The 72,089-nt window shown below is 35.2% G+C and overlaps 2 protein-coding genes and 2 long non-coding RNA genes across 9 annotated transcripts in view; 2 read left to right on the top strand and 2 right to left on the bottom strand.

Moving 5' to 3' along the window:
• Positions 1–10,181, bottom strand: part of LOC132299332 (uncharacterized) — an 11,377-nt gene extending 1,196 nt beyond the window's left edge. The window contains exons 1-4 of one of the 6 annotated variants that reach the window (XR_009480069.1): positions 9,955–10,181; positions 9,496–9,570; positions 8,784–8,888; positions 2,005–2,099 (exon numbers count right to left, since the gene is read on the bottom strand). This is a non-coding gene — a long non-coding RNA (uncharacterized LOC132299332). The other 5 variants (XR_009480070.1, XR_009480068.1, XR_009480066.1 and 2 more) reach the window with 5 other exon arrangements.
• Positions 10,182–16,470: 6,289 nt separating this feature from the next.
• Positions 16,471–17,412, top strand: LOC132298641 (uncharacterized). Its single transcript, XR_009479913.1, has 2 exons — positions 16,471–16,572; positions 16,762–17,412. It is a non-coding gene; the product is annotated as an uncharacterized LOC132298641 (long non-coding RNA).
• A 40,343-nt stretch (positions 17,413–57,755) lies between these two features.
• On the bottom strand, positions 57,756–59,606 carry LOC132301053 (uncharacterized). Its single transcript, XM_059798342.1, has 3 exons — positions 58,572–59,606; positions 58,169–58,466; positions 57,756–58,015 (listed from the first exon to the last, which is right to left on the bottom strand). Exons 1-3 carry the CDS (start codon positions 59,604–59,606, stop codon positions 57,756–57,758), a joined length of 1,593 nt encoding a protein of 530 aa, XP_059654325.1.
• Positions 59,607–66,204: 6,598 nt separating this feature from the next.
• Positions 66,205–71,187, top strand: LOC132299329 (zinc finger CCCH domain-containing protein 30-like). The gene is made up of 2 exons (XM_059795859.1): positions 66,205–66,546; positions 68,443–71,187. Exon 2 carries the CDS (start codon positions 68,454–68,456, stop codon positions 70,641–70,643), a length of 2,190 nt encoding a protein of 729 aa, XP_059651842.1. The 5' UTR covers positions 66,205–66,546; positions 68,443–68,453; the 3' UTR covers positions 70,644–71,187.
• The last annotated feature ends 902 nt before the right edge of the window (positions 71,188–72,089 follow it).

Genomic DNA, 72,089 nt, shown 5'->3' with positions numbered 1-72,089 from the left:
TACTTGAAAAAAAGGTAATCAGCAAACCTAAATGTTAAAGCATTGCCATTTTTGTAGTCTCAAGACTTTGACTGCTCAGTGATTTCATTTATTGTTATGTACAAAAATGTGAAGATCTATGGTCTAGAGTCAGAAACTGATATCCAACACTAAATTTATCAGCTAACTCACAAGATTATCAGATTATTTATTTACTTTTATCATCTTGATCATTCATTTCACTGCTTCTCTAACTTAAAACAAAGAAATTAAAAGCCTCCCTAATGGCGGATATAAGAGAAAAAGAATCTGCCAGATCTAAGTCAGATAAAACTGGAACTAGAGTAAGCATAGCTGTATAAGTGTAATTGTGTGAGTGAGTGCGGGGGGATTAAGAATGTGAAAGTGTCAAAACCCAGAAATCCATCACCGAATGCCATAAATGATAAATCAATATATATGAAATGTCTTCTTCTAAAAATCAAAATTTTATTTATTAGAATAAACCAAAGTATCTACTTATGCATATATTTAGTTTGTTTCCTACTATTTTGAAATTATATGCCAGAAGATTATATACATGTATACTTTCATTTCTCTCACAGAAAAGTGTCTGGAACAAATGGAAGGTGAGTGACAGATGTAATTTCTCTTATGGGAATCCCGTATGACCTAGATCAGCATCTCGATGTACTATGTTGATTTCAACCAGCTGGAACTATTAGATGTGATTTCATTGATTAAGTTTGAGTTTTCTTCTGAAGGGAAAAAAATGGAGATCTTTCTCTAAAAACTGATGCTGCTGCATTGGGATGGCAATGGGGCGGGTTTAGACAAACCCTACCCCACCCCACCCCGTTAACAAATAACACACCCCATCTGCGTTAAAAAGCCATCCTGGGTTTTTGCTCAAGTTCCCATCCCCGTCCTGTGAATACTAAGAACCCGTTCCCGCACCATAACCCGTTTCCACAATTGCACAGAGAGAACGAACTATGAATATATAAAGAGATTTGATAAAGACATCAAATATTGTGATTTGAGACCCTACCCCACCCCACCCCGTTAACAAATAACACACCCCATCTGCGTTAAAAAGCCATCCTGGGTTTTTGCTCAAGTTCCCATCCCCGTCCTGTGAATACTAAGAACCCGTTCCCGCACCATAACCCGTTTCCACAATTGCACAGAGAGAACGAACTATGAATATATAAAGAGATTTGATAAAGACATCAAATATTGTGATTTGAGAGAAGCATAAAAAAAATATATATAGATCTACATATAGAAAAAAAGACATCAAATACTCATGTAGATAATAGATACAGGATTCTGATTGGAGACTTTCTATTTAGATTGAAAGAATGATCGGAGACCGATATCATGATCAGATTGGAGTGTTCTCCATAGATAGATATGGTATACAACACACACACAGAGGAGATTGAGAAAGAGATGGACATCATGTTAGTCTTACACACTAAAGGTCCCCAGTTTCATATTAATGTTATTGACATTTATTTATATCTTAAATGTCCAGTGCAGGTAAAGATTGCACTCATCCTCATCATTGTTGCCTTTTATCCCAAATGAATTAGACAGGTCACATGAATTCTATAACATGTCATGTCTTCTTTTTATATCTAATTTTTTGAAGTCATTTTTAATTACTTTACCCCACATTAGTGTTATTCGGCCTCATTGTCTTTTATCTTCTACACAAACTAATCTTCCCCTATGCATTGGCAGATCAACATTCTAGGTGTCCATACTATCTAAAGCCTACTTGATCTTATTTTGTCACTAATAAACATTGTTCCTAGTCAAAGGAAACATTTTTGCCAAATAGCGGGATACTCCCTCTGTCCCCCAAAAAAATGTCCCTTTTTGGGAATTGTGACACATTTGGGAATTGTGACTCACAATGCGTCACAATTCCCAAAAAGGGACATTTTTTTTTGGGATAGGGGGAGTAGTTTTCAAAGATGAACAGTACTATCAAGATATAGGGAAACACTGGCATACTAATTAGATATCATCAAAGGATATTCTTTACGCCAACCCTTCTCATTGGCTCAATCAATGAGGTTTTGCAACAAAACAAGTCCCCTCACAAGCCACTTAAACCAATACAAAAAAATGAAGCAGAAAGGATTAGAGAGAGTTCAAAATTAAGAGTGATGAAGTTGAATACAGGGGGATGAATGGATAGTGAGATTCTAAACTAATGTGACAACTAATAACAGCACATAGAGAATCAATTATGTTCTAGGGATTTGATGAAATATATTGGCTACATGAGAAAAGGGATTCATATCATTGGATGGCAACAATTTCTATGATGTATACGAATTAGTATATAATTAGCCCAACTCTATAACAACAACAATTTTATAAGATATATAGAACAATATGGGTGTTTTGATATATCGATTGTGTTCTGCCAGAATTCTTAAATGACATTACCATAAAAACAATTGCAAAATGGGGATCTTAAATTTAAATTTTCAGTCATTAAGCAGACATCCAATAAACTATATGTAGCAAGTGCGGCCAGGTATATAGAAGAGAGAAGATAAAAAAGAAGATGAGAGTTTAGAAGATCGGGGCAAACTAGTGCACACCTTTGACTGGGTTTTCCCTCTATTCATATTACTATTATCGAACTAACTGAAACGATATCCCTCCAACAAGAAGGGGAAACAAAAAAAGACTATTGATCTCTTTTACTTCCAATTCTAATTTAGAGTCTATGTAGATACAAATACACAAGCAAATTCATATATCTGTATGTATCTATGTACATATGCATGCCAATATGAATTATTAAGATTTTAGCATCAAATGAAATCTCTTCCTTGGTCCTACAGTCTCCAAAAGGACTATTGACACAATTATTAAATTCAACCATTGCTATATGTTATATGTAGGTACTGTAACTGATATTTTACAATGCGACTGTATCCGACAACATGTCAGGATATACTAATATTTGTTGAAACAATTTATTTTGTCGACTCATTGATGGATACGATAAATTGCTACATCAATATATTAACATCTAAAGGGCTTGCCCGGTGCGTGAGGATCAATATACTAACATCTATGAATGAATATATCTTTTCTTACTGTACATTGAGTAACCAATGCATTACTACTATAGATTCCAAATTGTTACAAGAGCTTAAATTCCAAGTATGTCAGGGTAAAGCATACATTCAGGAATAATTTTCACATATAATTAAGTGTTCTTTCTGAGTCTTTCTGAGTCTTTCGAATTATTACTCAATGGCAGCATAAAGTCCGAGACTTCTGTAACTGCAACTTCTCCATATGTTTTCTTTCTCCTCTTCAGTCTCACAGTTGGCACCTTCACTTATTTTATAAGTTTAAGAAGTTAATCAATATTCACATTAGGATTTCTACAATAAATATGCTAAATATCAGTTGATAGAGATCTTTAGTTACAATTATGCTAAGATTAAATTTCTGAAACTAGTAAAAACATAGTACATTCATGTGTAAAGAAAAGCAATTTAATGATGCATCAACCGAGAACGCCTTCCAACAAATACTTTTACCACTAAAATTGAAACGTTAATAACTAGTAAATTTTCTTTCATGACATTCCCGGACATTTTTTGTTCAGCAATTTCTACTTTATTGATTCCAGAAGTTCATTTCAGAATGTCCACATGTAGATAAATAAATTCACAAATGCATATATCTATTAGTGTATTGAAATGTACATTAATATATCAGTAGAAATTTATGTTTTCTGTATTTTGACAATTCCCCTGGTCTGAGAAACCAGTGTTTTTTTATTAGTGCATTCATAAAAAGAGAATCTATTAGTGCATTGATATATACATTCATATTTCAAATGGATATGATTGTTCAAAGAATGCTGCTAGGTATGTAAAAGCTCAACCTATCAAGAGTGAGAACATTGATACAAGTCTGAGGACAACCATTTTTATGCCATCTTATAAGATGGCAGCCACTGATTTCAGGATAAAGATGGCCATATAACCAGTCATTCGACAACATTTCTTGGGTGCAAATAATTTCTTGGAGGGTGTGAGTGCCAACTAGGAAAAAAAAAAATATCATGTGAAAATAACCACCATAGTTTAAAGTCATCGACCCATAGGGTCCATCTTCAAGAAGGCCCGAATGAAAGACCCAAGCCTACATGCACGGCCCCTCCAACAAAGTCCTACAAATGAAGACTCGGGCCTGTCGAGCCTGTTTTCCTTGATGAGAGCCCTCAGAAGGGCCGAAGCAAAGCAAGCCCAAGTCCATGCAAGAATGCCCCTAGATTTCCCCAAATTCAAAGTCCATCAAAGGTGGCTCCTCCCATGAAAAGGATCAGAGCCCCATCAAATACTCTCCTACTCCGAGTCCATGCAAATACTAAAATTGTACTAGCTAGCCATTGGTGACCATTAAGTTTGGTAAAAAAAGGTTAAAATAAAGATAACTTAAAAGTTATGATAACTAAAAGTAATAGATTCTCTTTTAAAGCATCTTCCATGAGTTTGATTGACTGTAACATATCCTGCATATTGCTTGAAACAAGGTGGAGATTATTCACAAATGCATATATCTATTAGTGTATATTTCAATGCACTAATAGATTCACTTTGTCCAATTATTGATGTTCTCACTCTTATATTATTTGCTGCTATTTCTTTGCAAAATGATATGCAATGCACTACTTCAAGTTGGCCGATCTGATTTGAGACTTGAGTAAGCATATATTAGTCCATACATGAAGTATTCTCTACTACACAGGAAAGAGCAAAACGGTGTCAATGCCAACCATGACAATGCACACGCAGATATATGTACATATATATATATATATAATATGGGCAATGATATCATGTTCAAAAAGTAAACAAGTTAGACTAGTATACAAGAAGCTGTACGTTGCCAATATTAAATTGGTGAATGTATCGCTTACTCAAACGTGAGATGAGTTTGTATGTTAAAAGACCTTGTTAAAGAACACTGCCACACACTAATACACACACTAATGTTGTGTTTCCTCTCCAATGATTTTTAGGGACGGCCGTTTGTCAATTTTATCCTTGTGGTCATTAACTTTTCTAAAACGTAATCTTGAACCAGTCCATTGAGTTGGCCCCAACCCAAGGAGGATATTGATAGAAGCAGTAGTAATCTTTGCTTCATGAGAATTGGTTCCTCCAGGTCCCGGCCACTCATTCTAACCCACTGCCAAAAGTTAACGCTACTCTACTTAGTCCTGGTTTTCCATGTACGTCCTTGAGCTGAGTTGGTTGTATACAAAACTTTTCACTGTATCTGCAGCTAGTAGGGCACCTCGTCACTACAACCAGACTAATATTATTGACTTCAAAAGTTTTGAACACCAAACCCCCAAAATTGAAAGCACCAATTGGTTCATATATATATATATATATTTAAGAATAACTAACCTCTGGGAGTTATCTGATTATCTTTTATTTGCTTATTTAAGCCATAAGAATAATGACCGAGTCTCCGTTAATAGTCATGAGTGATAAGGTATTAACGGAGACTCAGTAAAGTTATGTCATGTATTTACTTATGTCTATTAACAGAGACTCGGTAATTCAAATACCATTTATACTTCCCCCCCTCATGGTTTCATATCGTAGGTGGGACTACAGCTCCACAAATACGTGCAATCTCCACTGTTACCATAGCGCTCGCTATCTTGAGCTGTTCAAACGTTCCCTGAAGCTCAATGTTCTTGAAATAAGGATTTGACTCGTGCTCGAATGAATAGTTGCGAGAGAGCCTATTTTTCAAATCATCATTCCCAATGATGGCTCCAGCAATGGAAGCATCTACACCAATTAGGGCAATGAGTGGGTCATGAGCAATGCTCAAGAGATGACCTAAGCAACGTCACGTCTCCATACAAGAAAAACGGCCTCAAATCATGACACAGGGATGATCAAAGGGTAGAGACGCTTAACAGTAGAATCACTCCCACAATATTCTCAGAGCAATAATCTCACCTTGTTTCTCAGCAATAATCTCCAACAATACTTATAAAAAAATTGATAGACTTTTCCACATCATTCAAAAATCAGGACCTAATGCATATTTCTTTGACTGGTCTTTGGATATGAGTACTAGTTCAATTTTTGATGTGGAGTATCTGTTACCTAACTGAGGCACCTTTGAGCCTCCTATTTTGTTGGCATGTGTTCCTACAGGCAACGTTCCATCTTTCTCAGCATCAGCACTGGCACTTCCATCTTCTCAGCTGCAGTATATGGATTGGATTGATCGTATCTGGGATGTCCACAATTACCTTCCAGCTTCAGATTTTACATGGATAGTAGCAAAACAACTTTATTATATTGACTCTTACTTTTTTTTTTTTTTTTTTTTTTTTTTTTTTGATAAGTATATTGACTCTTACTTTTTGAAGATATACATTTGCATTTACTCTCTGGAGGAGAGTTTCTCAACCGGGAGGGAATGATGGAGAACCGGGCCTGGCCCGAGAGCTTGAAGTCCATATGGCCCACACCTACTATTGGAGACATGGGAAAGAAAGAATTAGGGTTTTTGCTTTTATAATTATTATTGAATTTTAGGTTTTTATTTATGGTAATAGGAATTTTAGGGTTATTTCTATGCCTATTTATATGTTGGTTTAGACATTGTGAAAGACAACTTTTGATATTGATTATTGATTATTGATTATTATTCAGAAATTATTGTGGTTTCTTCTCCCTCAATTCTAATTTCCCCCTCTGTTATTCTTCTCTTCTTCCTCATTCTGATTTCTTCCCCTATTATTCTTATTATATTTCTCTCTCAATCTCTATTTAACCTCTTTCTTATTTACTTGAATTATGTTCTCGAATCGCCCGTAACCACTACTGCATCAAACACCCTCGTTAGTGAGACTTAAATTAGGTGCAGTCCATTAAATGATAGTTCAGATAAGCCCTTTAAGTCGGCAATACCATTTTGGTGGCTTCTGAAAAATACAATATCATCTCCAAAATTGGCTAATACAGTAACAGCATTATCTGGATCATAAACAAGTATAAAGCTGTCTAAGGAATACCAATATTAATATTGCAAACCCAGCACTAAGAGACAATTTTAGCCTGACTTGAGCTTATAATCCTAGATAGGCAGCAAATAGACTAAACAGTTCATGAACTTGCACTTGGTTCGTTAATAAGATAAAAACTCATTTGTATCATAGACAAGCCAAGCTTAAGCTTTAATTTTAGGCTCATTGAATAAACAATTCATGCTTGAACAGCCCAAGCTCAGCTTGCTCTAGCTTGTAGTGTAATGGTAAGTATATAGTTTGAGTTATATAGTCACATGTCATCAGATGTTTGGTTACATCAGCTTAAATGCTGAAATCAAATGTAGCTTATCTCAATTATCCAAAATACTCCTGCCAATATCAGAGTTTTAGTGAAGAAAAACTCAAGAAATTCATGGGATGAATATATCAAAGAGAGAGAGAGACAGATAGAGAGAGAGATGGGAATGAGATGATGAAAAGTGACTAAGAAAGGCAGATCACAACCCATTTGAATTTTTCATATCAGAGATAATGAGAAGAGAAAGGAAAACCTGGAACTCATCTAGGAAGGGGGGTACCCGGGGTAGTAATTCTGTCTTGAGTCATGAAACCACTTAGATCTGGCCCTTCTTGAAGTTCAAAGAATTGGATTGGAGTTTTAACACATTTATTTAAATAGTTTCATTTTGGGTTGCCTTACCTCAATCTATTTATAAATGAATCAACTTCATCTTGACCTGCCCAAAACGAGTCATGAAAATTATATTTATTAACAAATATACTATTTTATTACCATGTCTCCATTAACTATATATTTTGCCTTTATGCATTAACTTTAATTAATATTTCGATTTGACGTCATTACTATGATATTTTTTATTATTTAATAATATTTTTATATTGTAATTGTTTTAATTATTTTTACTTTTTAAATTTAAAACTTTAAAAAAGATAATTTTATAACTTAGATATATGGTTGGATTTGGACCATTCAGTAAATGGGATCAAGCTTGGGGAGAATATGTGTTAAAATATGCTAACAACCCAATCCCATATGTGTTAAAATAAGTTAACTGAACCCACTGAGCTTGAACAGATCGAAGACCGTATTGGCGAGATTAATAATTATAAAAATAAAAGAAAATGAGTTATACAAGACTTTTATTTCTGGAGTAGATCCATCATCATTTTTTTATGGTAATTCTATGATTTATTGGAATGCCTGTTACGAACTTTGTAGAGATGAATTAGCATTCCAAGTTTTATCTGAAGGCAATTCTACAGTAATGAACTTCAACTTTCTTTTGATGTACCTAAAAGCAAAAAAGGAATGATGTTTCTGTCATTGTCATGTTTCTCTGCCTTCTTGCTAGTAAAGGGCATGCCCAAACTAGTTCTTTGGCTTCTCTCATTGTCTGTCTTCTGTGATCTACTATAAGTGATCACTTCTCCTTGTACTTTCTTGCTTCATTTACTTTTATAAATTTCCAACATTTAGGGAAAAAAGGAATGAAGAGCTATAGTGAATTGTGTGTAAATAAATGACATTACCTTATGTATACGGGTGTACTTGATCTTGTGTATGTATACATGTATGTACACATAATGCATTTCATTTGATCAAAATTACTTTACAGACATACAAATAGCATATTTTCTATATGAATTAAGACAACAGATTGTAACCATTTATCAGAAGCATTATAGCAACAGATGGAATAGCACTAACCTTGTCCTCCACCAGTAAGCTTGACCTGTACACCCTTGTCAACAAACTTTGCCAAATCCAATACTGTTTCTTTCCTGCCTGACTGAAACCTGGGCACATGGCATACTGAATAAAAAAAACACCAAAACAAAAATAAGCCAGAGGCATTTTTTTTGTCTATAGTTCAAAGTATTTGTTTGTTATTTGCAATTGCTTTGTAAGTGGAGGTAGTGCTAAAGTTGTACCTATGGAGCAATTGTGCATTTGAAGTCGAGGTTGTGGTGATGGTTTGCAGCTGAATGTAGTGGTATGGTTTAAGTCTTTTTAGCAATGGCACCAGTAGAGGTAATGTTTATGGTTGGTATGGCAATGGCCAATGGTGATTGTGAACTTGGCCATAGTGTTCTACAATACGCAATTTAAGTCGAAAAGCAAGGCTCCATTCGACGCAATTCTGGTTGCAATATTTAAAAATTCCTGTGTTTGTTGTTTCGTGATCTATTATTGTTAATTGATTTTTTTGTCGGACAACATTCACCAAACTTATGCAGACACACCCGCAAATAAAATAAAATAAGGGTCCTAAAAAAATCCGTTCAAAGTTCAAACAGACCCTATGTGTGTCTATGTTTTCCTTTTCAAAAAAAAAAAAAAAAAAATTGTGAATTGTGTGTGATAAAGATAGAGTCTTTTTCCAACACAAGACTGCAACCTAGAGAGAAGGGAGGGATACCATTCTATGGAGTCTCAAGTCTGGAAGCTTCTTTTCAGTCCCTAGAGAGAGACCACAAATTGCCCAAGTACAAACCTGACAACCAACAAACACAAAACACACAAGCTTTTCTAAAAGCAATAATTGGATCAAATGAAATACACGGGGAATGGGAATTTATGAAATACACAGGGAATGGGAATACACAATCGGTAAACCTAAAACCCAATAAACCCGGAACACATGTATAATACACAGGGAACGGGAATTTATGAAAAATGAATGAAATATCAATAATAGGATCAAATACACCAAAGAATACTTGTCTGGTAAGACTGGTATACAATTCCATCATTTCTAAAAGCATAAAAAAAACAATGAGAACAAATTGAATATATATATATATATATACAGTATGTATTATATTACTATGTATGAGTATATAGACGGAGAAAGGGTGAGAATGCGAGCTAAGCTAACCTTTGTGTAGTTTCAGTGGGGATGCAGAAAGAGGAGCAGAGAAGTGTGTCCTGTGTTCTGTGTCTGACAAGCGGGTACTCGATCAAGTTCCCAGATAATGGCAAAGACCCTACTCCTGCTCGTGAGTAATACTCCTCTGTCCCTCTCTCACAGTTCCCAAAAGACCACGTTTAATTTGGGACAGAGAGTAATAAATTGTTCGCTAGTTTCGTGGGCCTCTTTGATTATTTTGCGATTGGACCAAAAGTTTAAGTGGGAATAATTCGATTTTTCTTTTCTTTTAAACTCTTGTTGCGAATCACTTTGTTTATTCAGATAGCACATTATCGTGACACTAAAATTAAGGATTGAATTTGATTGTAATATCAACTGTCATAATGAATATATTCAAATCTTAAGATATTAGATTAAGGTAACACCTTAATTAGAAAAGCGCCAATTCCGCTTTAATTACACCTTGTACATTTGTCAAACTAATATTCTGAATTCCAAAATGTTAATGGACTGATCGCTGACAACCCAATCAATGACCCAGTTCAATTGCCAAGCGTTGTGTATTTACCCAGAGATTTCAGTCTTTTTATTGTTACTAGTGTAAATTACATTTTCTTTTTATAATTTTTTTTTTTTATCTTATAATTTTACTATATATATATATATATATATATATATATATATATATATATTGTAAATATGCATTTTAACAAAATAAATTCCTAAAATAATAAAATAATGATTAATTACAATAAATTATTATTAAAATAAATAAAAGTTTAAACACATTTTTAATTTTTTATTGAAGGAAGAGGAAGAATTTTTCACTAATTAAATATCCATGTATATGTTTATATGTGGGATATAGTATATAAGTTTGGAAACTGATACAATTAATGTGAGGTATGAATTATTATACTTTTATATTTCAATGAATTTTTTTATGTGAAAAAAAAAAAATCAAAAGTGTTAATAAATTTCTTACATTTTTAGAATAGTATAGATATAAATAAATACAGATATAGATATAAATTATGAATAAAATTATACTAACATTAAACTTTTTTTCATCAACTTAAAACTATTATTTTTCATAATTTCGTATAAATTTATTTTATAATATTTTTAACTAATTTTTTTTCTATAACATCACTTTAAGAATTTTAAAAAAAGTTCATTACACAACTTTGGGTAAATTACTCTTAGCTCCTGAGGTAAAGCTTATATTATCTTTAGGCGAAAGTTTTGAAAAAATTACTCTTACACCCCTTATTACCCTAATTGTTATTATACAACTGATTTTTCACTTTGTTGACTGTTGTAATCCTAATAATACATATAGCTTTAGCCTTCATATATAGGAGACCTGGTGAATTGTTGGGTTTCTTTTGGTCTGATGAGAGAGTAGAAGAGAAAACGAGCAAGAAGTGGAGAGAAAAGGGGCAACAACGTAATTTGATTCAAAAAAAAGTAAAAAGAGTATTTTAAGTAATAAAATAAAACAAACCATAGAACTCCATGTCCTGATGTCCATGACGTCATCATAAAGCAACTTTATTTTCTTGTTAAACTACGTAGTTTCAAACTACGACATCCTTTAACAAAAAAAAAATCAAACTACGGCATCCTAATGTAAATTTAAACCCATAAGTACAATTATATGTAAAAATCTCTTAAATTTACCTAATAAAATGAATTTCCAATCCATATCGATGTCTGTCATCATTTGAATCAACTTTAATTTTTTTTTTTTTTAAACTATCAAAAAAAACTCTGAATTATATGTTACCAATTAACAATATTTATATGGTATTATTATCACATTTCTCTCTAATCTCTCTATCAAGAAAATCTTCATGCCTGTTCATTATTCATGACATTAATTAACATAATTAACTGTTCATTACATAAGAAAAAAATAATGAACACTAAACAAACAACTTGTAACCAAGAATGTTGAGAACATCTGCTTAATCCACTGCTTATTGCTCATGACATATATTAAACGAATGAATGAACAAATTTCCATTATATGAACATCTAACACTGAACTAATTAACTAATACCAACTAACATGCAGTTCACTGTAGTCTGTATGGGAACTCTAGAAACAATAAAAAGCTATACAGAATTTAATCATACACCACCATATATATATACACACACACATACAACCAATAATTAATCAATAACGCCTATATATATTGAATCTTATATATATAGGGATCAAAAGGGCCATTGGGTTCAACATAAGTGAGATAAACAAGTCGATCCTCGGAATACAGAGTTTCTTATTGAATGGCGATGCCCTCTTACCATAGTTATCAAAATGGCGATGCCCTCTTATCATAGTTATGAAAATCGCGATTCTGAATCGTAAATTCGCACGATTCTACGACTCAGAACTCAAAATCGAGTCAAATCGTAGCAGAATCGTTCAATTGGTAGAATTGGAAGTCAAATCGTAGAATCGGAGGTAGAATCGTACGATTCTACACGATTCTACCGATTCTACAAAATTAGTTGTTTGGGCCTTTATTTTTGGGCTTTTTTTATTTTTTGGTTGGTTTCTTCTGGATTACAAAATAAAAGCGGCCTAGCCCAAGTATAGTATACAAAGTTAAATATTTATTCTATAAAATATAAATTATTTTTCATTATTGGCAGAAAAAGAAATATATATATGTATATATATCAATTATTTTTACCATGCATGTCGATGTTCCATAATATATTTTTGTGTTTAATTATAAAAAATTAAAATGATCAATTATATCTCAAGGATGCATACTTGTGACTAACGCATTTAGGCAAATTTTGGTTTCATGATCAATATTTTCGTTTGACTATTTTTTTTTTTTTTTTTGAAGGCTTATCATATATATTAAAAATTAAAAATAATTTAAAAGCTTAAAAGACTTGCCGGATATGCCAACTAAGGTATAATATTGTAGTCTAAACTGATAATATAGTGAGATTGAGTTAACACATGGTTCATTAATTTTGTTGTGCTAACTCTTGATTAATTTCATACTTGTGACTAATAAGGTTACATACACTGTAACACTTGGATTGGTGGACAAAAAGGTCTTTTTATTTCTTCAGTTTTCCAAAAAAAAAAAAAAATTCCTTTTGATATGTAATTTTAGTTTCTAACTTTGGATATGGATGAGTTAAGATTTGAGATTTGTAAACTTATGTTATTTTGAGCTACATTCTCTTTTATTTATACTCATGGATATGTAGTATTGTGTGTTTTGGCTTCATTTTTGTTATATTTTACATAACTTATTGTATAAGAAGTTAGTTTCAATTGGTTTTTTACAATTTGGTAGAATCTTACCATTCACAATTTGATTCCACGATTCCGATTTTACAGAGTCCAAAACGATTCTGCGTAGATACTCGATTTTTACAACCTTGCCTCTTACTTTCTTATTTTCTTATTCGTGCATTCTGCTACTGCTCACATGCACCATCCTCTGCCGGAGTTTCGGCAACTTTAACAACAGCAAAGCGAAACTGATCTCGATCGGAATCAAAGATGAGGATGGAGTTTCGGCATTCTGCTGCGTTTGGTTGAGGCTGATGAAAAAATGCGCGCGCAAACGAAGATTTGAAGAAGTAGAGGCTCTAGAAAGAGCTCGATCATTGTGAATACTTCAATATGAAGATGAGGATGGAAGCAGATATTAAAGATTTTTTGCTGAAAATGGAAGCTACAAAACTAAATCTCACCAACGTGATCGGCTGATCAGCAGAAAGAGTATTTCTTAAGAACTATTAGCAGCATCATCAGGAACTTCTACTTTCAGACACTGAGGTTTCATATGCTGTGTTTTGATGTGTATAACATATGAATTTTGGGACTGTATATATCTATAATTGACCATCTGACATTATAACAGGTTCTGCAAAACATACAAACCATGAATCATTTCAAGTATACAAGCTAGTACTAGGCATTTACAAATTCCACACCATTCCATCTAAGATTATGCCACGCGTCATCAGTGGTAATCACAGGCTTTTATGCGCCTCAACGTGTTGGATCTTTGCAACTCCGTCACCAAGCTACCACATGTCATTAGTGGTCATCACGCGCCTTAATGTGTTGGATCTTTACAACTCCATCACCAAATTTGAAAACTTATTTCCAAATTCAATACGATTTCATATAACCCACCTTAAGAGGAGATGTTAGATGATATTAAGACTTAGACTTTGAGATGGGATATTAAATGATATTAGGGTGCATTGCCACCGCTCACCTGCCCTTGTTTTCCATATATAGAGTTACTTGGGCAACACTTACGTAACTCCTATGAATTGATAAGATGACATTTTAAAAAAAAGAAAAAAAAATTAAACTCTGGTAGTATGACTAAAAATGGTAGTAACTTATCAATACTTTCTTACAAAAAAGAAGAAAACAGAGAGAATTCTTTTATAAGGGCAAAGTGGGTTATTTTTTATTTTATTTATTTATTTTTTCTAAAACCGTTCTCACTAATGCTATGTTCGATGGGAAAGAAAAAAATTGGATGGAAGGGAGAGAAGAAGGGATGGATGAGACATCCCTAGAAAAGGAGAAAAGAAGAGATGAATGAGACATCCATATGAAGAGATTGTGTATTTCCTTCTTTTTGTTCGGTTGGATATAAGAGAAGAGAAGAGAATAAACTTAAAATTTACTCTATTTGTCAAGAGAGAATGAAAAAAAAAAGTTTTAATTGTTTTTATCATTATATTCAATAATATTTATAATATTATAATTTATAGAAGATAGTAATATAATTTAAAACTTGTGTAATTTTGGATAGTTTTTAATTTAAAACTTATATAATAATTCACTTATCTTCCCTCCTTTCTTCTACCCATTTTTGAACGGATAAAAATTTATAAAGGAGGAAGGATGGATCATTCTTCCCATTTTCCTTTCTTTCCTTGTATCATTCTTGCCGAACAATTCCTTGTATCATTCTTACCGAACAAAGGAAATTTATTCCTTCTTCCTATTTTCTCTCTACACCTCTTCCTTCTTTCTTACCGAACAGAGCATAAAGCAAATTTCAGACTATCACTAATGCACTATGTCACTAATGCAATGGATGTGTTTCAACTCTCCTTCAATGAAAATGTATATAAGTAATTTTTGCTTTTTTAACTAAATATTGTGACATACTTAATGTGTCACAACTCACAAACTATACAAGTATAAAAAAGTTAGTTCATTAGACTGATATATCTCATCGCAAGCAATGTCTTAAAAAAGGATTAATTTATGCATACTTTTAAATTTAGATAGAATAACTTTACTGTTACACTAAACTCACTATAAAATTATATAATTATATAGAAAAATAAAAAATTATACAAGTACATAGAAAAATAAAATGATTGGATGGATTTTTTTTTCATTCAATTTGTATAAATACTTATTCTGACAGTTTAAATTTTTTTATTTATTTATTATAAACTGAATTAAACCAAAACAATGATGCAAAGAGATATGCTTTAATCGTTAGGAGGTAGTGCGATAAAAATTTTCTCCAGTTAAATAATGGTTTGTTTCAATGTGCCTTATAAAAAAAGGTTGTGAAGTTGTCACGTTTTTGGAAGGCAATGGAATCATTGTTCCAGAAGAGGAGATATTAAATTGGGAGAACTGAAGAAGGCTATTAAATTGGGAGGTAACTCCGTTTGTTTGGATATAAAATATTTTTTAAAAAATATTTTTATTTTTATTTTTATTTTTTTAGTGTTTGGTTGTCGTATAATATTTACGAAAAAAATAAATTAAAATTTAACAAAAATAATTTATCTATTAATTTTCGATAAGTTATTTTACATGTATCGCCTGATGGGCTTGACCTCAAAAAATAAGAAATAAAATATTTTATCTAAAAAAATAAAAATATTTTTTAAAAAAAATATTTTAGGTTGAAACAAAGTGAGCTACAGTGTGATATATACTGATGGAATAGAAATAATAGAGTTAAAAGAGCATCTAATTCTTCACTTCACTTATACAATTTAACCATTGGTTCGCCCAATCCTTATTATATACGTAAGTACTGTGTTAATAATGTGACCATCCAAGTTCTGACATTGCTATTTCAGTGCATTTGCTGAGACTAGATGAAAACTTTTAGTCATTTATCAAAACAATTTGAAGACACTTCAACAAATTAGGCAGGGAAAGAAGTTTCATTTATTATAAGGGACATGGGTATAATTTTGAAAACTATAGGGGTGGTCCGCGTGTATATATTTATTTATAAAGGGTTAAATATATAAAAAAAATCCCTAAACTATTGGCATATTGGTAACTAACCCCTGAACTATAAAAATTACAACTAAACCACATAACTACTCAATTTTGCTAAAGGACCGGAATGCCCTTATTCACATAAAAGGACAAAAATACCCTTACTTGTTACCGTTATAACCCAACAGTCATATTTTAGCCTATAAATGGGTTATAAATGGGACATCCAACACACCCTTCATTGCGTTCTCAAAATCATTAGTTGCCCTAGATTGACTGAACCTCTGTTCCCAAAATCAATCACAGCTTCATCCTTGTGGCCTTTGTCTTCGGAAAGATCGACTAAGTTCGTGGTTAGGGTTTGTATTCATCTCTTTATTTCTCTCAATATCTTTGTTTGTCGTGGCAGTGTTGGTGCTCAAGACTGTAACCATGTTGTTGTTTGTGTAGCGCTATGAATGTTCAGTATATATGTGTGTGTGTATATATATATATATATGTATTGAGGTACGAATTTTATGTTTATGTGATATTATTTGCAGAGAATGAGCTATGTATGATCCACCCATACTGCCATCCGAAGGGGTCCTGGGTGTAACTTAACGATTTCTTGCTCATTGTTGATTTGGATACGAAGTCTGAAGTGGTATTCCATCAGAGGTCTCTTCGCCGGCAAATTCGTCGGGATCTGTAAACAGAAAGAATGTGCGATCAGGTGGTAATAATTGAATAGCAAGATTGGTGGCGGTTGTGGTGGTTTCCTGGTGGAATTGATGGAGAAGTTTCTGTAACTACTCATCATCACTGCTCTCTCACCTTAACATTAAGTTTCTCTCTCTATCTTTATAATTTTGCTTCTGGGTTGTCTTCTATGGTAAAAACGGAAGCAAAATTGGAGTGTTCAAACAACAAGTAACTCTGTGTTTGCCTGAATTGAGAAAACTGGTCGACATTTACTAATGTTCGGTCGACAGAATTGAGAAAACCGGTCGACATCTACTAAATTTACGTCGACCGAATTGATTGAACCGTTCCTTCTCATTTAAGTTTTCTATTTTTTCTTCATCTGTTCTCTATTTCTCTCTCTCTCTCTATGGCGACTTAGGGCTTCTCTCCTTCCATTCGCTCTCAATTCAATTCAGGTAAGTGTGTATGCGAACCACCATTTTAAAAGTTCAATTTCTATTCTATTATGCATTATCCACTGTTGGACTCAACTTTAAACCATCTTATTATTACTCCTCCATTCTCGCACCACTCCAAGTAAATTATTTCTAATCCTCTGTCTCATTATTCAATTCGTGTCATGTTACTCTGTGTATTGAATTTTCTCTGTACATCGCCATTGTCTATGAAACCCCTCTGCAAAATTTTTGATAATCATCTTGTTGGTTTTCATTTTTACTCTATATTCGCATTTCATCTTAGGGCTTGACGAATTGAAGGTATAAGTGGATCATTCATCCAACATAATTCTCAAATTAAACCTTCTCTTGCACGGACAAACTCTCTCTGCCGAATCCCTAAATCCTCAACTTTCCAAATCTTAGCCGAAACCCTCGTCTACAAAATCATTCATCATTCTCATGGCTACTAGAAGATATCCAACCCATAAGAGACAAAGCGGATCTCACGATGATGAAGCAGGTGCTTCAAACCCTCAACCCAAGGCTTCAAACCCACCCCCTCTCATTCCCCCTAACGCTCCTAGAAATCTAAGGGTTTTCCAATCTCCTGGATACAAGGAGTTATATAAAACAAAGTTCTTGCACAAGAAAGTTGCCCCAAGGCTTCAAACCCACCCCCTCTCATTCCCCCTAACGCTCCTAGAAATCTAAGGGTTTTCCAATCTCCTGGATACAAGGAGTTATATCAAACAAAGTTCTTGCACAAGAAAGTTGCCTATGGGAAGGCTCTGACTAGTGCAGACTGTGCTATCAACAATCTAAACACCTATGATCTCTTCAATGCTTTAGGCTTAGGTGATTTTGTCTCAATGGTCCCTTCTATCCAAAATTAGTCCGCCTCTTCTATACTCATCTTAAGAAAATAGATGGCATAAATTCCCTTCATTCTTATGTAATGGGAGTTGAAATTCCCCTCCGACAGAGTGATTTAAGAACTATGTTAGCTCTTCCTGAGGGTGACTTCAAGTACTATGAATCTCACCCATGGTACGAAGGAGAGAACTTTGATCCTCTTACAGCTATACGAGATATTAGCCATGATAAAACCACCACTGAAGTTGACAACATCCAGTCCAGCCAACTTTCTATTAAAGCTCAGATGATTTATTAGGTAATCATCCATTCCATTATTCCAAAATCTAGCGGCCATTCAGATGTTTCCTATATAGAAGCATTTCTAACCCGGTGTGTGTTCAAAGGATGGAAATTTGACGTGGCTCACTTGATTTTCCACTACATGTTGGATTGTGTGAAAAGGAAGAAAACTCCTCTTTTCTACGCTTTGCCTCTCGCTAAAATATTCAGGGCCAAAGGAGTTATGATTGTCGGATAGTTTTAGATGAAGTTGTTACCAGTACATCACTTTGACAAGACAACCCTTCTTTGCATGAGGTTAGCTAAAGACAATAATGGTAATTGGTATGATCCCAAGCTTGTAAGCCATCATGTTGAAGGCGAATCCGAAGAGGAAGAAACAGAAAGCAGTGATGATAATACTGAGATACGTTATAACCCTTCGATTGACCCATCCTTTCGTGAGCTTCTCATGGAAAATTTGGCAATCTCTCGCCAAACACAAGAGGATGTGATGTTGCTTAGGGATGAAGTTAAAACTATCAAGGATGCTCTCCAGGATTTACGTATGAATCCAGCTCCTCCCTAATTTACACAACAGGATGTGTCACTCCCTTCTTTTTGGTGTGACAAAGGGGAGAATATAATATGCTTTAATATGGTTTCTTCTGTTTTTGAAGTTTTTGAACTTAGATAACTTTTTGAAGTTTCTGAACTTAGTTAACTTCTGTTTTGCTTTTTTTTTTAAAAAAAACTCAGTTATTGTTTTTGGTGTTATGCTTTCGTGTGATTAATTTTATTTTGGAAGCATAAAGACAGGGGGAGATACCATCATCTCTAGATAAAAATCTACATCATGAATTCTTGCTAAAATGTATTTGTTATTCCCTTTGTCACATCAAAAAGAAGGGAGTGACACATCTTGTTGTGTAAATTAGGGAGGAACTGGATTCATATGTAAATCCTTGATAGCATCCTTGATACTTCTAACTTCATCCCTAAGCAACATCACATCCTCTTGTGTTTGGCGAGAGATTGCCAAATTTTCCATGAGAAGCTCACGAAAGGATGGGTCAATCGAAAGGTCATAACATATCTCAGTATTATCATCACTGCTTTCTGTTTCTTCTTTTTCAGATTCGCCTTTAACATGATGGCCTACAAGCTTGGGATCATACCAATTACCATCATTGTCTTTAGCTAACCTCATGCGGAGAAGGGCTGTCTTGTCAAAGCGATGTGCTGGTAACAACTTCATTTTTACCCGACAATCATAACTCCTTTGGCCCTGAATATTTTTAGTGAGAGACATAGCGTAGAAAATAGGAGTTTTCTTCCTTTTCACACAATCCATCATGTGGTGGACAATCAAATGAGCCACGTCAAATTTCCATCCTTTGAGCATACACCAGTTTAAAAATGCTTCCATATAGGAAACATCTGAATGGCCGCCAGATTTTGGAATAATGGAATGGATGATTACCTGATAAATCATCCGAGCTTCAATAGAAAATTGGCTGGACCTCCTAGATGTTGTCAACTTCAGTGGTGGTTTTATCATGGCTAATATCTCGTATAACTGTAAAAGGATCAAAGTTCAGCCAATTTTCGTATGGGTGAGATTCATAGTACTTAAAATCACTCTGTCGGAGGGGAATTTCAACTCCTATTACATAAGAATGAAGGGAATTTATGCCATCTATTTTCTTAAGATGAGTAATTTTGGATAGAAGGGAATTTCCATCGAGACAAAACCTAAGCCTAAAATATTGAAGAGATCATAGGTGTTGAGATTGTTGATAGCACAGTCTGCACTAGTCAGAGCCTTCCCATAAACAACTTTCTTCACAGTTTGCACTAGTCAGAGCCTTCCCATAGGCAACTTTCTTGTGCAAGAACTTTGTTTCATATAACTCCTTATATTCAGGAGATTGGAAAACCTTTAGATTTCTAGGAGCTTCAGGGGGAGGGTCCAGCCTTGGGTTGAGGGTTTGAAGCACCTGCTTCATCATCATGAGATCCCCTTTGTCTCTTACGGATCCCCTTTAACGTCTTGAGTTTACACAAAAGCAAAGTATATACATTACCATTTCTAGGGGCATAAAATATTTGAGTTCCATCTTTTTCAACAATGCATTTATCCATTTTGAATATTACGTCAAATCCCTTGTAGAAATACCTATGGTACAAATCCCAATTACCTTGCCTTTGGAGTTGTCTCCAAATGTGACACTTCCATGTATTAAGGAAGATAATCTTGAGCAATCACCCGTCATATGCCTTGAGCATCCACTGTCTAAAAACCATTTATCCTTGAGAGAGGAAGATGCCTTCATACAATCCTGCAGGAAAATTTGGAGTAATCCTCATTTGGTACCCAGTTAGGTCCGCCTTTGCTTTCAACAAAATCATATAAGGGTTTCCTTTTACTTAGTGAGCATGCATCTTTCTTAAAAATTCTTGTTTAAGAAGGACACATCTTTGACTTCCTATTATGAGTTTCAGATTTTGTAACCCTTGAGTAAACCTTGCTAGACATCAATTTAATCTCAGGGACAACAAGATTACTAGATGTGGATTCTTTTAGTAACATGTAATCTTTTTCTTTTTGAAGAGTGCGGTTTTCTTTTCAAGAATAAAATTTTTTCTTCTAAGGGAGGCACATTTTTTAACCATTTTATCAAGTTCATTATGCAGTTCTTTAAATACATATCAAGTAACTTATTATAGGCATCAGCTAGCTCATCATAAGACATTCCTAAATTAGATGATGAATCACAGTTAGAATTTACCTCATCTTCATTTGCCATGAGACAAAAGGTTAGCTGTTTCCTCATCACTTCCAGAACCATTTGAATCATCATCTTCCTAAGTGGCCTGCCCTTTTCTTTTTCCTTTCTTCTTTGTAGCGTAGGCAATCAGCTTTGAAATGCCCTGGTTTCCCACAGTGAAAACATTTGCTAATACTTGACTTTGTTTATGATTGTTCTCATGGTTTTGAGGTTTTTTTGTCTATATAATATATTGCGAAGTTTTGTTTTTTTGGGTTAGATTGCTGATTTTAATGGTTTCAAGCGTTTAAGAATTTATCTGTGAATTGCAGTGATTTTAGGTTTTATTGCATCTAATATAGTTTCGGATTTAAGAAAGTGGAAATATCAGTTAAGCCTATAAGTTTGTATTAGGCTCTGATGAGCAGGGTTTTCTTAATGTTAAATAATGGTCGAATTGAATAGGTTTGAATGATTTGTTGCTGCACTTGTCTAATCAATCAAACTGGATTTGAAATGGAAACTCCTCTTAAAAAAATTAACCTATAAAAATGTTGTGATGATCTGAAGGATTTCTCAAAACATGGGAGAGAAATCTGATCCTGTTATAACGAAGTGCAACGGTGATGAAAACTGGACTAAGGTCTCATTTAAGCCCGACTTGGCAAAGTTCCATATACAAACTTGAACATGATATTCTTGCCATGATGAGAAAGAGGTTGATCGACTTAGCAGGATGTTTAGGAAAGACTGTGATGTCCAAGAATAAACCCAATTACCTCCCAAGGTTCTCTCCATGATTTTGTTATTTATCATTCTTATTCCTCTTATATTTAATTGGGATTGCTAATCTAATTTAGTAATTTCACTAGGATTGCAGAAAAGGTCGAAAGGTGGGAGGTTTGCGTAAGTTTAGGTGACCGGAAGTTTCAGCAGTACTGAGAAGATTATCCTCTTTATTAGCCTTCTCAACTACCATTTAGTTTTGGAGCTTGAATTTTGTATGTGGATGTATTAGTTTTGACAGGCTAGCTTTGTAAATGGGGTTGCCACGATCAGGGGTAGGGCTCGCGTGGACTACATCACCCAACAAATTGCATCTTACATTATGGATAGAATAAACTTTCCTCTTATAACTATATCTCCTTTGAACCCTTTATACCAGGGTTTCATTGGATCCATTGGCTCACTTTACAGTACATGCCTGTAACGACTCCAAACTAATACTTTTTAAACAAAAAAAATTCGGCATGACCTCCCTTAAAAATAGGCCTATCACAACATGTTTAATTGCATTTTTAACCTGTCATGGCTCAAATTCCGAATTCACGGCAACAAAAGATAATGATACAACCAACTAATCTAGACAATGCTTCAAACTAGGATTATCCTTCCATTCATCAACAAGTTACATATCATCAAGTTCGCATCCCATATGTCATCAAGTATCATAAGTGTATTACATGATCATGGTTCTTCAAAAGAAATTTACATCATTACACCTTTGGAATTTTACAAAAAATGAGGGATGAACAAAGTAGTAGTCTATTACAAAATAACAAGGAAAATGCTCCTCTAGCAACTTTCAAAGTTGGGGTGGATTGTCGTCCACCGGTTCTTTTCCAAGACCTGAAAAAAAAATATATAGATATAGGGGTGAGCATATAGCTCAGCAGAGACACTTAAGACACAATTCTTGTGTCCTAGTGAATCCAATCAAAGCATAGGCCAATGGGAGATAGGGATCATACAACATAGGGGATCAAATACAATATACAAGTCAATTCCAAGTATAAACAATGCAATGCAATGCAATGAAATGCAATGCATGTCAATGACACTCCCCATTTTCATTCTTAAAACCATCACTTTCAAACATTAATACAGCTCGCCCTTTGGTAACCCCGCCGCGACACGAGAGGAGGCTAGTGTCCCTGACCCTTGGTAACCCCGCGGCGTCATTATGGGGCCCAGCTAGCTCAACCACGCTAGGGCAACTCCCTAGTCCCCTCTAGGCTATATTAACCTCCGGCCCGTTGGTAACCCCGCAGCGACCGGGTTTATCAAAACCAATTTTTCCAAACACATCACCCAAAATTCCCATTTTTCTTTTCAAACACCAACATCCCTTCCTATGCAACCCAATAAAATGTATGTATCTTACATGATGTCAATAACATTATAACATTCTTGTAAAATAATAATCATGATAGAAACTCACTATATAAACATGCTATCCATTCAATCAAGTAACACATATTCACATAACATGGCATATTCTCAAATATCTCAGTTTAAACAAGAATCAAAGCAATCAAACATGCTGTAACACAATTAGAAGAGCATGATTCAATATGGAACAAGATTCCATGGCTTAAGATGTCCCTACCTCAAGATTGCACCAAAACCTTAGAAAATGGGTCCTCAAATTCGAGCTCCCAAAGAGGACCAAAAGCTGGAATTTCTGATACTGGCACGTAGGGCTCGTCGTGCTCGTCGTTTTGCCTCAAACGGCACCTAAATCCGGCAAGGATTGAGAGAGTAATCAAGGGTTAAAGCTTGAAGTGAAAAAAAAAAAAAAAAAAAAAAAAAAAGAAGGAGCCGAGAGACAAACAGAAAGATGGACGCGAGAGAGAGAAGATGAGGTTACAGTGAAAAAAAAAACATGGTCTTAACATTTGTGGGTCCCACTTTTCTTTTTTTAATATTTCTTTTCTCTTTTTCTTTTTTTTTTTCTTAATACACACCGCACACAGACATATATATATATAAAGGCACAAACATTACACTCTCCCCAACTTTAAAAGATTTCGTCCCCGAAATCAAGACATACCTGAGGAAGAAAACAACTCTGGATACTTGGAGCGAACCTCCTGTTCAAGCTCCCAAGTAGCTTCCTCGACTCCGTGGTGTCTCCAAAAGACTTTCACCATTGGTATCGTCTTATTCCTCAACACCTTCTGTTGTGTGTCAAGAATCTGAACTGGTCCTTCCTCGTAGGAAACATCCTCATCAATGTCCACATCTACCCAACTCAAAATGTGAGATGGATCCGGTTCGTACTTCTGTAACATCGATACATGGAAAACATTGTGGACCCTATCCAACTGTGGTGGCAAAGCAAGCCTATAGGCAACCTCTCCTACTCGGTCCAAAATCTCAAACGGTCCAATAAATCGTGGCGATAACTTGCCACTTTTCTTGAATCTCATCAATCCCTTCCGTGGAGAAACCCGTAGAAAAACGTGGTCTCCCACCTCAAAGGATAATGGTTGTCTCCGCTTATCCGCATAGCTCTTCTGTCGGCTCTGACCTGTAAGTAACCTCTATCTTATCAACTTAATCTTCTCAGTAGTCTCGAGTACAATGTCGGGTCCTAAGGCGGCTGTCTCGCCTACCTCAGTCCAACAAACAGGAGACCTACAAGGTCTACCACACAACGCCTCAAATGGAGCCATCTGGATGCTCGCCTGATAACTGTTGTTGTAGGCAAACTCAATAAGTGGAAGGTGATCCTCCCAACTACCTCCCAAGTCAAGCACACATGCCCGAAGCATATCCTCCAAAATCTGGATAGTACGCTCCGACTGACCGTCTGTCTGTGGATGGAATGCCGTACTAAGATGTAACGCTGAACCAAACGCTGCTTGAAGTCCTTCCCAGAACTTTGAAGTGAACTTAGCATCCCTATCTGACACAATAGTTACAGGGACTCCATGTAACCTTCTAATCTCTTTCACATAAAATACACCAAGCTTCTCTGCATCGTCTGTTGCCTTAATAGGCAAAAAGTGAGCCGTCTTGGTCAATCTGTCAATGATAACCCATACGGCCTCATTGCCCCTCCGTGACCTTGGAAAACCTGTCACAAAATCCATAGCAATATGCTCCCATTTCCATTGCGCTACAGGTAATGGTTGCAACAAACCTGCTGGCCTCTGATGCTCGGCCTTCACCTGCTGACATGTAAGGCATCTAGCCACAAACTGTACAACATCATTCTTCATTCCGCTCCACCAATACTGACGTCTCAAATTGTGATACATTTTAGTACCACCTGGATGAACTGCAAAATGGGAAGTGTGAAACTCCCGTAGGACATCCTCACGACATACTGTGGGAACCACCAACAAACCCCTGAACCGTAGACCCCCATCTGCATGCAAGGCCCAATCTTTCACTGTCTCACCACTAGAGATCAATATGTGGATGGCATCTAAGTCCGGGTCTTGTCTCTGTGACTCAATCACTCGTACAACAAGAGTAGGCTGAGCCACAAGACTAAATAAGAATGCCGACTTACTGCAAGCATCATCATCACAATACTGTAATCCCATCTCTGCCAGATCTTCAAGCATCTTCCACTTCCGAATAGCTAAACTTGCCAAAGTTCCACGAGATTTCCGGCTTAAGGCATCCGCTACCACATTCGCCTTGCCCGGATGATACTGCAAGTCAAAATTGTAGTCCTCCAAGAATTTAACCCATCGCCTCTGTCTGTTGTTCAAGTCCTTTTGGGAGAAAAGGTACTTGAGACTTTTGTGATCTGAAAATACCTCGAATCTCTCACCATACAAGTAATGTCTCCAACATTTCAAGGCAAATACAACTGCCGCTAACTCCAGGTCATGAGTAGGGTAGTTGTACTCGTGAGTCTTTAACTGTCGAGACCCATAAGCCACTACTCTACCATCCTGCATCAACACACATCCCAACCCGTCACGTGAAGCATCACAATAGATCACATAACCCAAGCCACGCTCAGGTATCACCAACACTGGCGCTGTAGTCAATCTCGTCTTCAACTCCTGAAAAGATGAATCACAGGCCTCATTCCAGACAAACTTGACCCCTTTCCGGGTCAAACGGGTCATAGGAGCTGCCAAACGGGAGAAATCCTTCACAAATCTCTAATAGTAACCCGTTAAACCAAGAAAACTGCGGATCTCAAACACATTCTTGGGTCGCTCCCAAGTCAAAACTGCTTCAACCTTTGATGGATCAACTGATACTCCACCTTCTGAAACAACATGCCCCAAAAACTTCACCTCCTGTAGCCAAAACTCACATTTCTCGTATTTGGCATATAATCGGTGCTCCCGCAAAATCTGTAAAACAATACTCAAATGGACCTCGTGATCTTCCCGAGTCCGTGAGTACACAAGAATGTCATCCACGAAAACTACCACAAACTGGTCCAAGTAATCGTGAAAGACGCGGTTCATCAAGTTCATGAATGCCGCTGGCGCATTAGTCAAGCCAAAAGGCATAACAAGGAACTCATAGTGTCCATACCGTGTACGGAATGCTGTCTTCGGGATATCCTCATCCCTAACCCGTAACTAATAATAGCCAGACCTCAAGTCAATCTTCGAGAAACAACTGGCTCCCCTCAACTGATCAAATAAATCTTCTATCGGCAAAGGATACTTGTTCTTGATGGTGGCATGATTCAACTTACAGTAATCAATGCACAACCTCAAAGATCCATCTTTCTTCTTAGCAAACAAGACCGGTGCGCCCCATGGTGACACACTCGGTCGAATGAAACCTTTCATCCTCAAATCATCAAGCTGTCTTTTCAATTCCTCCAATTCAACTGGTGCCATATGATACGGTGCCATAGAAATCGGCGCGGTACCTGGCATTAAATCAATAGAGAACTCCACTCCTCGGTGTGCAGGCAACTCTGTCAAATCCTCCGGAAACACGTCCAGAAAATCACAAACAACCGTAGGATAATCCTCTTTCCCAACATTATCTTCTTCGGCTATAAAGCTAGCCAAGAAGTAATCACCATGACTTCGTCCACGAACTCCATAAAACGATGAAATGTGGGAATCACTCCGATCTCCCACGAAAAAGAAACAGTCTCCTTCTGGAGTACAAACTGTAATTCTCCCTTTAAAACAATCGATCGTGGCATGAAAGAAGGCCAACCAATCCATCCCGAGAATGACATCAAAGCTAGTCATCTCCAGGAGGATAAGGTCAAACACGAAAGTCCGCCCGACTATCACAATGGGACACTCCCGCACAATTCGGCTCAAAGACACTGAAACCCCAACTGGCGTATCAACACATAACGCCCGATCCATGAAACTAACCTCTAACCCCGATGCAAGTGCAAATGATGATGAAATGAAAGAATGAGATGCACCAGAGTCAAACAAAACACTGGCCCAACAACCAAACACTGGAAATATACCTCGAAGAACTGACGGTCCAGAAGACGCATCGGTCTATGCCAGTGCAAAAACACGTCCCTATGGTACCTGTGCCTGAGGACTGCCAACCTGAACACCTGACTGCTGCACTAACATAGTAGGAGTATCCCTCCTAACTGACCGTGAACCCAGTGAAGACATGGCAGGCTGTGGTGGTGGCGGTCTGAAACCTGACTGAACTGTAGCCGACTGAGACGGCCTCTGTCGTGACCCCCTACCACTACCTGTGCCTGCTCTCTGACTCGGACAATCATGAATCAAGTAACCCTGCTGGCCACACCCATAACAAGCCTTCAGAGCTGACGAAACTGAAGACGATCTCATCGAACAACTGGACTTGTAATGTCCGGGCTGCTGACACTGATAACAAACAACTGCACTCCTGTCAGATCCAGCTGGCATAGGAGTGGTAGGAGCAAATCTTGTAGACTGTTGCCCCTGAAACTGAGATGGACTGCCCCTGTTCCTTTTCCAAGAAGATCCCTCTGAAGATGGCCCTGCACCCCTCTTTTGCTTCAATTGCTCTCTTCTTGTATCCTTCTCTCTATTGTCAGCCTCCAGCATTAAAACCCTTTCCACTGCTTCAGAGTAAACCTTAATAAACTGTGCCGTGATCAACGGCCTCATTCGATCATTAAGACCCGAGACAAACTTCTGAGTCTTGTTAGCTTCATCTTTCACCATTTTTGGAGCAAAACGGGAGAGTGAGGTGAACTTGTTCTCATACTCTGCCACTGACATGTTCCCTTGAATAAGATTATGAAACTGGTCTTGTAACTCCCATCTTTTGGAAAGTGGAAAGTACTTTTCATAAAACAGTTCCTTGAACCTGTCCCAACTCATCTCTTCAATCTTGTATTGGTTAGTGATCGACTTCCACCAAACCTTGGCATCCATAGCAAACTTATACGTAGCTAGGATGATCTTCAAGTGATCCTCTGTCACATCCATTGAGGTTAGTTGGGTTTCAACTTGATCCATGTAGTTGTCGGCTACCATTGGGTCCGCACCGCCCTCAAACATAACCGGCATCAGCTGAGAAAACCCCTTAATGATCTTGAGACGCTTCTGAGCTGGAGTCTCCTCAACTCGAACTGTAGGTTGTGGTACCAACTGCGGCTGAGCAACAATAGTTGCTCTCACGGCATTTTGCAACAAACGATTAAACTCCAGTGCCACAGAACCTTCACCCACTTCTACGGGTACGGGTGTTTCAACATTCTCTTTTCTTGGGGGAACAACTCTTGGGGGAATCAAGTCCCTAAGAAGCATGTTCTCATCAACTGGCTCCACCGGATTGGAGCTAGAGCTCTCACCAACATCGCCCCTTGTTAGCCTAGGGCCAACTTCTCTAGATTCCTCACGCCGTGACATCGTTCTATAAAATGAGAAAACGATTCAGAAACATGACACTAAGGTCCACTGTGGACGACTCAACAAGAATTAATACCGTACAACACTTAGCATGCAAGACTATGTAAGAAACATTTTAACATAAACAAGTAAGCAAGTAAGCACATAGGCAGTTAAGCATGCTCATTTAAATAAGATACCACGTAGCAAGTAGTCAAGTAAACAATACAAACAACATCCCATACGACTCTATGTAGGCCTCTACCCGTCGTCCTAAAGGTTTTCGAACCTGGCTCTGATACCAAATTTGTAACGACTCCAAACTAATACTTTTTAAACAAAAAAAATTCGGCATGACCTCCCCTAAAAATAGGCCTATCACAACCTGTTTAATGCATTTTTAACCTATCATGGCTCAAATTCCGAATTCACGGCAACAAAAGATAATGATACAACCAACTAATCTAGACAATGCTTCAAACTAGGATTATCCTTCCATTCATCAACAAGTTACATATCATCAAGTTCGCATCCCATATGTCATCAAGTATCATAAGTGTATTACATGATCATGGTTCTTCAAAAGAAATTTACATCATTACACCTTTGGAATTTTACAAAAAATGAGGGATGAACAAAGGAGTAGTCTATTACAAAATAACAAGGAAAATGCTCCTCTAGCAACTTTCAAAGTTGGGGTGGATTGTCGTCCACCGGTTCTTTTCCAAGACCTGAAAAAAATATATATAGATATAGGGGTGAGCATATAGCTCAGCAGAGACACTTAAGACACAATTCTTGTGTCCTAGTGAATCCAATCAAAGCATAGGCCAATGAGAAATAGGGATCATACAACATAGGGGATCAAATACAACATACAAGTCAATTCCTAGTATAAACAATGCAATGCAATGCAATGAAATGCAATGCATGTCAATGACACTCCCCATTTTCATTCTCAAAACTATCACTTTCAAACGTTAATACAGCCCGCCCTTTGGTAACCCCGCCGTGACACGAGAGGAGGATTGGCTAGTGTCCCTGACCCTTGGTAACCCCGCGGCGTCATTATGGGGCCCAGCTAGCTCAACCACGCTAGGGCGACTCCCTAGTCCCCTCTAGCCTATATTAACCTCCGGCCCGTTGGTAACCCCGCAGCGACCGGGTTTATCAAAACCAATTTTTCCAAACACATCACCCAAAATTCCCATTTTTCTTTTCAAACACAACATCCCTTCCTATGCAACCCAATAAAATGTATGTATCTTATATGATGTCAATACAATGATAAATGGGAATTTAACACTCTACAACAAGTACCATTTCATATAACATTATAGCATGCTTGTAAAATAATAATCATGATAGAAACTCACTATATAAACATGCTATCCATTCAATCAAGTAACACATATTCACATAACATGGCATATTCTCAAATATCTCAGTTTAAACAAGAATCAAAGCAATCAAACATGCTATAACACAATTAGAAGAGCATGATTCAATATGGAACAAGATTCCATGGCTTAAGATGTCCCTACCTCAAGATTGCACCAAAACCCTAGAAAATGGGTCCTCAAATTCGAGCTCCCAAAGAGGACCAAAAGCTGAAATTTCTGATACTGGCACGTAGGGCTCGTCGTGCTCATCGTTTTGCCTCAAACGGCACCTAAATCCAGCAAGGATTGAGAGAGTAATCAAGGGTTAAAGCTTGAAGTGAAAAAAAGAAAAAAGAAAAAAAAGAAGAAGCCGAGAGACAAACAGAGAGATGGACGCGAGAGAGAGAAGATGAGGTTACAGTGAAAAAAAAAAACATGGTCTTAACATTTGTGGGTCCCACTTTTCTTTTTTTAATATTTCTTTTCTCTTTTTCTTTTTTTTTTTTCTTAATACACACCACACACAGACATATATATATATAAAGGCACAAACATTACAATGCCTCAGATTGGAAACAGTCTTTCTCGGATTGTAATTAAGGATATACGAACTCCATCCACTTCCATTTACCAGTACCATAGGTATAATTGGTATGTACTTGAATGATAAAACAAATTAGCTTCTCATCTGCAATACCTTCATTACCTACACAATGATCCACTCATCATTGGTAAAAAAACTCACCAATTAGGTTCTACTGACATCCCATCTTCCTTTAAGTAGGTGAGCACATTATCATCATGTTTCGAGAAGAGGCTAGATTTTAGGTTGTCAACCACTGAAGGAATCGACCTGTGAAGAACTACTCTCGAAAAATGTATAATTCACCAGAATGCACAACAAATTATGAATTTAGAAAAGAAATTTGTAATTGTTGTGTTGTTTTCATCCAAAATGTCACATGAAGTCAAGTCTTATCCACTCCTTCCTTTCCTCAATTTTTTTTTTTGTTAATATCAATAAGTATTATAATAATATTGATATTAACAATCAAACAGTTAATAAAATTTGAAAAAACAAACCTTATAATACTTGATGGACTAGTTCCCCAAACTCTTCATCCATGATTCATATTCAGGTATGGAATAAAAGGATAATATGTCTTTTGTATTACTGGTCTTTATCACAAAAGAAAATTAAGTTCACTCTCATTAAGATTGAAATATAGATCAGATAAGTTCATAAGCAATTACATACCTTCATGATCGGTATAATCAACTCTACTAAAAAAGATGGAATTTGAAGGCCAATATTTATTAAAAAAAAAAAAAAAAGAAGTAATAAGCCTTTGAGACGAGAACCATCGTGATACTGTCAAGAAACACAAGTCAATCCCCCATTACTAATGAATGTATTAACATAAAACATAATTATACTAAAGCGAAAACAAATAAGTTACCGAATCCATCATAATCGTCAAGTGACATATCTCATCTTTTCAAGAGTATTGTCATACTCCTTTTGAAACCGTAGACCAAGAACTTTAATTATTGCCTTAATCTGATCATTGTTCTCAAACTGTGCACCTTTTGCTCATTGCACATTTAATAATTTGCCCTTCAATGAAATTACCCCATAATAGTCACTTCCAACTACGGAAATTCCAGCCATATGTAAAGTAGGTGTAAATGAGTAAAAATTGGGCATTGTGAATGTGGTGGTGGTGTAGAGAATAAAAACAAAAAATTGTGGTGAAGTTTTATTTTTATTTATTTATTATTTTTGTTGGTGATTCATCCAAATACAAAAACAAGAAATTACCCCATCCTCACATACCTTTTAATCCCATTTTCTTTTCACCTCTTAGAATGATGTGTTGTTATTAAAAATCCCCACATTTTTCAACACCTAACAGTGAAACCAAATTTTCAGTCTTTATTCTCTACACCACTACCACATCCACAATGTCCAATTTTTACTCATTTACACCTACTTTACATATGGCTGGAATTTCTGTAGTTGGAAGTGACTATTATTGGGTACTTTCATTGAAGGGCAAATTATTAAATGTGCAACGAGCAAAAGGTGCACAGTTTAAGAACAATGATCAGATTAAGGCAATAATTAAAGTTGTTGGTCTACGGTTTCAAAAGGAGTATGACAATACTCTTGAAAAGATGAGATACGGTCACTTGATGATTATGGTGGATTCGGTAACTAATTTGTTTTTTCTTTAGTATAATTATGTTTTATGTAATACATTCATTACTAATAGGGGATTGACTTGTGTTTCCTGACAGCATCATGATGGTTCTCATCTCAAAGGCCTAATTATTACTTTTTTAAAAAAATAAATATTGGCCATCACTCCTTCAAATTCTATCTTTCTTAGTAGAGTTGATTATCCCGATCGTGAAGGCATGCAATTGCTTATCTGATCTATATTTCAGTCTTAATGAGAGTGAACTTAATTTTTTTTTTTTTGTGATACAGACCAGTAATACAAAAGACATATTATCCTTTTATTCTATACCTAAATATGAATCGTGGATGAAGAGTTTGGGGGAAAATTTAAGTAACTGGTCTATCCTTTTATTCTATACCTAAATATGAATCATGGATGAAGGTTTGTTTTTTCAAATTTTATTAACTGGTTGATTGTTAATATCAATATTATTATAATAACGCATCTAATTTCCTTGCAAGGACTGGGAACACATACATCGGGAAAGTGAAGAAAGAATTTGTTTGGGAAAGTGAAGATGATGGGAAACCTATTCAACTTTTTTTTGATGAAAAAAAAAATTGAGGAAAGGAAGGAGTGGATAAGACTTTCTAAGATTGGACTTCATGTGACATTTTGGATGAAAACAACACAATAATTACAAATTTCTTTTCTAAATTCATTATTTGTGGTGAATACCTAATATGGGGAATTTGTTAACATGGAGCTTGAGTTTATACATTTTTCGAGAGCAATTTTTCATTGGTCGATTCCTTTAGTGGTTGATGGCCTAAAACCTAGTCAGAGGAAATAATTCTCTTCTTTCAAGTATAACTTTGACCCCAAAGTAAAAGTTGAAGCGTTCGCAGGTTTGTAAGTACAGAATCGGCTTATCATCACAATTAGAGTAGTCTTGTCAGTACCATTATTCGGCCAATTTGGAACTCAAATGAACGTGAGGCTAACAAAAAACACTCTCAGTTCTCCAAATTGATATGGTATAGGTTCATTATGTTTGCTTTAACTTTTATTTACAAGATTAATTTGTTTATTAACAGGGAGCACAGATGGTGATGTTGTTCCTCGATATCTATACACTCGGCCTTAAAGGAAGATGGGATGTCAATAGAACCTAATTGGTGAGTTTTTACCAGTGATATAAGTGGATCATTGTGTAGGTAATGAAGGTATTGCAGATGTCAGTAGAACCTAATTGGTGAGTTTTTACCAGTGATATAATCATTGTGTAGGTAATGAAGGTATTGCAAATGATAAGCTAATTTGTTTTATATTATTCAGGTACATACCAATTATACCTATGGTTCTGGTAATTGGAGGTGGATGGATGGAGTTCATCCCCAATTACAATCCGAGAAAGATTGTTGCCAATCTGAGGCATTTACTGCAAGGTGAGCCAATGGATCCAATGAAACCCTGGTAGAAAGGGTTCAAAGGAGATGTAGATACAAAGACAACAGAAGAAGGGAAGCTCAGCTACAGTGTATGAGGAAACTGGAAAGATAAAAGAAGTGAATGAAACTACAGTTCGGATTGAGGAGTTACCAATCCGAACATGGACTGAAAAGTATAAAGAATTTCAGGAATCAATCATGAGAGGGAATTCTGAAAGTGAAAAACCATTCATAGAGGTATTTTCTTTTTTCTCCTTATTGTACCGACATTCCAACACACATACAGGTACAGACATATTAGTGGCCCAATAGGAACTTACATGTGGGTTTATACTGAAATGTTATTTGCATTTCTTTTTATATGCTTTTTAACAACTATGCCTGCTTGACATTGTTTTGCTGTGAGCCTGCTTAGTTGAGTAACATGTACTCACGGTATTATCAGCAAGATTGTTATTTGATTTAACTTTCTCATGATTTTGTCTAAGAAAACTTTTGCTTGGTTACTTCGGTCACTATGCAGAAAAATCTTGAACGGAAATTGGTGATAGTGCAGAACCAAGTTAGGTACCTGACTAATGTTATTGTGACCGAGCAGTCAACAACAGAGTCTGATTTTGCAAATGCGAGAGCAAAGCCTTAAAACTTTTGGGGAGATAACAGAAACTGGAAAGTTATGGTTATGCATACCTACTGGAGCTACCAATCCAACTCTTATTATCTAACGGAGGGTTAAAGGAAATGCGTGATTCTGTGGTTAAACTTCAGAAAAAGCTTGATGATATTTATGAAGAAAGTCCCAAGTTTATGTGGTTAAAAGAACTCAACCAATTGAGAAAGCCCTTGCCAATATGAGAGACGCAGCAGAATCCAACCAAAGAAAGAGAGACCGAGATGACAGTGACAAAGATGAGGGGGCCAACTGTTGGAAGAAAAAAAGACAGGTGTAATTAAAATGGTGTAGTTGTTTTGTTGATAGTTTCGCTTTTATGTAATGAACACTTGGAGAACTTGTTGATGACAGGGAAGGAGTTTGGAATTTCGACATAAATAATTGTAACATTTGTATTACAACCTACATTGAGAAAAAGTGCGACCTTGTGATATCCTATATTTTTGTTAGGATAATTAATCAATTTAATTTTGTCTAGTGTGTTGAATTTCTTTTCCTTGATTTCTCGTATGATTATGTTTTTTTCACGGTAAAAGCATGTCTTATCCAATATTCAATTCACTTGTCCATATTTCCAAGAAGTGTTGGTTGTCCGAACTCAAAGGCCATAAATTTGTATTCTTCCTTCAAACTATTAAAGATTAAAATACTTTGAGGCTACTTTATATACACATCTTTCAAACAATTATTGTCAATAGAGAGAGTCATCACAGTAAAGTTTGAAAAGAAAACAATCATTTGAACCATTACAAAAAATAAAGTATGATAAAATATTCACGATTTTGGTCCACAACTATGATAATTAGAAGAAGAAAAAAAAAAAAAAAAAACCCAATTATGGCCTTTAAAAAATTCTAATCAAGCATACAATCTAGGATTTCGTCAGGGTTTAACTGAAACCTCACCAAGGCATAATAACAATTCATAAATTAGGCAGATAGAAATATATATAAATCTAATTGAAAATTGAATTACAAATGATCCAAACTTCTGGCTCGAGAGATTTCAACCTGCACTTACTTGACTTAAAGTCCGGCATTTTGACCAGTCGAAGGCAAAGGTCTCAACGAGTCTCACTCAGTGTCTCGGCCCCATCCTCGCTCTAAATAGAGTGGCAAAGATACCCAAACAACTAGAAAAGAATATATTGCATTTGTGAAACAAAAACTCATGTCACCCAAATTCAAAATTTTCTCATCACAAACTATGTTTGACAACATCAAAAACATCAATGCCCGGAATAAAAAGGATGAGCTTTTACTGAACTACTGCGAGTAAAGAAAAACTACATAAGAATATTATAATATCACAACAAAAATTTCCTTTTCAATTTTTGCAGCTAATAATATCCATGCAACATTATCAATCAACATTTTTGGCCAAATAGCGGGATATTTCACTCTGTCCCCAAAAAAAAAAAAAAAAAAGTTCATTTTTGGGAATTGTGACTCATTCTAATAAAATTAAACAAAAGATATATTTTTTTTGGAAGTTAAACCAAAAGGCAAGTCGTAAGTCTTAAAATCTGAGACGGATCTAAAAAATTATGCCAGTAGAGATGACATGTAACAACAAGAAGTTAAATAAAAAAATCAAGTCATCCTAATGAGCAAAAGAACAACTTTCATTAATAATTTCATTAAGTACATTTATAATTGTGCTTGACAACTTTTCATATATTGAAAACGTCATTCAAACAATTATAATGAGCAAAGGATTTTCATATTGATAACTCAAAAGCACATCTAGCATAATGCATTTTCTATTTTTCACATAGTCCAAAATTTTCAAAAAAAACTATAATCTATCCACACAGCCCTAAACAAAACTTTAACCAAAATAATTGTTAAATAATAATTGTTGAACTTTTTGAAGTCAACTCTTTTCTTGATTACATTCCATAATTATCCATAAAAATGAAGGTATTTGTTCTTCTAATTAATCTTTGTCTTCAGCCTTTGGGGCTCTTGTCTATCTCCTGAAGCTGCAGTACTTTTCTCTCACTGTGTGTGTGTGTAGATGGCTATAGTTTTTTTTTTTTTTTTTTTTTAAAAAATGATGAATTTGAAAGCCAACAAAAAAAGTCTAGAATTTCAAAGACGGTGAAAATATAAAGGTTTTATGTATGTGTGTGTGAAGACGGTGAAGATATATATCAATTAACTCTTCAATAGGCATCTCATTATCTTGTTCACGAAATTTTTATTTGTACAACACCTAAATCAAAATGCACCATTTAAAATAAATTAGAAGAATATAATTTTAAGACAAAATAAAAAGTATACACATACCCAATTATCATTTATAGTAGGAAATGACATTTAAACATTTTAACTACAAAAAAATATATATATGTATGCATTCATATGTGGAAAGACCCGTATAATAAGTTCATTATACCCGAGAATTAGAATAAATAGATGGGAGAAGTTAGACTACAAAGTTCAAGCAGAATAGCAAAAATCTGCAATGAAACAAAGAAAAATCAAACAAAAAACTTGAATTTGAAAGCCAACTAATTCAAAATTATAATTACCTGATAAACTAAAGTCATTGAAAAGAAGAAAAAAAAACGACCATGATAGAGAGTCGAATGGAACAAAGATTGGAGAACGATCATTTGCATGTTTTTAGTTTCAAGTTCTACCTTAATATTTATTTACTAAAAAAAAAAAATTCTAAAATTTCACAGACGGTGAAGATATAAAGGTTTGTGTGTGAAGATGGCTATAGTTTTTTTTTTTTTTTTTTAATCAAAATATTATTTATTTATTAGAGGAAGATGTACAATAAAAGAATATAATATAATTTTTTTATCTTTTATTTATTTATTAGAAGAAAATGTACTGTTCACAAATATAATTTAAATTTATTATTATTTATTAGAGGAAGGTGTTATTATTTATTTATTTATTAGAGGAAGATCCGAAGATGTACCATTCACAATAACATTAATATGAATATAAAATAGAGTTTAATTAGAGTTTGCATATATATAGTCAACAAAAAAATGTGGGTTATCCAGGAATTTAAATATATAGCATATACGTTTGGAAAACAATATAATTAATTTTATAAGAGTCTTCCAAGAGGTGTGTGCCTTTTATGGGAGATAAATAAGATTCAGTAATTATATTTACCAAATTTACTTGCTTTATTTTTTTTGATAATTTCTTTTTTTTTATCAATTTTTTTTTTCTATCCCTCTATATTAGAATTTTACTATACATATATATATGTCATGAATATGCATCTTAACCAAAAAAAAAAAAAAAAAAAAAAAAAAAATTAAATTAAATTAAATTAAAATTTAAAAAAAATAATAATTAGCTAAAATAAATTATTATTAAAATAAATAAAAGTTTAAACACATTTTTAGTTTTCTATTTAAGGAAGAGGAAGAGTTTTTCACTCATTAAATATGCATGTACCATAGGTTTATATGTGGGATATAGTACATTCGTTTGGAAACTGATACAATTAATGTGAGGTATGAATTATTATACTTTTAGAAATAAATTTCTTACATTTTTAGAATAGGATAGATATAGATATAGATATGGATTATGAATAAAATTATACTAACATTAAACTTTTTTCCATCAACTTAAACTATTATTTTTCATAATTTCGTATAAATTTATTTTTTAATTTTTTTAATTTTTTTTTCTTTCTATAACATCGCTTTAAGAATTTTAAAAAAGTTCATTACACGACTTTGGATAAATTACTCTTACCTCCTGAGGTAAAGCTTATATTATCTTTAGGCGAAAGTTTTGAAAAAATTACTCTTTCACCCCTTATTAACCTAATTGTTATTATACAAGTGATTTTTCACGTTGTTGACTGTTGTAATACTAATAATACATACAGCTTTTGCCTTCACAGGAGACCTGGTGAATTGTTGGGTTTCTTTTGGTCTCTGAGAGAGTAAAAAGAGAAAACGAGCAAGAAGAGGAGAGAAAAGGGGCAATAACGTAATTTGATTCAAAAAAGTAAAAAGAATATTTTAAGTAATAAAATAAAACAAATAATAGAACTCCATGTCCATGTCGTCATCATTTGAATCAACTTTATTTTTTTTTTTAAACTATCAAACTATGACTACATCCTAATGTAAATATATACCCATAAGTATGCAAAAATCTCTTAAATTTACCTAATAAAATGAATTTACTGTCCATGTCCATGTCGTCATCATTTGAATCAATATATATATATATATATATTTTTTAAACTATCAAAAAAACTCTGAATTATATGTTACCAATTAACAATATTTATATGGTATTATTATCACACTATTCTCTAATCTCTCTATCAAGAAATTCTTCATGACTGTTCATTATTCATGACATTAATTAACATAATTAACTGTTCATCACATAAGGAAAAAAAACACACACTAAACAAACAACTTGTAACCAAGAATGTTGAGAACCACTGCTTATTGTTCATGATATATACTAAACGAATGAATATATGAACAAATTTTCATTATATCTTGAATAAAAAGCAATACAGAATTTAATCATATACTACCATATATATATATATATATATATATATATATATATATATATATATATATATATATATATATATACGTACAACTTGAAACCAACAATTAATCAATAACACCTATATATCTTGAATCTTAATATTTAGGGATCAAAAGGGCCATTGGGTTCACGATAAGTCAGATAAACAAGTCGATCCTCGGAATACAGAGTTTCTTACTGAATGGCGATGCCCTCTTACTTTCTTATTTTCTTATTTTCTTTTTCGTGCATTCTGCTGCTGCTTACATGCACCATCCTCTGCCGGAGTTTCGGCAACTTTAACAACAGCAACGCGAACTGATCTCGATCGGAATCACCAACCAACTTGCACAACGCGCCATGTTCCTTTCTTCCCTTCTTGTTCTGTTCAATCTTGATCTTATTTTTCTTTTTCTTCTTCATTCGATTAGTATCGGACAGAGAAAAAGAAGAAGAAGATCAAGATTTCTACAGAACAAAAAGAAGAAAGAAAGATTAATAAAAGAATAGGCCGGGTTGAACAATTAATGAAGAAGAAGAAGAAGAAGAAGAAGAAATATGGATAGAGAGAGAAGGTAGGGTTGTATATTTATAGAGATCATAGAAGGCTATCTAGGGTTCCGTGGTTGTTAAGCTAGCTTGCGTGTCACGGTCTCCTTAACAAACCATATCTGGTTTAATTTTATAGATAGGAATTCATGTAGATTTTATTTATCCGTCTAATTAATGTCCAAGGATAAGATTTTACATTGTCAATTAAGCAAGCTTGCATGTAAAAAAAAAAAAAAAAGACCTAGCTGATATGTTAAGCTAGCTTGCGTGTCAAGGAAGCAAAATCATAATAATAATAGTAATAATAATTACTGAGGAAGGCGTATATAATATAGTATATTGTATTAAGCTTGCAAAGTTTCATATGAATAATGATATAATTTCCGAAATTATTGGTACCTGATCGAAGATATATATTAAAAAATTGATTGTTCAAACCTAGAGAGAGGATATTAATTGAACTGCTTTCGAAAATAGATTTTTAATTTCTTATGTTGAGTGATTGGACTTTTTCTTTTTATGCTAAAATCCTAATGAATCAAACATCCTTATATATCTTTTTCATTAACAACATCTTTTATCAAATAAGTCTATTTTCTTAAGCTAACTTATCTAATGATTTCACAGGGGTGGACACTTCCAATTACGTAAATCAATAGTTCACTACAAAGGGAGCCATTCTCTCTTTGTTGCAATGTAATGCTGGATCCCTTCCAGTCACATATCTTGGATTGCCACTCTCATCAACATCAATCAATGCTAGGGATTGCCAAACCTTGATTCAAAGGATTACAGAAAGAATTGGTAGCAACATCAATCAAGATTTTTATCCTATGCTGGAAGGGCAGTTCTCATTTAGTCTATTCTTTGTTCCATTAATGCTTACTGGTCTCGTACATTTGTTCTTCCAAAATGAGTGATTGAGCAGATCAATCAGGTACTCGAGCCTTTTTCTGGTCTCATATTGAATTAAGGAAGAGGGAAGCTAAAGTCGCTTGGATGTCTGTTTGTAGACAAAAATGTTTGAGAGGCTTAGGTTTTCCTGATCTTGAAATGGTCAATTTGATTGCAACTCTTAAGCATATTTGGAATTTATTTTCTAGAAAGGACTCCCTTTGGTTGCATGGGCTCATAGATATCTTATCAAGACAAAGTCTGTTTGGACTGTTAAGGCTACTACTTTGAGTTCTGGGTTTTGGAGGAGATTGCTTAAATTGAGAGGGATGGCTAGAGGGCTGATCAAGCATAAAATAGGTGCAGGCATTGATACTATGATGTGGCTTGATTATTGGTTACCAGATGGACCACTTTGTTCACAACTTAACCTATCTGAGGTGGAAATTCTTCAACTGGACCCATATATCACACTTGATAGCTTAATTTCCACCAATCAGTGGGTGATCCCATCATCACTACAGCATTTGCAGGTCTTCAATTCACCTATGTTCACATCCCAGGTACATACTCTTCCTTTACCTTCTGCTGAGAGGGACACCGTGATTTGGATTCCAAGTCCCACCAATCAGTTTTCACTTGCACATACCATCAAGTACCTCACCCCTCCCTCAATTTCTTTTGCATGGTCTCACCTGCTTTGGTTTAAGAATAACATTCCAAAGCACAGTGTGATTGACTGGCTAGCTGCAGGGGTAGACTATTCACACTAGATTCAAACCCAATGAGGAACAAGTACTATGCTAACACATGCTTCCTGTGCCTTGCTAATGAATCATTGGACCACCTTTTCTTTAAATGCAACTTCAGTGCTCATATTTGGTTGTTTAAAATAACATGTAGCTGGGTTCTATATATTACCAGACAGTTGGGGTGACTTAATCAATTGGTGTTCTGCCACATGGTTCTCAAAGAAGTTCTTTATTCACAAACTGCTTCTCAATGCTGCAGTTTACTTTATCTGGTTGGAAAGGAATGCTAGGGCCTTTAGGAACAAAACTTCTTCTCCTCATCGCATCATTTGCCTTATCAAAAGTTGTGTTCGAGCTAAGCTTGCATCTTTGACACTAAGGAATGGAGGTCAACTTAGATTGCTTGGAACTCAGGAGGACTTATTGCAGTTGTTTATGCATGGCTGTTCGTTTGCAGGAGGACAAACATGGTGTCTTGTTGATTAGATAGTCCAGGTTACCTTTCCTGGGAGTGCTATATCTGTTTAGGCTGTTCATTTGTTAGTTTTTCTCTGTTAGATGGTAGGGGATTGCTGTTGTATGTTCTTGGTTAGTTTGGCTGCCTTGTGCTGGCTGTGCCCTTTGGGCTTTCTCTTGTACATTCTATTTTTATTTTATTAAAGCTTACCTTTAACTTAAAAATATATATATATGATAGTTCGATCTATTTTCTAACTTCTACTCCTAGAGATTTAAATTCAGTCAGATAAATAATTTTTTTTTTTTAATTCCTCGACTAATTGAAATACTTCCATGTATGTGAGGAAAGATTTAATCTTCTCTTGTTATTGCGAGATAAATGTCATTTAATCGTTAGTTAATAATACATAGAACAAGTAATCACTGGCGGATCCAGCGTAGGGCTGGGCTGGGCTCCAGCCCACCCCAATTTTTTTTTTATTTTTTTTTATTACTATGTGTATTTTTAGCCCAACCCAAAAAAAAAATTTATTATTGATATTAGCCCACCCAAATAAGCCCAAGTCAACTAAGTCACAATACTAAAATAAAAGCCCAAGCCTAACAAGTCTTATTAATGATGAGTATTAGGATATGAAGTAAAACATATTTTGAGACAAATTTGTTGTAGAGGCCGTTATGAAGTTATATATATAGAATAAATTCATAATTTCAACACTTTCAAATCATAATGAAAAATAAACAGAGCTTATGTGTTTATCTAGAAAATATTCAACAAATAAACAAAAAAATCTATTGCATTATAAATTACGAAAATTTGATGATTTCGATCTCTAAGTAGACAAGAAGTATTAGTATAAAAGAAAACATCTAAATTCAATAATTCACAAATCAAAAGTTACTAACTTACTATAGATTTAGATAAAACAAATATATATAGGTAAGTGTTAGAATTTCAAATTGATTTATAAAATAAAACCACAAACAAAAATTACAATAATTCAATCTTTAAAACTAAAAAAACAAAATATGAAACGTGTTAAAACATAACACGATGGGAGGTGAATTTCTTACTGATTGCATGACTGGGACCTTGTTTAAAAAATTGATTTGGAGTCTATTATCGACGAATTCGAGTCTTGAAAGACTCGTCGAACATAACTTAGATAGATATTTTGTAATATTTGAATTCAAATATTTATCTAGATTATGTTATAAAAAAAATTTGCTTAAGAAATTGTGTTATTAAATTTATGTTTAATTTTAACCCACCCTATTGACAATTCCTGGATCCGCCCTTGACAAGTTTATTAGTTTTTTTTTTTTTCTTTTTATATACTATTAATTTATACTTTATAATATTTAAAAAGAGCAACCACCGTTTGCATTCTATTTTTTTTATTCGATAAGTGTGAATATGTATAAATAAGAAAGAGGAAAAAGATTTTATATGATTTATAATACTGTCTTAATTTACACTTTATAAGACCCAACTAGACATCTCTAGGTCAAAAATCATATTAATTTTTTTTTTTCCGGGAAAATCAAAATCATATTAATGTTGCAAGTTTATTATATTGAATGGAGATTTTTTTTTTTTTTTTTCTAGGTAAAAGGGTAAACTTTAAAAAAAGAAAAGAAAAAAAGATATTGAATGGAGATGCCCACTTACTTTATTATGCATTCTAACACACACAACCACAACCACAAACACACACATCACACGGATCGACTCCTCTTTCTCTCTTATCAAGATTTTCCACCGGACTGGTAATAGTCCATGACATCAAAGAAACAAACTTTTCATTATATAAAAATGGAACATTAAACAAATAATAACTTAGAATTTCTATTCATGGAATCATATTAATTCAACAAATTAGAAAGATCTGGAAAAGTAGCTTGTGGCAAAATCATATTAAATCAACAAATTGGAAAGAGAGAATATAACTTGGGGCAAGATTGTTTCCATATATATATATATATGTGTGTGTGTGTAAAAATCATTAAAGTGGAATCCTTTTAATTCAACAAATTTGGAAAGAGGAGGAGAACTCTGTTTTTGCATATCAAAAAGCCATGTCTTCTGCTCCTTACATGCACCATCCGCTGCCTGATCGAATTCGACCACTTTAACAACAGCGAAGCGAAACTAATGCTTTCTTGTCCTTCATGTTCCTCTCATCCTTGTTCTTTTTTTTCTTCCTTTGAATCGGCCACAAAAACATGGCCGAGAAGAAAAAGAAGAACAAGGAAGATCGAAACAAAAAGAAGAAAGAAAGATAACCAAGATTGATAAACAGAGAGAAGGCTTGAACAATGAAGAAGAAGAAGAAGAAGAAAGATGAGGGTTGAGTGGGAGATAAATAAAATCATAAGGGCGGTGATTGTATATTTATAGAGATATATAGGAGGATATGGTATATATATCTATCTAATTAATGTCCAAGGATCGATACGATGTGCATTGTTAAGCTACCTTGCGTGTCAAGGAAGAAAAAAACCTAGCTGATCGATATGTGGTATTTCTACGCAGTGAGTACTGATAGCATCGATCGGTTTAATTTATTCGTAATTTTCTTAAGTTTCCTAATCTGGAATAGTTCATCATCTCCTTTTACCTGGAAGTTTCCTAATTTGAAGTGGTTTGCGATCAACCAGAGATTAAAAAAAAATGCCCTTTTTTTCGGACCGTAAAACAATTTTTTTTTTTTTTTTTTTGAAAGGTTAAGACAAATTTTATAGATACATAGAACAATGTACAAGCTAGCCCAGGCTAACCAAATAGAAAACCAGCCCATGAAAACACAAGCCCAAAGGGAACAAACCCATGAAGAGTTTACAAAACAATTTTCATCAGCTATTGCAGAAAACAATTTCCTTTTCTTGCCTCATTTTTATTTATTTATTATTAAAAAAAAAAAACCACAAACGTTATCTATATGATACATCCGTAGCAAGTCTTGTACAACTAAATCATTGTTAGCATGAATTTTATATATATAATTCTGTACACCTTATTTGAGATTCATTGATGGAAGGTTTAAATAAAAATTTGAAACTTTAGTTATTAAATATACAAATATAAATATATACATAATTAACTACATAAAATTGGGCTCCTCAAAATTAATATGTGCATTAGCACTTCATATGCGATGAATCATATATAAATATACATATATACAATTTCATTATATTTAAACTAGAACTATTAATTACCAAGCAGCATTTATATATATATGGTACTATCATAATCCTCTGTCTCTCTCTCTCAACAAGTTCTGATAGGGTTCATTATACAAATAGTGAACAGCAAACAAGTAATTCTTTAGGTAAATGTGGGAAAATCTATTAGAATAAAACAATATAGTACAAAACATTAAGCAAAGACATTCCTTTGCATTACAATTTCAAGGAACACCAAGAAGCAAAGCAAATAAACAGCTTTAAAAAATAAGGAACAAAGAAAACCAGGGCAAGGGACGATGACAAAGTAAACATCATTAAGAGGCCCAATCACTTAATCATAACAAAGAAAAGGAGTTATAAAATCTACAAAGGCGAAGCTTTAAATATGAGCAAGTCCATGAACCATTAACAGACCCAATCACAAAAGAAGTCATAATAAAGCATACCAGACCCAACTCAGCAAACCAAACACATTATTAGTAAAGAAGACAAAGACTCTTCGTGTGTAAGGTACTAAGGTATAGGTGAATGGATATCATAAGTTGTTATTATTAATCTAGTCAAATATTGATTTTTATTTTTGTAAAAAAGATGGCTTTGTTGATGACTTGATCGTTTCTTGTTAAATTGGGTAATTTACTACAATAAATTAATAACTAGTCAGGGGCAGAGCACATAGGTCTTACTTTCTAATGTGAATTTATTGATAAGGAACATATATATCTTGCATTCTTGTAGGTGTTTATTTTAATACTTGTATGAAACATGCTTCAGTAGATTCTTAACTGTGAAAATACGTTACAGTTTGAAAGTGTAAATGTGTTAAAAGGTTGTAAATTATTGAGTTTAATTGAATGACTAATGAATGAAAATTCTATATTTAGAGCATGGATGACACATTAAGCAATTATGAATTTAATTATGCACCATAACAATAGCAAAGGCTCGGGATAGACCTAGAGTCTACAGTACTCCATCCTAGGAAGATGTTCCATATGTTCTACACGGAATGAATCCCATGTAAAGAGTGTGGGAGTTCGAGTGTGGAGTTTACTGTGGGGATATGAAGTTCTACAACATTGCTAGGTGGGTTTCTAATGTTTGCTAATATGAGACAAATGGAGTATGTATGTTTTTATATCATTAGTTTTTGCATGTGTCCGTGATAGTCACGCATAAACATCTAACTGATTATCCAGGCAGAATTCATGTGGCATCCAACTGGCAAAATATTAATCCTATTTGGCTCAAGTATAACCCGCAAAAGCTCCCACCAACAACGAAAACAAATGGCGAAACCTACCACAACGAAGGACTACTTGGAGTCGAGAATGGGTGAGTCCATCTCTCTAGTCCTTCCCAATACAGATTTTCTTATTAAATATTGGAGATGCCCTTGGTTTTTTTTTTTTTTTTTTTTTGCGAGAGAAAATTCTCCACTCTGCTTCGTTCAATATTTGAAAAAAAAAAAAAAAATTAGTGCTAAACAAATAAGTAACAATTCATATATATAAATATAAATATATATATTGGGCTACAGACTCCTCAATATTAATAACTCTATTGTCAATGAATCATATATAATATATTCTAAAGAATAACCAGTTTCATTATATGAAAATTAAAAACTGAACTATTACCAAGTGACATTTATATCACACTCCTCTGTCTCTCTCTCTCCTAACAAGTTCTACGTGTATAAATGATAAAACACTAAACAAATTGAGTTGTGCAGTGAAATAAATTGTAAAAAAAATTAAGTTTTTATTTTAGAGAGGATTTAATCTCGTGCTTCGAGATTCCATCAAAATTACCTGAATAATTAAACAATCACATGCAAGATAAAAGCAAGTAAAGTTTAAAAACGACACTAAGATTTTAGCAAGGAAACTCCAATTGGCAGAAGAAACCAATCGTTATGGGAAAAAACTTGTAGACTATGCAGTCCAGAGCAAAACGATTTACTATGTTTGAAACAAAGTATAATGAAATTTGACTCAAGCTCACACCCTATCGTTCTACAAAAAAACCAATTGCTGACAATCTCGCGACTTCCCGTCTAACAGCTCTCAATCCCAGACTTATATTTTATCTCTGTAGAAGGATTGCCGGTAGATCAAACAACACTCCACGAATGATTTAACCCTTTTAAAGTATGATCACTTCACCCATTTTCTTTAGTTCTAATTTTGACGAATAACGAATAGATCAATATTCAATAGACTTGAACACGATCAAGATTTGAATAACCCTCAAAAATCACTCATGTGAATATAGTGTGCATGCTCTTTAAAATCTCAAAAAAAATGCTTTTAAAGAAACCAAAAGTTTAATGCAAAAACCCACACAAACCTAAATGAGAAAACATGTTGACCAACTTGAAAAATTCAAAGTAGCCAGTTCAGCTGCATTGAACCAGTTCAAGCTGACCAAACTTGAACAGAAAGTTGACACTTACAAATTTTTGCATTTTTTTAAAAAACAACTCATGCATGCAAGTGTCATAACCTTCTAATTCAACTTCCTAAAGTGTTGTTTTTTACCTTTTAGTAGAAGCTATCAAATACGAACAACTATTTGATTCCACAACCGATCTCGATCTTGAATTTTAAACTTGAAAATACAACTCGATCGAACTTATTTTGATACCAAAATTAATCAATTACAAAATATATATCACACAAATGACTAACAATTTATATATATAATTGGGTGATAGATTCTTTCTTCTTTTTTTTTCTTTTTTTTTTTTTTTTTTAGGTCTATGCATTGCTTATTGTTCGCCATATGAATTAAACAAAAGAAAGAACAAATTTTCAATTTACTAGATTAACTATAGGTCTTCTAGGCCAATGATATTGCCTTTCCGTCCTCAAAGAAGATGAGAAGGGTTCGAGTCTGGGCGTGGGCAAAATTGTGTGCGGATAAAAAAATAAATTTACTCAATCAAAATTATAGACAATTAAAAGGCACCTGTTCGACTAGTTAACCAAGAATTAAGTAAAATGTTAAGAAATGAGTTCTTATTTCCCATTTCAAAATGTCAAAAAAATTCTGACTGAACATAGATAAATGCCTTCCCACAGCTGGCCCTCTATGGTCTAGCATCATCTTCCTCACTTTCTTCTCCGGGAATATTATCTGATCGAGACTGCGTATTAGCCGGGCCTTTTTTTCTTGTTGCTGCAGGGGGTTTGGCTTCTGCTGCTGCGTTTCAATAAAGCAACGTTAACGGGCCCCCCAGAGAGAGCAGCTCAAACCGGTGATCTCTTTTGTTGTTTTTCCGGTCCTTCTCTCCTTTTCGTTTTGTGAGCTGCACTCTGGGGTGTCGCCTAGTTTGCTGTCGGGGTTTCTCTTTGTTCTGTCAGCTTCAAGTATGGGGTGTCGGTTAGTTTAATTTCCTGCTTTGTTGCCAGCAGGATATATATATATATATATATATATATATATATATATATAGGATAAACTAAATTAGTCCATAAAATGGCTTTGTTCAGGGGTGTCATATTTCTTGATCACGCCTTTTGGATCGAACAGGTGCATGTTACTAGAGCTGATCGTATTGTTAAGCTTAAATTTCTTCAGCAAACCCTCTTGCTTCGCCGGGATCAAGTTCTCCTCATATAAGAAAACTTCAAAAGGCACAGTTGTGTTATAGTTGTACGTACGCCCTCTGTAACCCTACAACAACAAAAAATCTGCTATAATAATTACAATCTTCCAATACACTTTTTGATACATTAAATAATGTATGAAGAAATTACCCTATATATATATATATATATGTATATATATATAATTCCTGAATCTCTGTAATGTGATATTTATACCTATCTGACTTCTACAATATTTGTTCTTGGTCCATTTAATTAAGCCTGTCAACAAACATACAATATTTGATGTTGGTCCATTTGACACGTGATAACTAATCTACTGAAATCTCATGTTAATATATTAATACATCTTTGTGTCATTTTTTCAATCAAAAAGAGTCTGAATTTAACTGGTCAAAGCCTTAAATATGCTCAATTGCATGTATATAGAGAGAGTAGTTTAAGAGGGTATGATCCGTATTGGGACATTCTATGTAGATGAGTCTTCAACAAAAAGAGAGGTCTATAGTGGAAGAAGGAATTAAATACATTATTCATAAACCTGAGTGACCCTGGTATGAGGTGGAAATAATGGTGTAGAAGTATTTTTGTAAGGCCATATTCAAAGCCCATTACCATTAGGGTTCATGAGAAAATGAGTGTGTTAAGAGTATGGAGCCTGTAGGGCTTGAACGTGTAACTCTGAAGGGCCTATTTACTGTATATATTTGGACTAAGCCTAAGGGCCTTACAATTTGTAATATGTCTCACCAACAGTATTTGCCCAGATGGCACCATGTTCTCTCCTTTGGTGCGTTGTTTGGTCCAAATATAATTGTGAGAGCGTGCACGTTTGCTTCAACTTTAAGAGAAAAAACAAAAAATAAACAAATAGCTGGATACTTAGGAAGCATTGATACTTATACAAGGTTGATATATTTATATTAATGTGTTCATATCGAATACCGACACTATTTAAATACTCGCGAATACGTGTCCGTATCTATAAATTTAAATTATATTTTTTAATTCTTAACATGTATTAACCATGCACATATCTCATACTTTTTAAAATTAGACAGTGTTCAAAGATTCGATGTGAGTGACTGTAAGGGAGAGAGTATCAAACTGCTTTGCAAAATAGATGTTTGCTTATGTTGACTGGTTAGGCCTTTTCCTTTTAACGTGAAAATCTTGAAGTGATTAATTTTTTTTTTTTCGTCATTCAAAGCACAAAGGCCTAAAGCTAAGATGGCAATACATAAACATAAAATCAAGTCAGAAAAGACATACAAATCTTAAAGTAAAGCAAATAAATGAAGAACAAGGTCCAGATTTGTAAAAGAAATAGAACCTAACACTTTGCAAACGGAACCACCATGGGAGAACGCAGCAAAGAGGAGAGACCGAAAGGTCAGGCCATCATCATGGCAATCGCTTCAAAGGTACAACCACGAGACGCTCCAACGTCCAAAAAACCCCGCACAAGATCAAATTAAGGAGAAAAAAATTAAATCGAGGCGGGGAAAATCAAAACCGACTTAGACCAGAGATCTAGTTGGAGAAAACAACAGATTCGCTCATGTGATCCGAAAACGAATCGAAAACAAACAGGTCTAGCTGAAGAAAACAAAAAAACGATGTAAAAAGACACCCACTGAACACACTTATTGAACATTTCAAATATATGATTGTTATATTTTCTAACTCATATAGTCATACTCCTAGCTATATCTAATCAGATATATATAAATATATATAGCTAATATATATTTATTTAATTATTTGAAGTCCTCAACTAATTCACATACTTCCAAATATATGTGAGGAAAAAAGAAATCTCTCTTGTTTCGATAAATGTCATCTAATCATTATTTAATACATTCTTCATTTTTCTTTTTACTATTAATTTACACTTTGTCATTTGTTAAAAGAGCAATTACTTTTGCATTCTATGTGTTTTACATGTTGGTTGATCCACAGGGATAAAATTTATTTTATATTTTCTTTTTAAATAAGAGGGATTAAGTTGTCAAGTAAAAAAAAAATCTTGATAAATAATTTAAGCATTCACTTTATTTTAATAAAGTCTTAAACTCTCAAAATTTCACTTTATGAACCTTTTTAAAAATTGTAATTTTCTTTTTTATACAGAGGTCAGGTGTTCGAAACTTCTTGGGACCATCTTAAAAAATTTTCTTTACTAATTAGCATGTGTATATTGAGAGGACTGTATGTATTTACCCTAACAAGTCCGGCACCATTATCCTTCAAAATTTCAAAAAAAATCAATTTTTTTTTGAAAATTTAAATTTCGGCCCCTGTTACACGTTCTATTCTATAATGTAAAGTTAAAAAAGGGACCCACCTAGCATCTCTAGGTCAAAAATCACTTTGATGTTTGCATAACACAACAAAGACTTTTGACTAATAAACGTCTGAGATCAGCCCATCTGTTTAGAATTTAACCATGGACTACTTTTAAGTGGGACCACTGACTGGCTAGTCCTTGACTCCTATTCCTCTCGAATGGCCTTATGCAATCGTATCATTCTCTACGCACCACTAAATTGTGATCTTCATAGGAGGAGGAGATAAACAAAAATATGTAAGGAAGGGGAATCATTTTCTTTAACCCTAGATTGATAAACGAAGGAATACATAATTTTTGGTCTCTTGATCTACTCCCTCTGGGCTCCATCTCAAAAAGAGTGTCTTTTGATCTCTTAATCTAGTCCCTTCAAGTTCTGTCCCAAAAAGAATTTTTTTTTTTTTTTTTTTAAAGAATCGTAAAGGAATATTTTTTGAAACGGAATAAATTACATATTCAATATATATATATATAGATTGCAGATTCAATCTGGGGATGCCAAGTGTGTGGTGATAAGGGTTTTGACAAAAATTCATTATGACCCTAATTTTGACACCTGCCCACCTTGGTCTGGTTCTCAATTTAGGGGGCAAAAAAGCTAGTGATCTCTATGTCACTGTCATAACATGTGTTGCTCAATCAAGAATAACATATTAAGATGGCTCATCACCAAGATGTAGGTTTTTTGGTGGGACCAATTAGGGTTTTGTTTGTTAATCCCTGTCAGTTGGTTGATTCAAAGGTTGTTGAGATGGAGTTATTGAACCTTACATGTATTTGATATGCAAACTTGGACCCCACATTTAGACCTCTATTTGTATCATGTGTGTGAAGGTGTATGTGCCTATCCAAGAAAACTTGTGTTTCTTTTAAAAACCACTATGGAAAGTCGGTGACACAGGATGGGAAGTGGGGACCAAAATGTTGAAAAACTTTGCCCTTAAAAGATTATAATAAAAAGATAAAAAGAAAAAAAACGAAGAAGAAAACTTTTTCCCTCCCCAATTTAAAAGAAGGGTTAATCCACCAAACGAGACTTTTATCATTATTGAATCTGAAAATGAAAATGTTGAATATATGAAATCTTACTGTCACATATAACGTTTGAATATCAAGATATTATTTTTTATTTTTTTTTAAGTAGTCGGCACAACTGACACTCATGTATCACTGTTGAGAGTTGAAACTCATATATTTAAATTTCAAAGTGTTTGTTATGCAAATTATATGAACAAACTCAGCCATGTAAGATTGATATCATCTTATTCGAAACTTGTGTTTCTCTCAAATCCACTTTCATAGGAATGAAATTGAAAGTTGGTGATAGAGGATGGAAGGTGGGGACCAAAATGTTGAAAAACTTCAGCCTAGATGTTGGAGGGCAAATGTTGAAAAACTTTGTCCTTTAAAAATTATAATAAAAATAAATAAATAAATAAAAAATTTCTCCCAATCTGAAAGAAGGTTTAATTCAGCACACGAGACTTTTATTATTGTTCAGTCTAAAAATGAAAATGTCAAGTATATAAAATCTTACTTTCACCTTTAATGTTTAAATCTCAAGATATTACATTTTTTCTTTAAAAAAATGCTGAAGTAGTCGACACAACCAACACTCATACATGTGAATAGTCAGTTGTGTCGGTGTTGAGAGTTAAAACTAATACATCTAGATGTCAAAATGTTATTACTGCAAATTATATATGAACAAACTGGCTATGAAAGATCGATATCATCATCATCTTATTCGAACTTTAGGAATAGTGAAACTTTACGCTCCTTATTTTGAACCTTCTATGCATGAATAAATTTAGCCAAACACGTTTTTGGAGCGTGAAAGAAAGCAATTAAACCACCTTGCACAGAATTTGGCTTTATTAAATTCTATAGAGACAGCACATTGATGTCTCTCCATCTAAAGTTAAAATGCCTGCTTAAGACTTAGATTAATAACCTTTCCATATGAAGAAATATAAAATAAAAAATAAAAACTTCAAACCATTGAGAGTGTTTTTTTTATTATTTCAACTAATTTAGCATTATCACTTATCCTAACTTGGATTATAGAATTTGAATCAAGTGTTAATTGGTTATACTGAATACCAAACATCAGCATTTGTGATTCATTGAGCGTCAGTGCAACGACTCGAAAAGATACTAAAATAATAATAAAATGTATAAAAATTTCGGCATGACTTCCGCAGAAAACGCCCCTCAACAACCTGTAGAAATACAAAAATAAATGCAATGGCCTCACTGAGCCTTAAATCTAACTTATCCTGTCCCAACGCACAATTCAAATATTATACTACATTCCCAAAATAGTTACATACATTCAAAAGTCCCGTTCCTCCATCTCATCCAAACATGAAACCCACTTAAGTTACATCAAATTACAGTCCATAAAATGTAGCTAGAATTAAAAGTCCATAGCTTACAACATTATACTAATTAAACTAAAGTGTCACAAGGTAGTTAATATTACATTTACAAAATATTAGAAGCTAATACAAAAGATAACAAAATAGAATGGGTCTTCAAGCTCATCTAAACCTGTGGTGGACCGTCGTCCGCCACCTCTTTTCCATATCCTGAAAAAATGTTAAAAATAAGGGGGTGAGCATAAGCTCAATAGGAAGTGTCTAAGATACACTTCTTATGTCCCCGTGAATCCATACAATGAATAGATAAAAAGTGAACAGGATCATGCCATCGGAAAACACCCATTCTCAACTACAATTACAAGTATATAACAAATATCAACCCATCACAAATTTACCACGATGTCATGAAGTGCAATGTTATGCAAATGTCACTCCCTATTTCCGAAACAATTCCGTTTCAACAACCAAACCGTTAGTGTAGTCCGACTCAAGGCACCTCCATGGCGTCACGAAAGGAAGGTTGGTTAACTATCCACGACCACAAGGCACCTCCAAGGCGTCGCTCCTGGCCTAGTTAACTCAACTACATTCCCTTCTAGACTACACCAACATCAAGGACCACTAGGCGCCTCCTAGGCGTCCGGTTTTCACAACACTTTTAGAAAATATTTTCTCCAAAACAATTTTTATTTGTTCTAACAATTATTTTTCCCCCTTTCTCTTTCCCAATGGATGCATGAATACTTCATGCTTCAAATCATTAATTTAACTACATATTTTCACACATTTCCATTTACATTATCATCACAATTTAATGAAAATTTCTAAACATTCCTTTCCTTTATTTATTTATAACCATAGCATCCATTTTTCTTCAAGACAATAAATAAATAAATAATCATGGAAACATACAACACATTAAACACTAAGCATGCTCATTTATATGAACTCAAATAACACAAGGAGCACAATTATCGTTATAATTACAAAGAACTACAACAATAACAAGCTAAGTAATTAAAATTTAGCATACTTAGAATCAAATTTAAGGGGAAAAATTCACCAAAGGCCAAGAAATTGTAGATTAGAACACCCCTACCTCAAATTGATGAAAACCCCCAATTTGAGCCCAAGAACCCTAGAATTTTGAACTCCCTAGAGTGCACCAAATGATGATTGGCTCCTATTAAATTGACGGCCTCGACGAGCTCAACAACTTTGCTTCACAATGTTCTACCAAAATCCAAAAGATTAAAGCTAGATCAAACTTTTGAGATTGCAAAAAGAAAAAAACAAAATGAGATGCCGAGAGGGGAAAGGATGCAGCAGAGAGAGAGAAAGGAAATAGTTGACTCATGAAATGGCCTTATGACCTTTTGTGTGTTAATATGTTGGTGGGGCCCACCAACTTTTGAGAAAAAGGAATAACTTTACAACTTTAATATATATATATATATATTTATCTCACAAACATTATATTCTCCCCAACTTTAAAAGATTTCGTCCCCGAAATTAGGCCATACCTTAGGGAGAAAACAACTCTGGATACTTGGAGCGAATCTCCTGTTCGAGCTCCCAAGTAGCCTCCTCAACTCCATGATGCTTCCAAAGAACCTTTACCAACGATATCGTCTTTTTCCTCAACACCTTCTGCTGTGTGTCAAGAATCTGAACTGGTCCCTCTTCGTAGGAAACATCCTCATCAATGTCCACATCAACCCAACTCAAAATATGAGACGGATCTGGCTCGTACTCCCGTAGCATCGACACATGAAAGACATTATGAACCTTGTCCATCTGTGGTGGCAATGCTAGTCTGTAGGCAACCTCTCCTACGCGGTCCAAGATCTCAAAAGGTCCAATAAATCGTGGCGACAACTTGCCACTCTTCCCGAACCTCATCAACCCCTTCCTTGGAGAAACCCGAAGAAAAACATGGTCTCCCACCTCAAAGGATAGCGGTCGTCTCCGCCTATCTGCATAACTCTTCTGTCGGCTCTGAGCTGTAAGCAATCTCTGTCTGATCAGCTTAATCTTCTCGGTAGTCTCGAGTACAATGTCGGGTCCTAAGGCAGTTGTCTCGCCCACCTCGGTCCAACAGACAGGAGACCTACAAGGTCTACCATACAACGCCTCAAATGGAGCCATCTGAATACTCGTCTGATAACTATTGTTGTAGGCAAATTCAATAAGTGGAAGGTAATCCTCCCAACTACCACCCAAGTCAAGTACACAAGCTCGAAGCATATCCTCAAAGATCTGGATGGTACGCTCCGACTGGCCGTCCGTCTGTGGATGAAATGCAGTACTAAGGTGCAACGCTGAGCCAAACGCTGCTTGAAGTCCTTCCCAGAACTTCGAGGTGAACTTAGCATCCCTATCCGACACAATAGCCACTGGAACTCCGTGCAATCTCACAATCTCCTTCACATAAAGTACACCGAGTGTCTCTGCGTCATCTGTTGCCTTAATAGGCAAGAAGTGAGCCGTCTTGGTCAATCTATTGATAATAACCCATACGGCTTCATTTCCCCTCCGTGACCTAGGAAGACCTGTCACAAAATCCATTGCAATCTCTTCCCATTTCCACTGCGCTACCGACAACGACTGCAATAAACCAGCTGGTCTCTGGTGCTCGACCTTCACCTGTTGACAAGTAAGGCACTTAGCTACAAACTGTGTAACATCATTCTTCATTCCATTCCACCAATACTAACGTCTCAAATTGTGATACATTTTAGTACCACCCGGATGAACTGTAAAGCGGGAAGTATGAAACTCCCGTAAGACATCCTCACGACAAACTGTAGGAACAACCAACAAACCCCTAAACCGTAGACCTCCATCTGCATGTAAGGTCCAATCCTTCACGATCTCACCACTGGAGATCAAAGTGTAAATGGCATCCAAATCTGAATCCTGTCTTTGTGACTCAATCACCCATCTAACAAGAGTGGGTTGAGCCACGAGACTAAACAAGAATGCTGACTCACTGCCATTATCATCATCATCAAAACAATACAATCCCATTTCAGCCAAATTATCCAGCATCTTCCATTTCCGAATGGCTAAACTAGCCAAAGTCCCACGAGATTTCCGGCTTAAAGCATCAGCTACCACATTTGCCTTGCCAGGATGATACTGCAAATCAAAGTTATAGTCTTCTAATAATTCAACCCATCGCCTCTATCTGTTATTCAAGTCCTTTTAGGAGAAAAGGTACTTGAGACTCTTGTGGTCCGAGAACACCTCAAATCTCTCACCATACAAATAGTGTCTCCAACACTTCAAAGCAAATACAACTGCCGCTAACTCTAAGTCATGAGTAGGGTAGTTAAGCTCGTGAGTCTTCAACTGTCGAGACCCATAAGCCACTACTCTATCATCTTGCATCAGTACATAACCCAAACCATCACGTGAGGCATCACAATAGATCACATAACCCAAGCCACGCTCAGGTATCACCAACACCGGAGCCGTAGTCAACCTTGTTTTCAACTCTTGAAAGGATGACTCACAGGCCTCATTCCATGCAAACTTGATCCCTTTCCTGGTCAATCTGGTCATAGGAGCTGCTAAGCGGGAAAAATCCTTCACAAATCTCCGATAATAACCCGCTAGGCCAAGGAAACTCCGGATCTCAAAGACATTCTTGGGTTGCTCCCAACTCAAAACTGCCTCTATTTTTGAAGGATCAACTGAAACCCCACCTTCCGAGACAACATGTCCCAAAAATTTCACCTCTTGTAGCCAAAACTCACACTTTTCATACTTGGCGTACAAACGGTGCTTCCATAGAATCTGCAACACTATACCCAAATGGACCTCGTGCTCTTCCCGAGTCCGTGAATACACAAGAATATCATCCACAAAAACTACCACAAACTGATCCAAGTAATCGTGGAAGACACGGTTCATTAAATCCATGAATGCCGTCGGCGCATTGGTTAAACCAAAAGGCATAACAAGAAACTCGTAATGTCCATACCGCGTACGGAACGCGGTCTTTGGAATATCCTCCTTTCTAACCCGTAACTGATAATAGCCTGACCTCAAGTCAATCTTCGAAAAACAACTGGCTCCCCTCAACTGATCAAATAAATCATCTATCATTGGTAAATGATACTTGTACTTGATGGTGGCATGATTCAACTTTCGGTAATTAATGCACAACCTCAAAGAACCATCTTTCTTCTTAGCGAACAAGACCGGTGCACCCCACGGTGACACACTCGGTCGGATAAAGCCTTTCATCCTCAAATCATCAAGTTGCTTCTTCAATTCTTCTAATTCAATCGGTGCCATACGATACGGTGCCATAGAGATTGGCGCGGTACCAGGCATCAAATCGATAGCAAATTCCACCTCTCGGTGTGGAAGCAACTCAGTCAAGTCCTCCAGAAACACATCCAGAAAATCACGCACAACTGCTGGATAATCAACCCCATAAAACTTAACGTCATCATCGGCGATAAGACTAGCCAAGAAGAATGTCTACCGATCTCGACCCCTGACACCATAAAATGAATGAGTGAGAGGATCACACCGATCTCCCACAAAACAGAAACAATCCCCATCCGGGGTACACACTGAAACTCTGCCCCTGAAACAATTAATGACAGCTCTGAAGGATGACAACCAGTCCATCCCAAGAATGACATCAAATCCCGTCATCTCGAAAAGGGTGAGATCGAACTCAAGAACACGTCCGGCAATTGTGATGGAACAATTCCTACAAACTCTACTAAAAGCAACTGAACCCCCGATAGGCGTGTCAACACAAAGCGGTCTGTCTAACTGACTGACCTCTAAACCCAATACCCGTGCAAATGATGAAGCAATGAATGAATAAGAAGCACCGGAATCAAACAATACACGAGCCCAAGAATGGGACACAAGAAACATACCCCTGACAACTGAAGGACTGGATGGTGACTCGGCTGGAGTGAGTGAAAACACGCGACCCTGGGTCCTCTGCCCCTGAGAACTGCCTGCCTGATAGCCAGACTGTTGAGTAGGTGCACTCGAAGAAGCTTCCCTACCAGGTCGAGAACTCTGGGCTGACATAGTTGGCTGAGACGGCTGAGGTAGTGGTGGTGGTCGAAACCCTGACTGAACTGTGGCAGACTGCATTTGCCTCTGCTGTGAACCTCCACCTTTGCCCAAACCACTGCCCCGCTGTGGACAATCTTTCACCCTATGGCCCTGCTGGCCACACCCGAAACATCCACCAGACGCCACCTGAATCTAAGTACACTGGGACTTGTGATGCCCTGGCTGCCCACACTTGAAACAAATCATCTGAGCTACCTGTGTCTGAGTGCATTGGGACTTGTAATGTCCCAACTGCCCGCATCTAAAACAAGTAACGTTCGGTCTAGAAGACCCCATGGACACTGAAGCTGTGGGTGCAGATCTGACTGGCTGCTGTCCTCTGAACCCTGACTGCTCATGCTTCTGCTTCTTACTTGATTGACCTTCGGAGAAAGTACTCATACCCCTGTTGTGCTTGTAGGACTCCCTGATAGCCTTGTTGTCCTTACTCTCAGCCTCAACCACTAAAGCTTTTCGCACTGCTTTTGCATACTCTGTTGGTTTTGAAGCAGCTACAATTGGCCTAATGGTAAGATTAAGGCCATCAACAAATTTCTCAATCTTTCCTTCTCCATCATTAGCAATTCCCGGTGCAAACCTCAAAAGTGATGTAAACTTGTTTTCATACTCTGTAACTGTCATACTTCCTTGCTTTAACCCATCAAACTCCTTCTTTAGTTCTCTCCGCTTAGGCGCTGGAAAGTACTTCTCATAATACAACTTCTTAAATGTAGCATATGTCATAGTATCCAGATTATGGGTGTGAGAAACGGTCTTCCACCAAATCTCAGCATCGCCCACAAAATTGTAAGTAGCCAATGTAATCTTCAACTTGTCCGTTGCCAAATTCATGGCATTAATATGCTTCTCCACCCTATCCATGAAACTATCCGCAACAAGCGGATCTGGACCGCCCTCAAACAGAGTTGGCATCAATTTCACAAACTTTGCAATGTGGTAAAGAGTATCATCTAACTCATTTTTCTTTGGTGGTGGTGGTGGTGGTGCCGGTGGTGGCACAAACTGTGACGATAACGCACCTGTCGGTCGATATGCATAAAAAATAGCCTCCTGAACGGCTAACCTCAACTGCTCCCTATTTATTTGAAAAGGTGGGTCAACGGTCCCCCTCGCTTGTCCCTCTCTTGGTGGGACCAAATCACGCAATAAGATATCTTCCTCAACTTGCTCCTGATCCCTTTCCACGGGATTGAAGCTAGAACTTTCCCCGGGATCCCTTCGTGTTGCCATGAAGCTATAAGAAAAGGAAACGGATCAATTACGATGACACTAAAATACGCACGAGAATGGAGTCCTCACACGAATGATTTGACAAGAATGGAAACACATAAACACTTTCCATACTTCCAAAATACCCAACTAAGGATAAACATAATCATAATAATATACAACAACATTAACCACTTAACACGTAATGATATAAGCATTTAAACAATTAAGCATGCCTTTCAAATAATTAAACACCTTAACACATAAACATATAAGCATGCAATCACGTAAGCAATTAAACAAGTAAGCAAATAACTCAACTCCCCATGCAATCCTAGGTAGGCCTCTACCCGTCGTCCTAATGGTATTCGAACCATGGCTCTGATACCAAACTTGTAACGACCCAAAAGGATACCAAAATAATAATAAAATTTATAAAAATTTCGGCATGACTTCCGCAGAAAACACCCATCAACAACCTGTAGAAATACAAAAATAAATGCAATGGCCTCACTTGGCCTTAAATCTAACTTATCATGTCCCAACGCACAATTCAAAAATTATACTGCATTCCCAAAATAGTTACATACATTCAAAAGTCCCATTCCTCCATCTCATCCAAACATGGAACCCACTTAAGTTACATCAAATTACAGTCCATAAAATATAATTAGAATTAAAAGTCCATAACTTACAACATTATACTAATTAAACTAAAGTGTCACAAGGTAATTAATATTACATTTACAAAATATTATAGGCTAATACAAAAGATAACAAAATAGAATGAGTCTTCAAGCTCATCTAAACCTGTGGTGGACCGTCGTCCGCCACATCTTTTCTATATCCTGAAAAAATGTTAAAAATAAGGGGGTGAGCATAAGCTCAGTAGGAAGTGTCTAAGACACACTTCTTATGTCCCCGTGAATCCATACAATGAATAGATAAAAAGTGAACGGGATCATGCCATCGGAAAACACCCATTCTCAACCACAATTACAAGTATATAACAAATATCAACCCATCACAAATTTACCACGATGTCATGAAGTGCAATGTTATGCAAATGTCACTCCCCATTTCCGAAACAATTCCGTTTCAACAACCAAACCGTTAGTGTAGTCCGACCCAAGGCATCTCCATGGCGTCACGAAAGGAAGGTTGGTTAACTATCCACGACCACTAGGCATCTCCAAGGCGTCGCATCCGGCCTAGTTAACTCAACTACATTCCCTTCTAGACTACACCAACATCACGGACCACTAGGCGCCTCCTAGGCGTCCAGTTTTCACAACACTTTTAGAAAATATTTTCCCCAAAACAATTTTTATTTGTTCTAACAATTATTTTTCCCCCTTTCTCTTTCCCAATGAATGCATGAATACTTCATACTTCAAATCATTAATTTAACTACATATTTTCACACATTTCCATTTACATTATCATCACAATTTAATGAAAATTTCTAAACATTCCTTTCCTTTATTTATTTATAACCATAGCATCCATTTTTCTTCAAGACAATAAATAAATAAATAATCATGGAAACATACAACACATTAAACACTAAGCATGCTCATTTATATGAACTCAAATAACACAAGGAGCACAATTATCGTTATAATTACAAAGAACTACAACAATAACAAGCTAAGTAATTAAAATTTAGCATGCTTAGAATCAAATTTAAGGGGAAAAATTCACCAAAGGCCAAGAAATTGTAGATTAGAACACCCTTACCTCAAATTGATGAAAACCCCCAATTCGAGCCCAAGAACCCTAGAATTTTGAACTCCCTAGAGTGCACCAAATGATGACTGGCTCCTATCAAATTGACGGCCTCGACGAGCTCAACAACTTTGCTTCACAATGTTCTACCAAAATCCAAAAGATTAAAGCTAGATCAAACTTTTGAGATTGCAAAAAGAAAAAAACAAAGTGAGATGCCGAGAGGGGAAATGATGCAGCAGAGAGAGAGAAAGGAAATAGTTGACTCATGAAATGGCCTTATGGCCTTTTGTGTGTTAATATGTTGGTGAGGCCCACCAACTTTTGAGAAAAAGGAATAACTTTACAACTTTAATATATATATATATATATATATATATATATATATTTATTTATTTATCTCACAAACATTACAGTCAGCCAATTAAATAACTCAAGGTTAAGCAACATGCGTCTTGTTTTTGCTGTTTTTTTTTTTTTTTTTTTTTTTGCTGTTACAGTGTTAATTTTAGCAACAAAAGCATGTTTGGTGCGGTTTTGTTTTATTTTACACAGTGCTAAAACACTTCGTGAATAGTGGCCCAAAACCAAAATACCAAAAAGATGTTTTTTCTTATTTTGATAACTATTCATGACATAAAACCATAATTGTGCATGTTTCTGTTTCCTACATTTTCACAGCAAAACATCGTTCTCAAACGTGCTTCCAATTTTTTTTCCAAAACACTCCTACAGCAAAAATATTGTTTCTGTTTTAGCTAAAAACAAAACGCCTAAAATAAAGCGCATTACACACAAGCCCATTCTAACCCATAAATTCAAATTTTACACCCATTTGATCACAAAGGACTTGAACCCTCACCATTCTATTTAGTATGTGTATTTATATAATTTGAAATTTTGCAGCAAATTGCTAGTTGTCAACTTTGACTAATTTTTTTTTTTATTTATAAAAATTCAAAAATAAATTTAATAAAATTTGAAAAATACACTTAATATTTTAGGTAATTTAGTCTTCAAATTGAGAAAATGACATTATTTACTCAATTTAAAAAATGTAAGTATTTTTTTTAAACATTTTTTATTTTTACTTTTGACGATTGAGCATCTTAGAATATTTATAGTATTACATTAAAAATGAATATCTCGTTCTAATGATAAATTAGGGTGATGATTCAGAATGCCAGTATGAGTCTTTCTACGAAACATTGTGTAGAGATATGGTGATTGTGGTAGATATTGACCCATGCATCATCTGTTATAGGGCATTTTCTAAGGTTGATATGGTAGGTTGGTTTTCGAAAGAGGAATTCCCAGGATAGCATGATAATCTAAAAGGTTGTAGCTTCGGAATATTTTGGTTACCTTATATTTAAAAAAATTATTTTAAAAATAAATTGTAATATAATTTTGTTCATAATATATAGTCGAAGAACACATACCTTACAAAAATTCAAAAATTGAAAAAATAAGGTAAAACTTAAAAATGCTAACACTTGCATGTGAACAAGAATACTTTAAAAGAATCTCAAATCTCCAAACCACCCAAGGCAAGTTGAATGTGAAATCAAGTAGTGGAAGACTTGGACATCAAATCTTGGATAAAGCCAAGACCTAAACGGTTATTCTGGGCCAAAGTGACAACCAAAAAAAGGACGAAAAGTGAATAGTGTCAAAAAAAATGAAAATGTGGAAATGACTCGATCCTCAAAGGAAGTTGTTAATTCAAAGGAAAGAGTCTTGGAAACCATTCCCGATGCAAGATAAGTATAGTTAACTTTTTGAAAGATTCTTTGGAATCTATAATTGAATTTCTTAATGTTGAACTAAAAAAATCTCAAGAAAAATTTATTGCTTTTACTCTTTCAGATGCCTAAATAGTAGCTTAACAACGAAGTATCTACCTAAAAAGGCATACCAAGTGCACGAGACTCCCATTATTGTGGGGTCTGGGGAAGAAGTATTAAGAATGATGAGAGAAGACGAAGAACAATGCTACCGAATACACCAGCAGCCTAAATAAGCCAATATAAATTGCCGGAGACATGGCGAAGGCGAGATTTTCATCTCAAATTGAGGTAAGGAATGTTATATTTATATAACGCGTAACGTATTATTTGAATAATTAATATAACCACTTTTGGACACTAGGTTCTTCTGGATTTCTGAGTCTCTGAATTTCTGGACCCCTTCCTTCTTCCTCCATGCCTCTATTTATATATTTCTTGGATTAATAGGATGATGACATGTGTCCTCTCTTCTCGCAGTGCTCTCCGTTTTGCCGTAAACGGCACCCAAAAACTCCAACTATTGAAGAAGTAATCAAATATTGAAGTTTGCTTTCAGAAATAAAAAGGAAAATAAAATAGTTTAACATAAAATTCAATATTAAAAATATTTTAAATGGTCGCGCAAGCTACTTGTTTCAAATTTTCAGATTTTGTTACAAAACAAACTGTCTCAATATCTGACACGAATTTATCAATTGTCCTCGGGGAATCAGAGAAGAGAACATTTTCATACTTCGAACAACAAGTAGAAAAGAAATTCTACAAAATGAGAAACAACCGGTCGATTTGTTTCAATTTTCCCATTTGCTATGTTTTCATTACGGAATAAAACTATACCACTAGTAAAGATATTGTGGAAGAGTCACACAGTTGAAGAAGCGACTTGAGAAAGCGAAGAAACTATGAAAATGCAATATCCTTACTTACTTGATAGCACCACCGGTTGGGAATCCTCTCATTACTTTGCGTGATAATTATGTTCCAAATAAATACAATGCACCCACTTGATCCCCCGCATGACCCCTAATCTTTTTCCTATTCATTTTGTGTAAAGCATTAGGTCACTTACCTTATTTGAGAAGATGCCACCTAGACAACCTCTACTGAGCAAACTTCACAGGTATCATCTTCTTCATGTTAGGTAAGGCTATATTTAATGTAAATTTCATAATCTTACGGTGTGTGTTAAACTCTCTGTAATAGAAAATCTATAAATGATAGATTAAATAGTGAAAGTGATACAAGATTCAGATGCTCTGTAACTTTATTGATTTCAATTCCATCAATATATCACTACCCCCTAATAAAAGAACTTCTCATGTGATGGAGTTCTCCAATCAATTATGTCAAAACATCAAGTTATTTGCAAAATTATTTTTGGTTTGATTCAGTTAAAATAAATAATAATTTAAAAGTGTTAGAATAAGTATTTATGCTAATTAAATGATAAAAAACCATCCAATTATTATTATTATTATTACTTTTTATATACTTGTATAATTTAAGAGACTGTGAGTATAAAAGTAAAAGATATTCCATCTAAATTTAGAAGGTTAAGAATTTGAAAAATAGGTCGGTCTAATAGTATATTTAATCGGGTTGATATTTTAATTCTGTCGAATTTTATAAGGCAAGAAGTGTTAGAAGATAAATTAATAGATACAGAGTGTCGAAATCTGATACTTCAGAGTCCACTGAATGTACTAACCCACTAGGGATATGTTCTAATCTTCTTCTTCTTCTTCTTCTTTTTATTTTTTATTTTTTATTTTTAACCTAGGTGTCCAGAATGACACGAACCTTTAGGGTCCCTCAAGAACCCGACTAATTTTCGAGGATCCAAAAGGGCACCTTCTCACTCGGACGAGGTAAGTCACTGCAGGGGCAGCGGAGACTAGCCACAAAGAACACCTAGCGAGACTCAAACACTGACTTTGAAATTGCTAAACTCCAAAATCCAGCGAATAAACCGCTGAACCATATCCAAAGTGGATATATGTTATAATCATTCTTATCATCTATCTCAATATCTTTATTTTAGTTAAATTAAAAATAAACAAAGTATAAATTGAAGTTTAATTTATTTCATTTATTATTTCGAAATTACCTTTTTCTTTTAACATTATCCAAGTCAAATAAAAGGAGGTGATATTCATACTTTTACTTTAATAAGAGAGATCGTGGCATGGACATATTAAAAGAAAACATGTAGATATATTAATTAGAAAGAAAAAAAAACATTAGTTCACATAAAAATGTCAAAAGATAATGATATAACTAAAATTAACAATGGATGAAGCAATAAGAAACAACTTATGAAGAAAAAGAATGAAAAATGAGAATTCCATAAACACTCATAAAAATAACAATGACTACACTTTTAAAAGATATGACACTATTGTCCCTAACTTTATAAAATAAAATTAAAAAAACATTAAGGACACTTTTGTAACTTGATCTTAAAAAAAAGGGTAATAAATGGAGTGCATTTATAAAATATTATAGTGTGGCTAAAAATACCAGCAATGCTTAGATTCAATTATTTATGATTTGGATGAGTTAGGAATAATAATATGATTTCATAAATCTAGTCAATTATTAATGAATTAGTTTTTTTAATGAATTGGTTTTTGTTTTTTTTAAATCTAGTCAACTAATTACTCCGTATTAATGAATTAGTTGAGTTATGTATAAAACTACTAATAATACATTTCAGTTTATATTTGAAAAAAGAAATTCTTATTTTATTTTTGTCGTTTCTTCGCCACGCCTTTTCTCATAGTTTGACTCTGCGCCTACCGTCATCTCCTCTGATTGGCGGACGTGAGTATGTTCTTACAATCCAATTTATAATCCACGTCCCAGACCAGACTTACCTACAACCACTTTAGCCGGTCAATGTGGTGCTTGACTTTCCCATACCAAACCGGTAAACCCCCCTTCCTTTGACTGGCTAAACCGTCTAACACACTAGTTTCAAAAATCTCTGCTTTTACACTCATTTCCACTGCATTTCGCGTGAATTTCAACACCATTTCATTTCATCACATTAAATTCACTCCAAATTCTTTCTCATGTCATTTCCATCTCATTTCAATTTCAATTTCAATTTCAATTTCGAGACGTTACTCTCTTCCACTCTCTAAAGTTCACACTTTCTCTGCCCCTCTACAATCTCTCTATATCTCTCCTCTTTCTCTACACACAGTACACTTTCTCTCTTCTTTGGTTGTATCGATTTCGCATCTGCCTATCGCTATCGAGGAACTTGGAGAATGGAGATGGAAACTATTTGGTTCCGGTTTTCGTCGCGATCTTCACACTGTTTTCTTCGATTTTATCTCTCAACAGATCGATGAATTGAAATCGCTTTGATTTTTATCTCAAGCAGATTTGCGATCTCTCCTTTTATAGCTGACTTTACATTCAGATATTTGATATTGGTGAGTTTGTTGCGTACTGTTTAGCGATCATTCGTTATATTGAGAACATCTGTGTGTGTGTATATATATATATATATATAACAAGATGTTTCTATAATTGTGCTCTGAGCTTGTCTGTGTTTCGAGGTGTGAAGATTTATCTGATTAGCCGAGTTAAATTTGTAGTGATTGCTTTGATTGATGCTATTTTTAGGCATTGTGGTAGATTATTCTAGGATTTGTAGCAATTTACTCTTTTGCTCTGTAGATTTTGTTGCTTTTATTTATGTGTATGAATTTATGTCAGATTATTTTGTTTGTATGCTTACTGATATATATATATATATATATATATATATATATATATATATATATATATATAAAAGTTAAGTTTAATTTAAATATTGGATTTTGACTGGGTTAGATCGTTTAAGAAAGGAATTAGATTAGGAATTTGTTTATGTGAATATGATGCTATTCTCATTTGATCTTTTTATGGAATTTCTAAATTGTAATTAGATTTGAGGTATATTCTTTCGCTCGGTTTGGTTGCGGAGAAGGACATGAAAGAATTTTAATCAGTGTATCGAATAAAATTTTGCCTTTTTTAGTTTTCCAAAAAAGGAAAAGCTCATCCTTTTTCAGACTCTGGATTTTGAGACTCTGAATTTATTTCCTCCTACCAAAAATTAAGAAAAAATTTCTTGTTTTTCCTTGATTTTCTAGAAATCAGTCAGAGCCGATGAATATATGTGTTTTTATATTGATATATGTATGTATTTTTGGATAAGGATATTTTATAAATACTTGTACGGGGTACATATACAAACACAAAAATAAAATAAAAAATTTGTTAGATTGATAAGTTGTGCAGTTGACTTTTGTAAGTAGAGATGACGACGATATTACTGTTTCCGGTCCATATACACTGTCTGTTATATATATTACTGTTTCCGGTCCATATACACTGTCTGTTATATATACACACATATATTTGGCTGGTTCAATCTCCAGCCTCTAGAACTTCTGGTGGATTTTCATTTTTATAAGGTTAATGCTTTTAAATTTATTTATTTTTCTTTGCAAATTCAATTGTTATATAATATATATATCACTGTTTCCGGTCCATATACACTGTCTGTTATATATATATACACACACACATATTCGGCTGGTTCAATCTCCAGCTTCTAGAACTTCTGGTGGATTTTCATTTTTATAAGGTTAATGCTTTTAAATTTATTTATTTTTCTTTGCAAATTCAATTGTTATATAATATATATATCACTGTTTCCGGTCCATATACACTGTCTGTTATATATACACACACACACACACACACATATTTGGCTGGTTCAATCTCCAGCTTCTAGAACTTCTGGTGGATTTTCATTTTTATAAGGTTAATGCTTTTAAATTTATTTATTTTTCTTTGCAAATTCAATTGTTATATAATATATATATCACTGTTTCCGGTCCATATACACTGTCTGTTATATCTATATACACACACACACACACACATATTTGGCTGGTTCAATCTCCAGCTTCTAGAACTTCTGGTGGATTTTCATTTTTATAAGGTTAATGCTTTTAAATTTATTTATTTTTCTTTGCAAATTCAATTGTTTTTGGGTTGCTTCATGGCATGGACTTTTACTTTTCTATGGTTAATGTTATTGGATTGATTTGTTTTTGCAAATTTATGATGTTTGAAAACCTCCTCAATATGCAAATGAATTGCCATGTCTTTTTGTAATTTTTGAATGAAATTGTCTGCTTTAATACGCCACTGTACTTTACATGGCTTTATTTGAGAAGTATTTTCCATAAATTTGATTACTGAAATCTGAATTAGGATGTGTTCTGTATTTATGCTATGTATTTCAATCTTACTGAAGCATGTTTGTCTTGCAGCTAACTGAAGAATGTGTCCGGGTCCAGAGCGATCAAAATCTACATTGTCTTCATCTCCATCTACCATAGAAAACAAACCCAACACAAAAGACATGACTCAATTAACCGTTGAGACTGAAAATTCTTTTTCCAATTTACTTGAGCTTGCAGCTAACAATGACTCTGAAGGTTTCAAACAATTGATAGAGTGCGATGATTGTTCTGCGATTGATGAGGTTGGACTTTGGTACGTCCGAAAGAAGGGCTCAAAACAAGTAGTCCTTGAGCACAGAACACCTTTGATGGTTGCTGCTGCCTATGGTAGTGTTGATGTTTTGAAGTTGATGCTTGCTCAGCCCAAGGTTGATGTAAATCTTTCCTGTGGCCTAGACGGGAGCACTGCCCTCCACTGTGCTGCATCTGGTGGATCTGTCAATTCTGTTGATGTTGTGAAGCTGCTTTTAGCAGCCGGTGCGGATCCGAATTCTGTGGATGCCAATGGTCACCGTCCCATTGACGTGATTGTTGTCCCTCCGAAGATCCCAGGCACAAAAGCATGTCTTGAAGAACTTCTTATGAACAATGTTTCTGATGAGGCTGTTGGCAAGTGCAATCTACGGGTGTCAATTGGCAGCTCCAACTCCAACTCACCAACACTATCTTCTTCACCAGAAAACCAGTCCCCATTTTCTCCTTCAGATGTTCTATCTTCTCCAATGACTTCAAAGTTTAGTGATGTTCCTACCAATTCTATGTCGGAGAAGAAAGAATACCCGATTGATCCATCACTGCCTGACATCAAGAACAGCATATATTCAACGGATGAGTTCCGGATGTTTTCATTCAAGGTCCGGCCTTGTTCGAGGGCTTATTCGCATGATTGGACCGAGTGCCCTTTTGTTCACCCAGGAGAAAATGCTCGGAGAAGAGATCCTCGGAAGTACCATTACAGTTGTGTGCCTTGCCCTGATTTTCGAAAGGGTGCTTGTAGGCGAGGGGATATGTGTGAATATGCTCATGGAGTGTTTGAGTGCTGGCTCCACCCAGCTCAATACCGGACTCGGCTCTGTAAGGATGGGACAAGCTGTGCGAGACGGGTTTGCTTTTTTGCGCACACAGCTGAGGAGCTGAGGCCATTGTATGTTTCTACTGGTTCTGCTGTTCTTTCTCCTCGATCAACCTCGGCTGCTAGTGCTGCGGACATGGCTGCTGCCTTGAGCCTTCTTCCCGGTTCTCCCTCCTCAGCCGCCGCATTCAATCAGCCAATGTCTCCATTGGCAAATGGCAATTCACACTCAACTGCAGCTTGGCCACAGCCAAATGTTCCAACCCTTCATCTGCCAGGAAGCAACCTTCAGTCGAGTCGCCTGAGATCTTCCCTTAGTGCCAGGGACATTCCACCTGAGGATTTCAGTATGTTACTGGATTTTGAATCCCATCAACAGCTTCTAAATGACTTGACTCCATTTTCGCAGTCTTGTCCTGGTTCTGCCTCTTTGAACCGTTCTTGTCGGTCCAAAACACTAACTCCTTCAAACCTTGAAGAGCTATTTTCAGCCGAGATGAACTCTTCTCCCCGATATTCTGATCAGGCAGCAACTTGTTTTTCTCCATCACACAAATCAGCTCTTTTCAATCAGTTCCAACAGCAGCATAACTTGTTATCTCCTATCAATACCAAAGTTTTCTCTACCAAAAATGTTGAGCATCCTTTTCTGCAGGCATCTTTTGGTGTATCATCTCCCGGACGAATGTCACCGAGAGGAATGGAGCCCATCTCCCCGATGAGCTCTCGGCTCTCTCCATTTGCTCAGCAGCGTGAGAAGCAGCATCAGCAGCTGCGAAGTCTTAGTTCTCGGGATCTTGGGTCCAACAATACAGCCCCCATGGTTGGATCTCCTGTAAATTCATGGTCAAATTGGGGATCCTCAAACGGCAATGTAGATTGGTCTGTTAACGGAGATGGACTGGGCGGACTGAAAAGATCATCATCTTTTGAGGTTGGTAACAGCAACGGTGAGGAGCCTGACCTATCATGGGTCCAATCCATAGTCAAGGAATCCCCACCAGAACTGAATGGTAAGCACTCGGTCCCAATTTCTGGTGTCGTGTCATCTAACGAGGGCATGAAATCCAGTTCTCAAATTGAATCAATTGATCATCATTCGGTTTTAGGAGCTTGGCTTGAGCAGCAGATGCAACTCGATCAGCTCGTGGCATAGTAATATTTGATATAATTTTCACTCATTAAGACATAAATGAAAGTTAGAAGTACAGATATTCTTTGGGGTTCATTTGGATGGTGAAGAAGTTAAAAATCAAGAAGGCGGCAACGCAGTTGGGGGGGTTTTAGAAGGAAGATTGAAAATTTTTAGAACGATTATTCAATCTTAATCATTTGTTGCTATTTGTTACAGCAGAAGTCAGGATAATATGATGAAGCAAAAGCCTTAATACATCTGGATTATCAAAGAACCAATCCGGTTTAGGCATAGTTATTTTCAGAATTCTAGGATTAATTTTTTTACCTCATGCAATGAAACTGAGAGCTCTCTGTATCTGTTGATGTCTCGTGTTTCTTCAATATATTTTTATTTTGCTAATTCAGTAACTGTTTTTGTCTGTATGATGATGATGTTTGTCATTCGAGAATGTTTGGTTGTATTGGAGTAGTCGTCAAAATGGATTTGGGAGGCGGTATTGTTGTTCCTTCAATGATGTAAAACTGAGTTGAAGTTATTATTTTATTACCTTCATTTTTTTCTTCTTCTTGTTCCTACAATAATTAATGTAAAATTGAAGTTCTTTTCCCCTCAAGATTGTTGTCTTCCTTATGCTGTGTTCTTTTTCTACACGCACTCTATTTCACACACACACACACACTCTCTCTCTCTCTTACACACACACAATATTTAATTAGTTAGATTGTTTTTTCAGTAATGCTGTTTAGGCTTATTTGTCCTTGGAACAATGTAACCAGTGGATGGACATAGTGGGTCCTATCCATTATATCAAATGATAGAAACTCTTCACCTATACAAATAGGTTAAAGAAAAGAAAGATAGGGCAAATTATTTCATTTCTTTTTGTTTTGGTAAAAAGGTGCTACTTAGTTAGACAATCGGATTGTCTGCTTCCTTATGCTGGGTTCGTTTTTTTTCTAAGACACGTTCTCTCACTCACACACAAATACATAGATGATGTGGTGGGTCCCATCAGTGGATGGTGATTGGTTGGGAGGATATTTAGAACTTTGGATACAAGATCGGATATGTTAATGGATTAGGAGAATGGGGACGTTTTTTTTTTTGTTTTCTGGTTGACAGAGAAATTTGGAGCTCAACTTTTTAGAGAAGATGGGTGGGAAGTTGGGGGGATGTCTTGAATGTGGAGTGTACCTTATTTGATCGAACCACTCATCTTACAGCCAAAAGTGGGTGGGACTTCCCTTTTATGTTTACCAATGGTGGTTGGCATTTGATTTTGATAGTGATTTGTGGGGCCACTTCCTGGAAATCCAAGACATTTGCTTTTTAATGGTCGGTAATGGACTAGGTTACCTAATTTTGGGGTTAAATTTAATGTTTTGAGTCCCAAGTATAGTCATTATCCTTGACATACCACCAAGATTAAGTGATGTTCTGGTTTTTGTGGTGTATACATACATA

The sequence above is a fragment of the Cornus florida genome, unplaced genomic scaffold (assembly GCF_030987335.1).
Source record: "Cornus florida cultivar Cherokee Brave unplaced genomic scaffold, ASM3098733v1 CherokeeBrave_3.0.0_Hap2_Chr03, whole genome shotgun sequence".
NCBI lineage: Eukaryota > Viridiplantae > Streptophyta > Magnoliopsida > Cornales > Cornaceae > Cornus > Cornus florida.
This window is presented reverse-complemented; position numbering and strand designations above follow the sequence as displayed.

What these genes read in the sequence shown, in the direction of transcription:
- LOC132301053 (XM_059798342.1), bottom strand. Translation starts at nt 59,606, where the DNA reads ATGGCAACACGAAGGGATCCCGGGGAAAGTTCTAGCTTCAATCCCGTG. An exon ending in CCCAATGCACTCAGACACAG is followed by an intron (nt 58,467 to 58,571) that starts GTAGCTCAGATG and finishes TGTGGCCAGCAG; the next exon opens with GGCCATAGGGTGAAAGATTG. An exon ending in CAGTCCTTCAGTTGTCAGGG is followed by an intron (nt 58,016 to 58,168) that starts GTATGTTTCTTG and finishes TCGGGGGTTCAG; the next exon opens with TTGCTTTTAGTAGAGTTTGT.
- LOC132299329 (XM_059795859.1), top strand. Translation starts at nt 68,454, where the DNA reads ATGTGTCCGGGTCCAGAGCGATCAAAATCTACATTGTCTTCATCTCCA.